The 71725-nt window shown below is 48.5% G+C and overlaps 2 protein-coding genes across 2 annotated transcripts; one reads left to right on the forward strand and one right to left on the reverse strand.

Annotated features, from left to right (window-relative positions):
- The first annotated feature begins 23657 nt into the window (after positions 1–23657).
- On the forward strand, positions 23658–27279 carry LOC103632576 (uncharacterized). Its single transcript, XM_020550094.3, has 7 exons — positions 23658–24188; positions 24319–24434; positions 24523–24641; positions 24748–24910; positions 24993–25210; positions 25293–25662; positions 25749–27279. Exons 1-7 carry the CDS (start codon positions 24024–24026, stop codon positions 27037–27039), a joined length of 2442 nt encoding a protein of 813 aa, XP_020405683.1. The 5' UTR covers positions 23658–24023; the 3' UTR covers positions 27040–27279.
- A 1813-nt stretch (positions 27280–29092) lies between these two features.
- LOC103649677 (coleoptile phototropism protein 1) lies at positions 29093–33712 on the reverse strand. Its single transcript, XM_023301960.1, has 3 exons — positions 32576–33712; positions 29713–30030; positions 29093–29629 (listed from the first exon to the last, which is right to left on the reverse strand). Exons 1-3 carry the CDS (start codon positions 33413–33415, stop codon positions 29393–29395), a joined length of 1395 nt encoding a protein of 464 aa, XP_023157728.1. The 5' UTR covers positions 33416–33712; the 3' UTR covers positions 29093–29392.
- Between the last annotated feature and the right edge of the window lie 38013 nt (positions 33713–71725).

Raw genomic sequence — 71725 nt, forward strand, 5'->3', positions numbered from 1 at the left:
TGCCGATTTGCGGTTGCTCAGGGTACGTGTCCATCGTCATCCCATAAAGGGGTTGTGACTGGTCGTGACAACCTACAGCCGATGTATTACGCGTATTATCCCCTAATTCTACTTCGTGTGATGGGAAATTTGCAATGCTAGATTTGTCAAATGCACGCGCTAATCTCCTATAGTCGTTTTGCATATCCCCTATGATATTTTGCATTTGCTCACGCTGTTCATCTACATAATTCTTAAGAGATTGCAGCTCGTTTGTATTACTTACATTGGGGATGTCTGGCGTGGGTCACAGTGAAGCCGGATCCGTCGCCCGATGTCGGACGACTTTGTTGTTCCTGTCCACTTTGAAGTTGGCCAAGAACCTCGCTTTTGCCTCCTGGATCATCTGCTCCTTGTGCTCCTCAAACTGGAGCTATTCGTCAGCCGGCAATGTGTCCCAAGTCGGCTCTATGATGTTGCTTGGGGAAATATCAGAGCTATCCCTTGAACCGGCCATTGAGGGCCGATTTGATGACTCTGTATTTGTGTTCCCCAGCGGAGTCGCCAAAAAGTATGTTGACGCTTTTTTGGAGCGCCAAATACTCAAGAAGAACTGGCGGCGGTGCTCTCTGGTTAGGGGCGGACGGTCCGCGGCCTGGGGTCGGACGGTCCGCGACCTGACGTGAGGCGGCGGTGCTCTCTGGTCAAGCGCGGACGGTCCGCGGCACGGGGCCGGACGGTCCGCGACCTGGTGCAGGAGCTCGGGTTCCCTGCCTGACGACCGGACGGTCCGCGCCCTAGGGCCGGACGGTCCGCGCGTGCGCAGGGGCGGCGGAAGATCGCCGGCGGCGCCTGGATCTCGCTCCCGGGAGGGACCCTGTCGGGAAGGAGAGATCCTAGGAGTTTTCTAGGCTCGGGCCGGCCGACCTAGACTCCTCTAATCGGCGTAGAGTCGAAGAGAGGCGGAGAATTTGGGGATCGAGTGGCTAAACCTAAACTAGACTAGAACTACTCCTAGGATAAAATGCGAAATAGAAGTTGTATTGATTCGATTGATTATTTCGGCCGTAGGCCTCTCTTTTTATAGAGGAGGGGGGCTGGACCCTTTACACGACCGGATTCCGAGCTAATTCCGCGAATATAGCTAACAAACATAGCACAAAACTCGGAACCCTAATCTACTCTGCGCGTGCGCGGACCGTCCGGCCCACAGGCGCGGACCGTCCGGCCTCAGGGCCGGACTGTCCGCACCTCAATTTGGCGCTCAACACCCACTTTGTCCCCCTTATTCGTCTACCATCATTGCGTTTCAAGATCTCATCGACCTCCACAAGATCAGTGGAAGAACGGTACAAGCGTCAAGCATAACACATAGACATGTTCAAACATCGGCTCGGGTCGAGTTCGAGCCGAGTTAAGGCCGGGTCGTGAGTCGTTTGACATGGCCGATGTTCGACCCATGCCTAGTGTGTGGTCGGGTTGGTCCGTTCCTCCATGTTGGATGCGTCGGGTTGGGTTTTTTCAGACTGGATCAGATTTTTTTTGTTGCTTTAGTTCGGTTTTTCTAGATTTTGTCGGGATTTTGGTCAAAAATTATGATCCACGCGAGGTTCATAAATTATCGCGGGTTGAAAACTATATAGCTTATATCCGTTCGTTGCATTGATCGGATCATAGGAAATTCCTATGTTCAGGCCTAATAAGTAATAACACATGACATGGGGGATAAGGTTAGGACGCATGCGTGGGTGATTTTGGAGAGGGGATCTATGCTCTTGGGCTTTAAAGGGGGGGAGGTGTGGGGCCAAGGGAAGGTGCTTACGGGTATCAAAGACGACGAGGTGGGGGAAAGGGTGGGGGAGAAAAGAAAAGGGACGTCTTGGAGGAAGGAATCCGTCGGGTCTGCCCGTCCGTCCATGCAGACAGAAGCTGCAGCAGCTTTGGCCTTTGGGGTTGGGTGGTCAAGTAAAGTACGGCGCCCCTGCAAAAGGCTTCGCTCCGGCTAGTAGGGTTTTGATCCAAATCTTGGAAAGGGATACTGCCGATCGCCCACTGGGCACTCGGGAGAGCTACGAGACTGCAGTCTGCAGACCAGTAGAGTACTGCTAATTGTGCTAGTTGGATGAGGCTACCAGAGGCCGTCAGAGATGGTGTTCGGCGGCCTGCTGGGTACGTGGCGGCTAGTACTTGGTGCTGCCTGCGCACAAGTCTGGCAGTGGCAACGGATAATGCCATCATCATAAAATAATGGAGCCATGGATTTGTCTCTATTATCCAGAGTCTCCTTCGCTGAGCGATGCCATGCCATGCAGACCAACTCTTTGAGCTCACGAGCTAGCTACTTACTGTAAGGCGATGTTTGTTGTTTGGTATATGCAAAGGGTGCAGAAGCAGTATTATAAGTGAACAAGGTTTCAAGGCTGTAGGAACCCAAGCCCAGCTCGGTTTGTTTGTCCAAAAGACAAACGCGCAGTTTGGCGGCCCACCTGTATCTCGGGGTATATATAAAGCGGCCCAGCGCGGCAGGCTTGCCACGAGCCCACGAGAGAGGGGCAGACCGGCAGAGGGCTGAGGTAGCGTTCCTCTATCGTCGTCTAGATCGTTGTTGTGCATGTTGAGAAACCCTAAAAAGGGTTTAATGAGCTAATACCGAAACTGCCCTTAATGGTACACATGTTATATATATACTCATACCCCTCATAATAAAAGATAGACAGAAAGAGCTTCCATCCACTGTGTCTCTTGTTCCTCTCTGTGTTGGGTTACTGGTAAGGGAGCGGGCTTCTACAACTTCTCACGCCCCTACTGCTGTTGGGAGGGTTCGGAGTCCAGATCAGAGATCTACGACAACTACGTTGTTTAACACGTCATCAGCACTGCTCTACCTCGACTCGTGGATCCGATCGGCATCGACTCTCCATCACGTCGGCAGGTCCTCCGGCCTTGCCGAACTGTCCTACGCGACAGGCTTCATTCCGGTTCATCGATACAAGAAACACGGTATGGAATAGATCTATAATTTTACTCTTTACCGTGGAAAAAGAGTAGTATCACTGGTGGCCATGCGCACGACGCACCGCTCAAATCCACCGTACGCACCGTACAAATCCTCTGCGCGCATGTCAGACCATAGGTTGTTCACGTTTTCTTGGAAAGAAGAAGAAAAAAAAAGAGAGAGAGAAAGTAGGCGGTAGATTTTTTTCCCTGCATGCATAGGCGGTTAACGTTTTTCTTGGGGAGCGGTTTACTTTTTCGGGAGAAAAAAAAGGTGCCGCACCATGCTGTACTGGAGTAGAGAGAGACGCCTCCGCCGCTGCATGGACACGTCGCGTCTCTGTTGTAGGAAAAAGACAAAAAAAACTACCTGACTTGGGCTGACGACTGCTAGTTTCATCTGGAGGCGATGCAGCTGGGAAAGGCGATCGTTCGGCTAGGCCCAAACGACATTGGCCTGCAGCTCCATGAGAAAGCAAAAGCTGCAATCTTCCTTAGGCGCCACATCCATCCTGACTTAAAGATGGAGTATTTGGAGGTGAAAGACCCTCTAGTACTGTGGACGAAGTTGCGAGAGCACTTCGGTGTGCAGAAGCATGTGATGCTTCCGCGGGCGCAACAGGAATGGGCCACACTCCGCTTCCTCGACTTCAAGACTGTGGAGGCTTACAACACTGCCATTCATCGCATTGTCGCTCAGCTACGTTTCTGTGGCCAGATAGTCACAGACCTGGAGATGATTGAGAAAACTCTCCAGACCTTTCACCCCTCCAACATGGTGCTTCAGTAGCAGTACCGAAATAACAAGTACACGAAGTACTATGAGCTCGTCAACATGTTGCTTGGCGCAGAGGCTCAGAATGAGCTCCTGATGCAAAACTACCAGAAGCGTCCTGTCGGCGCTGCGGCCGTACCAGAAGTACATGCAAAACTTCCCGTCTCAGGGGAAGAGAGGCTCCTCCAGAGGAAGGGGTCGTGGGCGCCGCAATAATCAGGGGCCGACAAGGGGAACTTTTAAGAAGCAGCCACAGAATGGCAGCGGCAGTAGCAGCAACAATGGTCGTGGCAGAGGCAAAGGCAAAAGCAACCCCAGCAGGGCGATACGAGTGCCTCAAAGCATGTTGGCGAAGGATGTTTCAGGTGCGGGTCTCAGCAGCACTAGTCCCGTACATGCACCACTGAGAAATACCTGATTGACATATATCAGGAATGGAAGAAACGCCAGAACTCAAAGGCTCACTTTATCCAGGCGCCTGTAGACGCCACATCTGGAGAGCACCTTGAGTTGCCTCAACCTACTGCACAGTTTGAGCATGCTGCCATAAATGTTGATGCCACAACTAAGAGCGATACTCCGTTAGGCAAAGTCGACTTCGATTTCGATACTGATGATCTCCTGTAGTTGATCAAGTTATCAGCCATTAGCTCCACATTTATTTCCATATCAATTTTATTTCTAGAAGAACATTTATTTGGTTATGATGTAATAAATGCTCCTGCTGAGCCCATACTATTTGGTTGATTGAGATTAATTGCTTTGCAATTTTATTTATTCCTCATTCATGGTTTAATTGTTCTTGCTCTATTATATGTTGTCATCATGAATGATGAACTAAATCAGTATTATATATTATTTATATAGAACAAGACTCACTTCCCACGATGGAGGAAAACGATGAACCATGCCTGATTGATAGTGCAGCCACAAATTCGATTCTTAGAGAGACGAAATATTTTCAGACACTCCTGAAGAGGACTGAGAATATCACTACAATTGTCGGCAACAATGGCCGCATTGTAGGCTCCGGTCGAGCCATTGTTGTCCTCCCTAACGGTACTAGGATCTTCATTGAAGAAGCATTCCTATACCCAGGAGCAACTCGTACTCTCCTCACGTTCAAAGATATCTGTCGTAGCGGCTATCACGTTACAACTGCATGTGTGGGTGGTGTTGAATACCTCCATATCACATCAACAAACGAATGTGAAACAAAAGTGGTAGAGAAAGCGCAAGGCACCTCCTCTGGGTTGTATTACTCAAGAATTAAACCACCCCCTGAATTTGTTGTGATGTCTACTATATTTAAGAATCCTGAGTCTTTTCGAGTATGGCATGAAAGACTAGGACACCCTGGATTAAGGATGATGCGGAACATCATAACTAGCTCTATTGGCCATGGCATGAAAACCACACAAATTCCTAAAGACTTCCTATGTGTCTCTTGTGCTAAAGGAAAACTGATAACCAAGCCCTCTTACCTGAAAGTAAAGGCTGAGTCCCCGAGTTTCCTGCAGAGACTTCAGGGTGATATCTGTGGTCCAATCAACCCCCTATCAGGGCCCTTCAGATATTTTATGGTTCTTATAGATGCTTCTACTAAGTGGAGCCATGTGTGCCTGTTGTCCACGCGGAACCACACATTTGCAAAATTTATTGCCCAAATTATTCGTTTGCGTGCGAGCTTCCCGGAGAACCGCATTCAGTCAATCAGGATGGATAATGCCGGAGAGTTTACCTCAAAGGCCTTTAATGACTATTGTCTTGCTTTGGGCATAAATGTAGAGCATTCTGTACCGCATGTCCATACACAGAATGGACTTGCTGAGTCCTTAATTAAAAGAATAAAATTCATAGCCAGGCCACTTCTACAAGATAGCAAACTCCCGACCAGTTGTTGGGGACATGCAGTTTTGCACGCTGCGGCCTTAATCCAATATAGACCATCTGCTTACCACTCTGCTTCTCCCCACCAGTTAACGCGTGGTCAACAACCAGTGGTTTCCCATCTGCGAAAATTCGGTTGTGCTGTATACGTGCCGATATCACCACCCCAGCGTACATCTATGGGACTTCATCGGAAGTTGGGGATCTATGTTGGTTATGAATCTCTGTCCATAATCAAATATTTAGAGCCTAGAACCGGGGATCTGTTCACTGCTCGGTACGCTGATAGCATCTTCGATGAAGAGCATTTCCCGGCATTAGGGGGAGGATTGTACCTTAATAATAAAGAATGCCAAGAAATAGAATGGAGTGCTAGTAGCATCCAATCGCTTGACCCACACACTAGAGAAACCGAACTTGAAGTTCAACGAATAATACACCTGCAAAACTTAGCAAATAATCTGCCAGATGCCTTTACTGATATAAGAGGAGTGTCGAAGTCGCATATTCCTGCGGCAAATGCACCGGAGAGAGTGGAGATACCTCTGCAGGGTATGGACTCTACTCGTACTCCCCATCCTAGGAAAAGGGGGAGAAAATCGGATGATTCAGTATCAGCTAAGCGGGGACGCCTGCACCAACAAGTTACTGAAGAGAATGCAACACGCTTCCTTTCAGACGTTCCAGCAGTAACACACCTTGAAGAAGAACGTCCTAGTGCAAATGTGCGCACAAATAAAAGCACAAGGACTTCGGAACAACCAGTTTCAAATAACTTGGGAAATCACAAAGAACCGGATGATTCAGTTGAAGAAATTGCCATAAACTATGTTGAGACGGGAGAGTTATATAACCGAAAGACTACAGTTGTCGACACTGATTTCGTCTCTATGATCGTTGTTGTGATTGCTGAGGATCCTGAACCAAAGTCCATGGCAGAGTGCCAGAAGCGCTCAGATTGGGTCAAATGGAAAGGAGCAATAGAGACGGAATTGCTCTCGCTTTCAAAGAGGCAAGTATTTGGGCCTGTCGCCCGCACGCCCCCCAATGTTACCCCAGTCGGGTTCAAATGGGTGTTCGTCCGAAAGAGGGATGCGAACAACGTGGTGGTGAGATACAAAGCGAGACTTGTAGCACAAGGGTTCACGCAGAGACCCGGCATCGATTACGATGAAACTTACTCCCCGGTAATGAGTGGCACAACGTTCCGATATTTGATATCACTGGCAGCAGGTTTAAACTTAAAAATGCAGATGATGGACGTAGTGACCGCATACTTGTATGGGTCATTGGATTCGGAAATCTATATGAAGGTCCCGGATGGGCTGATAGTTTCGGATGCCAAGTCAAATCGCAACATGTACAGCGTTAAGTTGCAGAGGGCGCTGTATGGGCTTAAACAATCTGGGCGGATGTGGTACAATCGGCTCAGTGAATTCCTCCTGAAGAAGGGATACATAAATAATCCAGATTCTCCTTGTGTATTCATTAGAAAATCCCAAAAGGGTTTTTGCATAGTTTCGGTCTATGTTGATGACTTGAATATCATTGGATATGCTGAGGATATTGAGGAGGCCAGTGCCTACCTCAAGACAGAGTTTGAAATGAAAGACTTGGGAGAAACCAAGTTTTGCTTGGGCCTGCAGATCGAGCATCTCCGAGAAGGAATATTTGTACACCAGTCGACCTATTATAAAAAGGTCCTTGAGAGATTTAATATGATTAAAGCTCACCCTTTAAAGACCCCGATGGTCGTGAGATCCCTTGAAATGGATACCGATCCATTTAGACCAAAGAGTGATGATGAGAAATCGTTGGGACCTGAAGTTCCTTACCTTAGCGCTATTGGAGCACTGATGTACCTTGCGAATTGCACCAGGCCTGATATTGCATTCGCAGTAAATCTACTAGCTAGATACAGTGCAGACCCAACCAGAAGACATTGGGTAGGTGTTAAGACTATACATAGATACCTCAAAGGCACTCAAGATCTTGGCCTGTTTTTTCCAAAGAATCAGGACCAGACTATGGTGGGCTATGCTGATGCTGGATATCAGTCAGATCCCCATAATGGTATATCTCAGACTGGCTTTGTATTTCTATGTGGTGGCACTGCTGTATCCTGGAGATCGTGCAAACAGACATTAGTAACGACGTCTACTAACCACTCAGAAATAATCTCACTATATGAAGCCGCACGAGAATGTGCTTGGCTACGACGGATGACTAACTACATCCAGAAGTCATGTGGTTATAACACCGCAAATACCCCCACCATTATCTATGAAGATAATGCTGCATGTGTTGCACAAATGGAAACGGGCTATATTAAGAGCAATATGACTAAGCATATCTGTCCTAAGTATTTTTATCCTTATGAACTCCAGAACGAGGGTGAGGTAAAAATCATGCAAGTCAAGTCTTGTGATAATCTGGCTGATTTATTCACTAAATCCTTACCTGCAGTCACATTCAGAAAATGTGTACGAGGTATAGGGATGAGGCATTTGAGAGACCTACAGGGTTCAGGGGGAGATCACCTCTGAATTTCAGTCCTTACAATTCGACCTAAAGATCGTATATTATACACCTTGAAGGTTATAGTTGTCCTGAAGACACCCGTTGTACTCTTTTTCCCATTGTGAGTTTTCCTGAAGCTTCTCACATATGGTTTTTAACGAGGCAACAAGTGCAATACATCGAGTGGCACTATGCTCTCTTTCTCCATTTTTTCCCACTGGGTTTTTCGGAGTTTTGATGAGACATAAGTCGTCACGGTATTCGCCCAAGGGGGAGTGTTGAGAAACCCTAAAAGGGGTTTAATGGGCTAATACCGAAACTGCCCTTAGGGGGTACACAGGTTATATATATGTACTCATACCCCTCATAATAAAAGATAGACAGAAAGAGCTTCCATCCACTGTGTCTCTTGTTCCTCTCTGTGTTGGGTTACTGGTAAGGGAGCGGGCTTCTACAACTTCTCACGCCCCTACTGCTGTTGGGAGGGTTCGGAGTCCGGATCGGGGATCTGTGACAACTACGTTGTTTAACAGTGCATAGGTAATCGAGTCCGATTCTACTACCCGCCAAAGCAGCAGCTGCAGCCTGCAGCGAGCGCACCCACATGTCTCACTTTTCAAAGTGTTGAACTTTTAAAATTTAAATAAAAATATACATGAGAATTTAATAGTTCTGATATAGAATAAGCATCATTAGATTAAACATGAAATATATATTTTTAACGAATTTGCTTAGAGATACAAATGTTGATATAGATTTTTTTTAAAAAATTATTTTAAAGAGATGCACACTTATTTTGATAGGTTACTTCACATCGACGCCACGAGCTATTCAATATAAGTATAAGGATGGATAAACTCTTGGAGATAAGACATGTGATAGATAAGTGCTTGGTGCTCCTCCTCTAGGTATACATAGCCTTACTCTTGCGTTTGATTCTCTTGTACCTTGCTCTTGCTTTTGTCATGTGTGTTTGATCGAGGAGTGGAGGAGAATGGATCTCACGGGTGGATCCATAATTTTTCTATGACCAATGGCGGAGGACGCAAGAAAATTTAGGTGTTGCTAACGCAACGAAGAATAAAAATTTATGACACGGTTTAAAATAACTTGTAGCTAAAAATAAGTAATAGATGTTGAAAAATATCTTATTTAATAGTCATCTTGATTACAATCCATTTACAACCAAATGTCATATAGCGAATAAAATCTAGAAAAAAGAAAAAATAAGTTACCTATGGCAAATTAAAGTAAAAATTGTTGAACAAGTGAAACAAGAATATACCTTTAGTTGAGCATAGTTCTAGGAGATCTAGACAATTGCATTTGTCTAGTTTTCTTATTTTGAAATGCCTTCTTGATTTTCTGAAGGTCGAGTGCTTTAAAATTTTCTCTTTCAAAGTAGCACACCATCAAGTCATTTAACCAACCATCGGACATCTTGCTGCGCAACTCAGTCTTAATAATCTTCATAGCTGAGAAGGGCCTTTCCACTGTTGCAGTCGCCACCGGTAACAACAATGCTAACTCAATAAGTGGATATACCAGTGGAAACACAATATGTCTCTCAAGGTGAACCATTGTCTTTGATAGACTAGCAAGATCACAACAAGATTTGAACTCTTCAATTCTTCGTACAAGAATAATAAAAGTTCTTAGCTGATCTTTTATAGTCTTGCAATCATCAAAAGAAAAATCATGAGAATAGATATCCACGAGCCGAGCAAGCTTATCCACATCAAACTTAGAGAACGAATCCCTTGGGTGAAGACAAGAAAAACACACAACCAACTCTTGAGATAGCTCATTAAAGCGATGATCAAACTCCGTGGTGATAGAATCTATAGCAGCATAGAAAGTATCAACATGATAAAAATGCTCTGTGGTAATATTATTTCTCCCACCTTTCCTTGATCGACCAAATCATGGTACAACATCACTCGTATTTGGTATTGTGATATCATTTGCAAGGCAGAATGTTGTGGCTTCTTCCAACGATGGCTCCTGTCAGCGTTTCGAGACTGGGGGGTCCCTAAGCCGACGAGTGAGTGTGCCGCGTGCCCCAGCCCAGATGGGTCGAGCGCGTGGGCAAGCGCGAAGGGGGGAAAGCGAGGTGGCCGGAGACGGGCGTGAGAGAGGTGGAAATCCCGCGGCCTTCGTGTTCGTCCCGCGCCCAGGTCGGGTGCGCTTGCAGTAGGGGGTTACAAGCGTCCACGCGGGTGAGGGAAGCGAGCGGCCCCAAGAGAGCGCCTGTCCCGTCCTCGTCCCCGCGCGGCCAACCTTCTCTAAGAAGGCCCTGGTCCTTCCTTTTATAGGCGTAAGGAGAGGATCAGGTGTACAATGGGGGTGTAGCAGAGTGCTACGTGTCTAGCGGAGGGAGAGCTAGCGCCCTAAGTACATGCCAATGTGGCAGCCGGAGAGATCTTGGCACCCTGCTGGTGTGATGTCGTGGCTGTCGGAGGAGCAACGGAGCCTGGCGGAGGGACAACTGTCGGAGCGGTTGAGTCCTTGCTGACGTCCCCCCTGCTTCCATAAGGGAGCTGAGAGCCGCCGTCGTCATAGGGCTAGCGGGGCGCCATCATTGCCTATCTGGCGGAGCTAGCCAGATGGGACACCGGTCTTGTTCTCTGCGGCCCGAGTCGGCTCGGGGCAGGGTGATGATGGCGCTTCCTGTTGACGTGGCGGGCCTGTGCCCTAGGTCGGGCGACGTGGAGGCTCCTCCGAAGCCGAGGTCGAGTCTGTCTTCCATGCCCGAGGCCGAGCCCGAGCCCCTGGGTCGGGCGAGGCGGAGGTTGTTCGGCAGAGGCCAGGGCGGAGCCCGAGCCCTGGGGTCGGGCGAAGCGGAGTTCGTCGTCTTTCGGGGCTGAGCCCGAGTCCGAGCCCTGGGTCGGGCGGAGCGGAGTTCGCCGTCTTCTGGGGCCTAGCCCGAGTCTGAGCCCTGGGTCGGGCGGAGCGGAGTTCGCCATCTTCTGGGGCTTAGCCCGAGTCCGAGCCCTAGGTCGGGCGGAGCGGAGTTCGCCGTCTTCCGGGGCCTAGCCCGAGTCCGAGCCCTGGGTCGGGCGGAGCGGAGTTGGCCGTCTTCCGGGGCTTAGCCCGAGTCCGAGCCCTGGGTCGGGCGGAGCGGAGTTCGCCGTCTTCTGGGGCTTAGCCCGAGTCCGAGCCCTGGGTCGGGCGGAGCGGAGTTCGCCGTCTTCCGGGGCCTAGCCCGAGTCCGAGCCCTGGGTCGGGTGGAGCGGAGTTCGCCATCTTCCGGGGCTTAGCCCGAGTCCGAGCCCTGGGTCGGGCGGAGCGGAGTTTCCTATGGCGCCTTTGGCCAGGCCTGACTGCCTGTCAGTCTCACTCTGTCAAGTGGCACTGCAGTCGGAGTGGCGCAGGCGGCGTTGTCCTTCTGTCAGACCGGTCAGTGGAGCAGCGAAGTGACGGCGGTCACTTCGGCTCTGCCGGGGGGCACGCGTCAGGATAAAGGTGTCAGGTCACCTTTGCGTTAAATGCTCCTGCGACTCGGTCGGTCGGTGCGGCGATTTAGTCAGGGTTGCTTCTTAGCGAAGGCAAGGCCTCGGGCGAGCCAGAGATGTGTCCGCCGTTAAAAAGGGGGGCCTCGGGCGAGACGGAAATCCCTCGGGGTCGGCTGCCCTTGTCCGAGGCTAGGCTCGGGCGAGGCGTGATCGAGTCGCTCGTATGGACTAATCCCTGACTTAATCGCACCCATCAGGCCTCTGCAGCTTTATGCTGATGGGGGTTACCAGCTGAGAATTAGGTGTCTTGAGGGTACCCCTAATTATGGTCCCCGACAGTAGCCCCCGAGCCTCGAAGGGAGTGTTTGCACTCGCTTGGAGGCTTTCGTCGCACTTTTTTGCAAGGGGACCAGCCTTTCTCGGTTGCATTTTGTTCCGGTTGGTGCGCGCGAGCGCACCCGCCGGGTGTAGCCCCCGAGGCCTCGGAGGAGTGGTTTCACTCCCCCGAGGTCTTAATGCCTTGCGTAATTCTTTGGATGGTCTGGTTGTTCCCTCATGCGAACTGGTCGTAGCCCGGGTGCACAGTCGGGGCCCAAGCTCTCAGGCTGGTATGTTGACGCTGTCAATGGTTCGGCCGGAGCCGGGTTTGCGAGAGCAGCCCCCGAGCCTCCGCACAGGGCGAGAGGGCGATCAGGGACAGACTCAGCTTTTTTACATACGCCCCTACGTCGCCTTTCCGCAAGGAGGGGGGGAGAGCGCCATGTTACCCTCGATGGGCACCGAACATGGTGTCTCCAGTGAGCTGCAAGCGGGTAATCCGAGTGGACGTCCGTGCCCCGTTCGTTGGGGGTCGGCTAGGGGCCCAGAGGCACACCCAAAAGTACCTGCGGGTGATCTGCCGGACCCGGTCCCCTGGCGACGGGGTCCGAGGGCTCGATGCCTCCCTCTGATGGGATTCCGTTACAAGATCGCTCCCGCTGGTCTCGGAAATGTCCTAGGGTACCTCGGGAGTGCAGCCCGAGCCTCGGTTATGTATCGAACGTACCCCTGGTCATCCCTCGCTCGGCGTCTGAGGCGACTGTGAACCCTTCGGGGGCCAGCCTTCGAACCCCTGATCAGTAATGGGCGCGGAGCCCGAGTAGCCTGAGGCGGCCGTGGAGCCCTTCGGGGGGCCGGCCTTCGAACCTCTGACCAGTAGTGGGTGTAGGGCCCACGCGATCTGAGGCGACTGTTGAACCCCTCGGAGGGCCAGCCTTCAAACCTCTGATCAGTAGGGGGGCTCGGAGCCCGGTTCCTTCACAGGGAAGGATCCTTTTCGGGGTATCCCCCTTTCCCGGTCCCTGTTGCAAGAGATAGAGAAAGAGGAAAAAGGAAAAGGATACGAAATCGAACGGCTTGGCGTACCTTTTTTGGCGCGGTTATTACGGCGAAGGCGAAGCGTCGCCCGCTTCTCCTGCCAGAAGCGCCGCCTGTCCCGCCGTGGAGTTAATGCGACGGGGTGAGTTGTTGGCAGGGGGCGGCCGTTGCGCGTGCGCGAGCCGTTCGAGGAACGGCTGTTTCGGTTCGCGTTTTTTGAGTCCCGAGTCCGGTCCGGGCGGAGAGCTGGGAACGGTCTCGCCCTGGTCTTTATATACTCGGGAGGGGGTCTGGTGACGGTTCTTCGCTCCGCTTCCTGCCTCTTCCTTTAGGTTTTCGCAACCCGAGAAACTTTAGCCAGAGAAGAGGAAAATCGCCCTTCCTGCCCCTTGCGCCGCCATCCCTTCCGTTTTGGTGATGGCTGATCGGGTGCCCATAATCTCCCCGCGTGATCCGTGGCCCTTTTCCACGGTGACGGCGAGCGATCTGGAGGAGCTGGTCGGCGAGGGTTTGCTTCGCCCTCTCACCGATGAGCAGCGACCAGAATGGATTCCTCCCGTGGGCGGAGTCGCTCCATCCCCACCGCCGGGGTACGTCATGAGCTTCGTCTCCTTCCACGAGCGGGGATTCGGTGTGCCGACGGGCCGCTTTATGCGGGCAATCCTATTCCACTATGGGGTGGAGTTGCATAACCTCACCCCCAACTCCATCTCGCAGGCCGCTATCTTCGTAGCGGTGTGCGAAGGGTATTTGGGGATCGCCCCCCATTGGGATTTGTGGACTCATCTCTTCTTCGCCGAGCTTTTCGCCTTGCCGACGGGGGAGAGGAAGGTCCGTGCAGCGGTGCGGGCCGGCGGCTGTACTCTCTTGCTGAGGCAGTCGCGGGCGTCGCAGTACATTCCTGCCATCCTCGCGTCCTCGAACAAGGGGTGGCAGCGCTGGTGGTTCTACCTCCGGAATGACGGTGAGTTGCTCCCACCGTTCTCCCAGCGAGTAGTCACCGCCGCCACCGACGCCTGGCGTCACGGGACCCCGCACGAGAGACAGAAGAACCTCGAACCCCTTCTCCAGGCCCTGAAGGCGTTGCGGGAGGGGGGACTCACCGCTGCGGGAGTGGTTGTCGCCATCCACCGTCGGAGGGTGCTTCCCTTGGCGGAGCGGCGGCTGCCGCTTTGGGATATGACCCCGGAGGCTGACTGGGAGGGGTCACGAATGTCCCCTGATCCTCTTCCCTTCGACGCCCTCCAATGGCGGGTGTCGGCTGCGATGGGGAAGCCGGACTCCCACGCCTACTCCTAGCTTCGGATGCGCCCCGACCAGGGGTGCGTAACTCTGGTGAGTGTTCGCTCCTTCCTTCTTCATACTTCGGGTTGCTCCTGGTTCTTATGATCGGGTTTCTTTCTCTCCTTCTTTAGGAGGTGGGGTGGCACAAGCCCTCTCTGCCACGGGTCACGGAGGACGCGGTGGACCGAGCAGCGCGGCGGGTCGCCGCGGAGGAGAAGAAGAAGAAGGACGCGGAGAAGGCCTAGGCCCGTGAGCGGAGGCGGGCTTGGGACGCCTTGGAGAAGCGCCATCGCCAGCAGGAGAGGGAAGGACTCCCGAGGGAGCCGTCGCCGGAGACGCCCGACGACGACGATGACGACGATGAGGAGGAGGAGGAGGATGACATGGCCGCCCGTCTCGGCCTCAGCCCCGGCTTGGGGTGTGGCCAGGAGCCGTCGAGCCAGCCCCCGAGCGGGCCGACACCGTCAGTCCCCGGAGTTGGGGCGTCGGGGTCCCGGCCCGAGGCACGGGGGCGACCCAAGAGGTCACCTGACCCCTCGGCCGGAGGAGCTGAGGTGGCTCCGGAGGGCCAGGTCAGGGCATCTGCTCCCCAGGGGCCGCCGCTCGTACCGGCAGCGCATGGGGGTGACCCTCAAGTCATCGCGACCATGCCCGGGCAATCTGCTCCCCGGGCGTCCAAAGCAAGGGTGGCGCCGAAGTTGCCGGCAAAGCGGACCTTGGCGGCTGTTTCGGGAGCCGGGATCCAAGAAACCTCCCCCCAGGCGCGGTGGATCATGGCCCGAAGTGGGTGAGTATCTCGGGATGTCTTCGTCTTGGCTTCCCATTCATATGTCTGGGCCGTGATTTTCCTTTTCTTCTTTTTTTTATCCAGCAAGCGAAGCCATGGCCAGACCGACCTGGCACCCCAGAAGGCCGTTAAGACGGCGCCGGACTGCGCGGCCAGCGCCGCCCCGGGCCTTGTCGTTCAGCCGACCCTTTCGCAGGGCGTTTCACCGCAGGGGGCCCGGGCGTCGCCTGTCTCTGGGGAGCAGGTTCCCGAGGCTGGCTCTTCTGCCGAGGCGGCCATCGTGATAGGGGAGGCGGCTGACGCCGACGTGGTCCCGAGCCCGCCTGTCGTGCCGGCCATGCTGGCGCCTGCCGCTACCGAAGTCGCCGCCGTCCCAGTCGGAGAGCGACCGGTTGCTGCCAGCGTCGGGATGGCTGATGCGTCGGTGCCCAGTGCCTCGGAAGAGGTGGGCGTGGACGCGCGATCCGCCCAGCCGGGCGGCAGCCTCATCACTGTGCGGAGGAGCCCCGAGGCCCGGCGCCAGTTGCTCCGATTCCGGACCCGCGAGGCCTCGGACCCTGTCTTCGTTCTCGACGATGAACAGGAGGACCGGTCCTGGGATGAGCTCCGCGAGCGTGCTGAAGCAACGGTGGGGTCGCTTCGGTCGTCGCTGGAGGTTTTCTGCAGGGACGTCCCCAAAATCCTCCAGGTAGCGGTTTCAGGCATACCTTTTCCTTTCTGTGAGCGAGACGTTCGTCGTGACGCCCTGTTTCCTTCCCCTAGGATCTGACGGATCGGAGCGCCGCCAAGTCGTCGTTCATCCGCCGCGAGGTCGATGTCTGGGGCTCGCTGCGATCCCTGAGGACCTCGCTCGCCGGGGCTACTGCGCGCCTTTCTCAGCAGGATGCCAAGGTAGCGGACCTCCAGTTGCTCTGCGCTGACCTGAGAGCCGAGGCGGCAGCAGCGCGCGCGGAGGCGCAACGGCAGCGGTCGGAGTTCGTCCAGGTCGTCGAGGAGCGGGACCAATCTCGGGGTCGGGCTGCCGAGGCCGAAAGCCGGGCTGAGACCCTCGCGGCCGACCTAGCCGCAGCCCAGGTCGCGGCCTCGGAGCAGCGTGCCCGAGCTGTAGGTACGCCTTGGCCGTCCCTGGTTCTTGTTCTTGTCTGTTTCCTCTACTTGTGCTTGAGGTATTTCTTCTGGTTGTTCGCAGAGCTCGAGTCCGCCCTTGACAAGTCCGCCAAGGCGCTCGCCAAGGCGCCGAGCAGAGGGAGGCTGACCTCGCGGCCATGTCCGAGGCCGTCTCGGACGTTTATCGGATCCTTGGCTCCGGCGACGTCCCTTCAGGAAGCTCCCCTCAAAGCCGCCTTCAAGCCTTGGGTGATCACGCGCGCGGCAGAGTCCGCGAGGCGCTACACCACAGCGTCAGGCGGGCCTTCGCCGTGCTCGCTTCCCATTACGTTGTGGACCTGGAACGGGTTAGTGAGGGGTATTGTCTTCCTGACGAAGACAAAGCTGCCCTGGCAGAAGTTCAGCGGCTCGACGCGGTCGCCGCGGGTCCGAGCGCGGCGCTGGCGACCACCTTTGAGGCGGAGATCCTTCCCCCTGCGCCATCGCCGGAAGCCGAGATGGACCTTACCGACGGCGGGGACGGAACTGAGGGCGTGGCTCCTTCCCAAGGCGGCGCCTAACTCTTGTTGGAACAGTTTCTGTTGCATGTGCGTCTCACCGCGGCCGCTAAGGCCTGAACACTTTGTCTTTCTTGCATGAAGTCGTACTCTCCTTTCTTTCAATTTGCGTGTCCGGCCTAGCTTGTCAATAATAGGGTGGCTTCCCGAGTTGGGTCATTTTTCGTGGCAGGTGATGAGTGAGGTGTCCCTAACCCGGAGGCACAGGAGTTCCTCGGCTCAGTCGGCCTCGCCACTTACATGTACCCACGTTCGCTCCTCGGGACCCTGCTTCTGACATAGCCGGGAGAACGCAAAAGCCCCTTTTTGATCGAAAATTTTTGATGCGGAGAAGTACACCCAATCTCGACGCAAAGGGGTTCCCCCTTTTTAGCCCCCGAGGGAGGGTCGGGCTCTGCCGAGGCGAGGCCGACCCTTCCTTGACGACTGAGGCGCAGAGGCTGCCTGACGGGTCGGGCTCCGGCCCGAATATCCAGCGAGTGCTCGGCGACATCCCTCAGTATGCCGGGCACGTCCGAGGGACTCCACGCAAAGACGTCGGCGTTTGCACGGAGAAATTCGACGAGCACTGCTCCCTATTTGGGGTCGAGCCCGGAACCGATCCAGATCTGCTTGGAGGTGTCGCCACTGGGGTCGAGAGGGACGGCCTTAACCGTCTCCGCTGGCTCGAAGTTGTCGGCATGACGCTTCACGTCTGGCACCTCTTTGGAGAGGTTCTCCAGGTCGGTGATGAGGGCCTCGGACTCGGCGAGGGCCTCGGCGTACTCCACGCACTCCACGTCGCATTCGAACGCGTGTTTGTACGTGGCGCCGACGGTGATGACCCCGTTGGGGCCCGGCATCTTGAGCTTCAGGTAGGTGTAGTTGGGGACGGCCATGAACTTCGCGTAGCATGGCCTCCCCAGTACCGCGTGGTAGGTTCCTCGGAACCCGACCACCTCGAACGTCAAGGTCTCCCTTCGGAAGTTGGAGGGCGTTCCGAAGCAGACGGGAAGGTCGAGTCGTTCGAGGGGCTGGACGCGCTTCCCAGGGATGATCCCGTGGAAGGGCGCAGCGCCTGCTCGGACGGAGGACAGATCGACGCCTAGGAGCCTGAGGGTCTCGGCGTAGATGATGTTGAGGCAGCTGCCCCCGTCCATCAGGACCTTGGTGAGCCTGACGTCGCCAACGATGGGGTCGACGACGAGCGGGTATTTCCCCGGGCTCGGCACGTGGTCGGGGTGGTCAGCTTGGTCGAAGGTGATGGGCTTGTCGGACCAGTCTAGGTAGACTGGCGCCGCCACCTTCACCGAGCAGACCTCCCGACGCTCTTGCTTGCGATGCCGAGCCGAGGCATTCGCCGCATGCCCACCGTAGATCATGAAGCAGTCGCGGACCTCGGGGTACTCTCCTGCTTGGTGATCTTCCTTGTTGTCGTCGTCGCGGGCCCTGCCACCCTCTGCGGGCGGCCCGGCCCTGTGGAAGTGGCGCCGAAGCATGACGCACTCCTCAAGGGTGTGCTTGACGGGCCCCTGATGATAGGGGCACAGCTCCTTGAGCATCTTGTCGAAGAGGTTAGCACCTCCGGGGGCTTCCGAGGGTTCTTGTACTCGGCGGCGGCGACAAGGTCCGCGTCGGCAGCGTCGCGTTTCGATTGCGACTTTTTCTTGCCTTTCTTCTTGGCGCCGCGCGGAGTAGACGCCTCGGGAGCCTCTTCCGATGGGCGGCCCTGGGGCTGCTTGTCCTTTCGGAAGATAGCCTCGACCGCCTCCTGGCCAGAGGCGAACTTGGTGGCGATGTCCATCAGCTCGCTCGCCCTGGTGGGGGTCTTGCGACCCAACTTACTCACCAGGTCGCGGCAGGTGGTGCCGGCAAGGAACGCGCCGATGACATCCGAGTCGGTGATGTTGGGCAGCTCGGTGCGCTGCTTCGAGAATCGCCGGATGTAGTCCCGGAGTGACTCTCCCGGCTGTTGCCGGCAGCTCCGGAGGTCCCAGGAATTCCCGGGGCGCACGTACGTGCCCTGGAAATTGCCGGCGAAGGCTTGGACTAAGTCATCCCAGTTGGAGATCTGCCCCGGAGGCAGGTGCTCCAACCAGGCGCGAGCAGTGTCGGAGAGGAACAGGGGGAGGTTGCGGATGATGAGGCTGTCGTCGTCCGTTCCACCCAATTGGCAGGCCAGGCGGTAGTCTGCGAGCCACAGTTCCGGTCTCGTTTCCCCCGAGTACTTTGTGATAGTAGTCGGGGGTCGGAACCGGGTCGGGAACGGCGCCCGTCGGATGGCCCGACTGAAGGCATGCGGACCGGGTGGTTCGGGCGAGGGACTCCGATCCTCCCCGCTGTCATAGCGTCCCCCACGCCTGGGGTGGTAGCCTCGGCGCACCCTTTCGTCGAGGTGGGCCCGACGGTCGTGACGATGGTGCTCGTTGCCGAGGTGGCCCGGGGCCGCAGGCGCGGTGTTGCGCGTGCGCCCGGTGTAGACCGAGGCTTCCCGCATGAATCGGGAAGTCGCGGCATGAGGTTCCGAGGGGTATCCCTGCCTTCGGGAGGCAGAGCTCTCGACCCGTCGGGCCGCAGCACCTTCCAGGAGATTCTTGAGCTCTCCCTGGATTCGCCGACCCTCGGTGGTTGATGGCTCCGGCATCGCGCGGAGGAGCATCGCTGCGGCTGCCAAGTTCTGACCGACCCCGCTGGATGCGGGTGGCGGCCTGACCCTGACGTCGTTGGCGACGCGGTGCTGGAAACCTTGGGGCAGATGACATATTTCTCCGGCCGGGGGTTGGCCCGCCCATACCTGTCCGACGTCCCGGCGGATTGGCTCAAGCGCTCCTGCTCCCTCGTCGAGCCTGGCCTGCGCCCCGCGGACTTGCTCGAGCTGTGGGTCGTGACCCCCCGCCGGAACGGGGACCACAGCTAGCTCCCGCGGGATGTCAGCGCGAGACACCGGCCTAGGGAGATCACCGTCCTCCGGCATGCCGAGATGGTTGCCTTCGGAGGGATCCCCTAGCTCGACGTGGAAACATTCGCGGCTTGGGCCGCAGTCCTCGTCGTCAAGGCTGCGGCTACCGTCGGAACAGTCGGAGAGGCAGTAGTCACATGCGGTCATAAAGTCCCGCATGGCACTGGGGTTGCCAAATCCGGAGAAATCCCAACAGATGCTGGGATCGTCGTCTTCCTCGGACCCAGAGGGCCCGTAGGTCGAGACGTCCGTCAACCGGTCCCAAGGCGACCGCATACGAAACCCTAGAGGGGTTGCACTCGCCTCAACGAGAGCGCCCGCCAAAGCAAGGTCGCTAGGCGGGTTGAGGCCGAGTCGAAATGACGTAAGATGGGAATTAGTCAGTACCTTTTGGTCGACGAGGAGCGACATAGTCACGTCGGGGACTGGTTGCACCGTCGTCTTAGGTACGAGGGCGACGTCCTGCAAGTCCTTCGCGAGCGCGCTGGCGTCGTCCGCTTGCTCGGGATTGGTGTGTCGCAGGGGGACGGCGCTCGCCTTCGTCTCCAATGCGAGGTCGACGCCTGACGTGCCCCCCGTTGGGGCGCTGGGGACGTCAACTCGCTCGACAGCCGACGAAGCGCGGCCTCCCGCTTGACCTTGGTTGCCCCGCCTCCTCCTCCGTTGGCAGGGGAGAGGACGGGGCGAGCTCGAATGTTGTTCTTCCACCATGCGGGGAAGATGTCGTCGATTCCGCCGCCGGCGGGCGGGTTGTCGGCCGCCATTGTCGTTGTCGCGCGGCGGTGGAAGGAGTATCATGTCGTAGCTGCCGTCGAAGGACATGAACTCAAGACTCCCGAAACGGAGCACCGTCCCGGGCCGGAGAGGTTGCTGGAGACTGCCCATCTGGAGCTTGACGGGAAGCTAATCGTCAGCACGCAGCAGGCCCCTACCTGGCGCGCCAACTGTCGGCGTTTCGAGACCGGGGGGGGGGGGGTCCCTAAGCCGACGAGTGAGTGTGCCGTGTGCCCCAGCCCAGATGGGTCGAGCGCGTGGGCGAGCGCGAAGGGGGGAAAGCGAGGTGGCCGGAGACGGGCGTGAGAGAGGTGGAAATCCCGCGGCCTTCGTGTTCGTCCCGCGCCCAGGTCGGGTGCGCTTGCAGTAGGGGGTTACAAGCGTCCACGCGGGTGAGGGAAGCGAGCGGCCTCAAGAGAGCGCCTGTCCCGTCCTCGTCCCCGCGCGGCCAACCTTCTCTAAGAAGGCCCTGGTCCTTCCTTTTATAGGCGTAAGGAGAGGATCCAGGTGTACAATGGGGGTGTAGCAGAGTGCTACGTGTCTAGCGGAGGGAGAGCTAGCGCCCTAAGTACATGCCAATGTGGTAGCCGGAGAGATCTTGGCACCCTGCTGGTGTGATGTCATGGCTGTCGGAGGAGCAACGGAGCCTGGCGGAGGGACAGCTGTCGGAGCGGTTGAGTCCTTGCTGACGTCCCCCTGCTTCCGTAAGGGAGCTGAGAGCCGCCGTCGTCACAGGGCTAGCGGGGCGCCATCATTGCCTATCTGGCGGAGCTAGCCAGATGGGACACCGGTCTTGTTCTCTGCGGCCCGAGTCGGCTCGGGGCAGGGTGATGATGGCGCTTCCTGTTGACGTGGCGGGCCTGTGCCCTAGGTCGGGCGACGTGGAGGCTCCTCCGAAGCCGAGGTCGAGTCTGTCTTCCATGGCCGAGGCCGAGCCCGAGCCCCTGGGTCGGGCGAGGCGGAGGTTGTTCGGCAGAGGCCAGGGCGGAGTCCGAGCCCTGGGGTCGGGCGAAGCGGAGTTCGTCGTCTTCCGGGGCTGAGCCCGAGTCCGAGCCCTGGGTCGGGCGGAGCGGAGTTCGCCGTCTTCCGGGGCCTAGCCCGAGTCTGAGCCCTGGGTCGAGCGGAGTTCGCCGTCTTCCGGGGCTTAGCCCAAGTCCGAGCCCTGGGTCGGGCGGAGCGGAGTTCGCCGTCTTCCGGGGCCTAGCCCGAGTCCGAGCCCTGGGTCGGGCGGAGCGGAGTTCGCCGTCTTCCAGGGCTTAGCCCGAGTCCGAGCCCTGGGTCGGGCGGAGCGGAGTTCGCCGTCTTCCGGGGCCTAACCCGAGTCCGAGCCCTGGGTCGGGTGGAGCGGAGTTCGCCGTCTTCCGGGGCTTAGCCCGAGTCCGAGCCCTGGGTCGGGCGGAGCGGAGTTCGCCGTCTTCCGGGGCTTAGCCCGAGTCCGAGCCCTGGGTCGGGCGGAGCGGAGTTTCCTATGGCGCCTTTGGCCAGGCCTGACTGCCTGTCAGTCTCACTCTGTCAAGTGGCACTGCAGTCGGAGTGGCGCAGGCGGCGCTGTCCTTCTGTCAGACCAGTCAGTGGAGCAGCGAAGTGACGGCGGTCACTTCGGCTCTGCCGGGGGGCGCGCGTCAGGATAAAGGTGTCAGGTCACCTTTGCGTTAAATGCTCCTGCGACTCGGTCGGTTGGTGCGGCGATTTAGTCAGGGTTGCTTCTTAGCGAAGGCAAGGCCTCGGGCGAGACGGAGATGTGTCCGCCGTTAAAAAGGGGGGCCTCGGGCGAGACAGAAATCCCTCGGGGTCGGCTGCCCTTGTCCGAGGCTAGGCTCGGGCGAGGCGTGATCGAGTCGCTCGTATGGACTGATCCCTGACTTAATCGCACCCATCAGGCCTCTGCAGCTTTATGTTGATGGGGGTTACCAGCTGAGAATTAGGCGTCTTGAGGGTACCCCTAATTATGGTCCCCGACAGCTCCCAACCATCATTTCTCAAATTTATCAAACGTCTTCTCACATCAACAACCAAAGACATGGCTTGGACAACGTTTTGATCCTTTCTTTGCAAGAGAAGAGAAAGCTCATTTGTAATACGGAGGATCTGCAACATCATCTTCATCATAAACACAAAGCCGAAACACTCCATTTTTCCAACAAAGCCACCTACACCTGATGGATTACGCTCATCTTGGTGCACAATTTCTAAAACTTCTATCACTGATTCCCACATTGACTCAATACGGAGCAAAGTCTTATAATGAGATCCCCATCTTGTATCTCCAGGTCTTGACAATGATGTTTCTTGTTGTTTTCCTCTCCTTGATGAAATTTCTCCACTCTCTAACTTTGATAACAGATTCAAACGACTTGGGGCCTGTTTGGTTCAGCTTTTCTCTGACCAGCTTTTCTGAAAATCTGACTGTGGGGAGAATCTGAGTATCATTACGATTACGTGTGGAGGAAGATAAAGTTGTTCATAGGGCTCATAATCTAGAAAGTGACGAATTCCTACTATTACAACGACTCAACCGATTATGTGTTTATGTTGATTTTGGATGATTTTTGCCGCAACGCATTTTATAGAAGCTGGCTGAAAAGCTGAGCGTTTGGCAGTTCGCAGCAGCTTTTGGTGGAACAAACAAAGCCTTAATACTTTTTTTGGGCCATATTCTTTGTCTTGTGGAGCTGTCGCGCTATGGCCTGTGGAGCTGCCGAGCTGGAGCACGAGCAGTCAGCCAGTCAGCACGCTGCACGCCTGTGTGGAGGAGCTTGACGCCTGGACTGCTGCCCGCAGCCTGCTGGAGCACGAGCACGACTGAGCGAGAGCGACAGCGGTACAACACCGAGCAGGAGCAACGGCCAGTGGAGCAGCCAGCCTGAGCTGGAGCTGCTGCAGCGCACTGCGCGCCGGCAGGACAGTAGCCGGGACTCGGGAGCGGGACGCGGGCACGGGCGGATGGCGCAGGCGCGTAGCGCTTACAATCGCGGACGGCGGACTCGCGGAGTCGCGGCGGCGGCTGAGACAGTGAGAAACTAAGATGATGACCTAATCTAATAATCTCTATTTAGGCCGGTCCAAGGTATTGATCAGTATACTGGGCCATACTATGATTATATGGATCAAGCCCGAGCCTGGTGGCCCGGGGTGTGCTGCAAATGCAGTGTTTCACTGTTATAAAAAAAAGACAGCTACAGCCGGTACAAGCTACCTGTTCGGTTCTATTCCAACGACTCCATCGCGGCACCGCAGGTCCGCAGCTCACTGTACACCTGCATTGATCGCTCCAACGGTCTTCCAAATTATGCCGGCCTCCCAGGCGCCCCAAGGCCACGCCGTCCCCACTCCCTCCCAGTCCCACGTGCTCTCGCGTGACGAATTTGAACAACCCCAACGGCTCTCTCCCATCTCCCCGTCCCGGCGGCGTCCCCGTCGCTCTCTCTCCGACCGTTGCGCGAGGCGAAACGCTCCTCCACTCGTCCCAAATCCAGCTGCTAAATTGCTCGGCACTCCCACGCCCTCTCCTGCTCTCTCTCTCTCTCTCTCTCTCTCCTAACCCCGACATTCACCTGTCCCTAATCCGTACGCGCATCCATCGCGCGCCGGCAGCGGCGGCGACGCAATGATGGCAGCAGCGTTCACTGAAGAGGAGAAGGCGGTGGACGACGCGCTGGGCTACCCCAAGGCCTACGCCAGGCTCTGCCGCGGCGGTGGAGGGGCGGTCGGCCTTCCCTACAGCCACGGCCCGCCGCACGTCTTCCTCCCCTACGTCCTCCAGCCGCACGAGGTACGTGCGTTCTCAACAGTCGCGTGATCCCGCCTCGCGTCACCGCCGCTCTGCGTGATCCGAGCGCGCAGGGGGGGAGCTAGGCGAGCTCAGCTGAGCTGACCGAGTGGTTACGTGGGGTTGGGTGCAGGCGCTGCGGGGCAAGGACCTCAACGACATGTTCCCGGTGACGGACGCGGAGGCGCCACCCACCGCCAACCCCCGCGGCTTCGCCAACCTCCTCTGGAAGCAGCTCGACCACCTCGGGTGCGTGCGTCGCGGTCTGATTTCCGCTTTGCGATTTCGACGTCCTTCGCCAGTTGAGCTGATGGAACTCTTCGGCGACTGAATGCAGGAACGCGGGGTTCGATCCGGCGCTCTTCCGGGTCGACGCGTACGGGAACGTGCTCTACCTGCACGCCGACTCCGCCTCGCCCCTCGCCTGGGACATCGACCACTGGTTTCCCTGCGCCAGTAAGGAATCGCTGCGATCTGATTATTGTTTTTCACTACTTTTGCTTGTTTTTTCTTTTCAGACTCGAACACTCTTACTGACCGCTTCATCGGTGGATGTTTGCAGGGGGAGGGAAGACGGTGCCGTGCAATCTGCGGATAATGCAGTGGCAGGTGTGCAGGAAGAAGCAGAACAAGCTCGAGTTCCTCATGCCGTGGTGGGATCTGCAGCTCGGCGTCTCTGTCAACCAGTTCCTGTCCATCTTCGCCTCGAAGAATTCCGACTTCAGGTACGCTTTCTGGTGCCCAGCGTTCGGCCGCTGGCTACTGTGGGAGCTTAACTTTACTGTACCTCTTCTCTTGGCCGTGCAGAAACAGAGCATTCGCGTACTTGTTTACTCATGGCGCCAGCGAGGAACTGAGCTCGCTGCAGGTGGTGGAGGCGCACGCGTTCCCTCAGCACTTTTCTGAGATGAAAACGAAAGTAGGGCTCGCCCCTGCTGCAATTGTTTCCTCTAGGGGTTCTGACAACTCGGTGCTAAAATCTCTTGATGCGAACCGACCGATCAGACCTAGTTACCCGTTGATTGGTAAATTTCTTTCATGCCTTTGCTTTTGTTCTGCGTGTGGTCATATGGTCTGTGGAGTTCTAAATGATCATTCTCTGTATAGCTGCCAAGAAATTTACAGGCGAAAGGGATGAGAATGTCCACTTGTCAGGACAGGGGCCAAATTCCACAAAGGAGAACAATAACCCAGATGCTGATGGCTACATTAGCAATCCTTACTTGTCCATAGCTATGGCTAGGGACTCGCTAAGGCAACGAGAAGAGGCCAAGAAGCAGCAGGCCGAGCTTGCGGAATTGGAGAACGAAGCCAATGAGCTGAGGCAGAAGAACGAAGAGGAGCGGGTGGCCATCCAGGGCTTGGAGGCCCTCCTAATCAAGAGGAGGCGGCGAGTTGAGAAATGCCGTCGCTTGGCTGAGGCTCAGTCTAACTACAAGGCAGTGCTGGAGAAGATGATCAGAGATGCCATGCACCAGTAAGTATGATTGCTTCAAAAGAGCATTAACATGCGCTATTCAGATATTTGGTGATGCTAATTATCTGTCGATTTATGAAATGCAGGTCCGTTGTGTACAAGGAACAACTTAGGCTGAACCAAGCTGCAACCAGCACTCTCATGGCCAGATTGGAGGCCCAAAGAGCAATGTGTGACTCATCTGAAGGCGAGCTCCGTAAGAAGTACCAACAGAGAGATGATTTGGAGAGGCAGATAAAGCCAGAAAGGAAGAGGTATCGTGTTGACGATGGGTTGCTCGAGGAAAGGCACAGTGAGAGTGTGAAGTATCTTTCAGCAAGAAGATTGAGGGGTAGCCCTCTCAAACAGGAACTGAGAGTTTTCCTGGAGGAAGATCTGAGGAATTCAGATGCATACCTTTCCCTGGGTGAAGAAGAAATTGAAGAAGGAACTTCGACTCGTACTCCAGCATTCGGCAATGCTAGAAATGAACCACTGAAGGTGATAAACTTCCCGAGGAGGTCTTCTTCCATTGCACAGAACACTGTAGATACTGAACGAGGCAGAACACTGGTGCGGGAGAAGCTAGAAGAGCTGTCGATCAAAGAACGGCAACATAGCAGGAGACGGGAAGGAAAAGAGACCATGAGATCGAGAACTGGTACACCTATAAGATCAAGAGATGACAAGGCTAAACCGACCATGCAGAAGTGCTACGAGTCTGAAGCCGAGAAATATCATGCTAGTGAGACAGTTTCGGTACCGAGGGCCTCGTCACTCCCAAGTCCACCCTATAGAGCAACCGGCATGTATGGAACTTCCAGATATGTTACAGATCAGTCAGTGCTACTGCAAAAGAGTGAAGCACTCCATCACCGAGGTTTTACCAGAGCCGAAGATGGCGAAAACATGAACCATGTTGGCAAAGGAAACGTGGACAGGTGGCTCCATATGCTCATGGATAACCAACAAGAAGATCATGCCGTGTACCATTCTTCAGACGAACACGATAATGACGAGGAGAACGCTTCGGATGAGCAGCGAACGCAGAGCCGGGTTGACCAAGAGAGCTGCAGGAATGGGGTAACTGAATGTTCTGATGAGATCGTCGAGGTCGAGGACGAGATTGTTTCTGACCAGGGAGCAGAAAGAGGGAGGAACAGCTTTGGAATTAAAGACAGAGAGGAAAAGAAGATTTGGTTCCCTAGGTCTGACAGCACCAGGGGTTTCCGGTCACTGCCATCATCACCCTCCATGATCCTGGGAATGAGAAAAGGTGTGGAACGCATGGCTGTCGACGATGACCGCAAATATGGCTATGAGGATTCAGTGTCCAGAAGCAGCACTAAGTTTCTTAGCAGGTGCAAGCAGGCAATCAAGAAAGCAGTAAACAAATAGGTCACTGCACCATACGTCTGAATACCTCTTTATTTTTCCTTTTCTTTGTGTGAGTTCAAAATCGATTCCAATTGTTGTAGTCTGTGTAGCTGAATAAGCGAGTGAGCTTAGCTTGCAGACTTTTGTGTGGTATTTCTTATGGTCACCCTAACGTGATCAGATTAGTGTGTGTACAAGTATTTTTTTTATTTGATACTTTGTTTGAAAAGATAAAAATATTATTGTTCCTGAGCCGCAGAAGTCTAGGGTAAATGTTTTGGTTTGATCTCATTCAACACAGTCAGCGGACCGAGTCGGACTCGGACACCGCACTCGTTTCACATTACGTACATAAATAGTCAAATGGTCGACATACGAACCACGTACACCCTCACAAAGATCTGATCTAATCTCTGCATCTATACTATATTTGTGCATCTCCAACGGTTTATAAAAGTATATCTTCCAATAAACATAAATTGGGGCGTTCGTAACCGCCTTTTCTTATAATAAATATAAAAGTTGTACTTCAACAGCTCTCTTTAATTTTCCTTAAAAAAACTGTTAACACCTTTCTAACAAAAAATTGTTGAGACCTAGACGTGGGTGATGTCTATACCGCCAGGCGCTGGCAGCCTTGCTGTGGCGATGAAGCAGGGCAGAGCTAGGTCTTTTTTTTTGGTCAGTAACTTCAGTAATTTTCTAAATATCTAATGGAAAAAACGGTGTTACTAGCCAGAGTTCTATAGTAAAAATACAGTAGATAATATTGATAACTCCAATAAAACATTTTTTAGCTTCGCTGCTGCGATGAAGTATATAAACCGCCAGGCCAAGTACAGAGGCAGACGGAGATGAAGGATTGAAGCCAATGCACATCCTTTTGACTTCGATTGGCTACAATGCAACGAGATGCCCTTTTGAGTGGATGTATTGTCATCTGGCCGCTGCAAGAGAGCAGTCGTGATTTTTTTTTTTGAGAGAACAGGAGGGGGTGGCCCCTACTGCAAATTTTATTTAAATCAAAGATCGACTGTTCGGGACGAGGATTGGGAGGTGAAGTCAATGCGAAGATTTGCGCAGGCGACGATGCATTTTTCGCGCGGGCATAGATGTGTTGGAGAGTTGTTCTTTTATTTCTCTTTAATAGAGTTAGACCAACTCCAGCAGACTCTCTCTCTCTCTATCCGTATTTAGCACGGCCAACAGTATACAACGAGACTCCGTATCCGTCTCCGTTTTCAGCAGACTCCGTATTTGCACTCCGCATGCAGTCTATGACAGCTGGGGCCCGCGAGCAGCCGCGAGCGCATGCAGTCTTGTGCGGAGAGGAGAGAAAAATCGTGGAAAAGGGAAGTGCAGGTACACGGCGTGCTTTTTAGGGAGACGGATACGGAGTCTGCTGGACTGATGAATAGTGTGCTTCGTTATGTAAAAACGAGATACGGAGCCGCATGCGGAGACTGCTGGAGTTGGTCTTTTTGAAATCTATTGGAGATGCCCTTCCGCCTCGTCCACGTGGTACACTAGTCAATAATTATATTTAAATAAATATTTCGATATCTATTTATACAATATATAAGCATGGTAGTAAAGCACGAACAATTGACTAGTGTTTAGTGAAGAGAAGGACATTGTTGCCGTATACTCCCTTCCACCGTACGTCCTCAAGATTCTATCTAATCCCTACGCAGATAGTGTTGCAACCAGGTTAACATTTTCTTGTGTTTGGTATGAAATCCTAATGTATTTATTAGGGTACTTTAGGAAAGAACATCCCTATTTAGTATCATCCTGTTTCAATTTATAATTCATTTGACATTTTAATCTTAATTTTGACGTTCTTGTATTATTCAGAAAAATATAATTATTGTTACTTTTTGCTGCTATATTGTTTAGCATATAATATATTTTAAATGTGACTTTGAATTTTTCATTTTTCTAAAAAAATTTGAATAGAACAAGTTAGTCAAACATGGTAAAAAAAGTCAAACGAATTCTAATCTGAGACCGAGGGAGTAGCTCATTGGTATATGAGATCATGGTCAAAACATCAAGTATTTGAAGACTGGAGGGAGTATAAGATTAGTTTACAAGTCTCACATTATGTGCATTTCCAAGCATCGACTTTTACATTTTGCATGTTGGAATCTGTTCGTGCATGGCTTCTGCCTGTAAGCGGTAGGTGCTTTCAGCCACGTCGTACAGTTTCCAGCCTGATAGTTTCACCACGAACACAAACTCGAGTTGACAGCAACACAATATAAAATATATGATGTTCAAACTCAAAGTAATCACAAACCCCATCCAAAAAGCAGAAAACACAATTAACGGCCGTCGATCGCCATCCCTTCAACACAACACCCTTGTCATCTCAGGACGTGGACTTGCGCCACTTGGCGTTGGGCGTCGCCGTGGCGCTCTTCTTCCCCTTGGGCGGTGTCCGGCGCTCCATGCCGCTCTCGGAGTCGTCGACCCTAGCGACGTCGGCACCCATGCCGCCGCCGAACCAGAACGCGCTCCACTTGAAGAAGCCCCCGCCGCCCCCGCCGCGCCGCCGCCTCTCGGAGCCCAGCCTGTCCACCTGGGCCTGCAGCGCGTTGCACTGCACCTGCACCGTAGAGCACACATACGTTTCAGCGTCAGTCAGAGCACACGTACGTAAGGCAACTGAAGACAAGATGACGGACGGACCTGGAGCCTGGCGACGTCGTCGCGGAGGCGGCGCACCTCCTGGTGCTGCGCGAGGACCTCGCGCTTGGAGGGGCAGCGGCCGGGGAGCTCCAGCGCCGGGTTGGGGCTGGGGCTGGGGCTGCGCTGGCCGCTGAAGGAGGCGCTCAGCTCCGCGAGGCGGTTGAGCTTGCCGTGCTCCGAGAAGAGCACCTGCACCACGGCGCGCACCGGCATGCGCTCGTTCTGCACGGTGTGCGCCGCGGCCTCCGCCGTGAGCTTGCGCGCGTCGATCAGCCGCGCCAGCGACTTGCGCTCCTCCTTCGCGGTGCCTGGGTGCGCCTGCCGGAGATGGAGCCATGCCGAGTAATGGATCAGTGGACACTATTCCTTTACACAAGCACGTCACAACACTTTATTTTGGATTCTTTTTAACGCGATCTTAATTCTAGCAAAACGCGAATCGTCAGCGCGCGCCGCACGAAGTAGCGATCCTGATTCCTGGATCTTTACGTTACGTGGCTTTTCATGGCTGGCTAGTGTATCATCGACTTGACATGCGAATATGTCAGCTTCGTCAGCATTATGTTCCCAATCAATGGCAGAGTCTCAGCGGCGGAATGCATAGGAAGTTAGGAACAGAACAGAACGCAACACAAAACAACACAGCAGGCCCATGAAATCCAAGAACAGATCATGTCACTGTTCTGGCCTTCACCCAGCCAGGCCCCAGCAGCCCGCAAAGGCACACCCAGGGCATCTAGGATTTTCTGTTGGCACCGGCAAGATCCCTGAGCAGGTTGCAGGCGCTGGCGCTGCTGCAGCTTGCTCATTTGCACCAGCCACATCTGGGACGGATATTAGCAGGTACTCCTATTGTAAGTTTCCTGTGGAAAAAAACCCGCAGGTGTACAGTAACCCTGCTGTGGTGGTTGGTGGTAGCAGCTAGCAGGAGTGCAGGAGTGCAGTACAAAATAAAGGAAAATGTGGCCGAGTAGTTCGGCGCACAGGGCACCAAACCAAAGCCCAAAGGGACAAAGCAGTGGAGCGCCTATTCCCATGTGTTTTAACAGGTCCCTCCCTCTGTTGGTTAATAACTGGTGGAGCTCATGTGACACTGGCATCTCTCTCTCCCTCTCTCCTGACGTCTGTCCTTCACTAAACAGAGTGAGGTTTCGGCGATTAGCGGTGGTTTGGGACACTGCCGTGACACCAGTAGACAAGACGTTTCGGTCTTTTTCGACACAAGAATCGCCTATGCGATGCAACATGCCGATGCTGCTAGCTAGCGATGGTTCCAGCGACAGAAGGGAGTGAGGTTTTTTTTAATCCTGTGCATTTGCAAACTGGGCAAGCAAGTCTCTTCGCTTGGCTTTAACCTATACCATTTTTACTATATCTATAGTTTTATCTTTATAAATTATAACAGCATTATAAACAGCTGACTTTAATCCAGAAGGAACAAGCAAACCAAATGATGTCATTCTCAGAAGGAACAAGCAAACCAAATGATGTCATTCTCAGTTCACTCACAGGCCAGGCACAAAAAAAACACATGGAATAAAATTCACTGCAAGTGCGTGGTCTGTTCCCTTGCCTCTAGAACATAGAATAAAATACGCATAGTTGTGCGTTGCTGGCTTTGATATGATTGTGCTCTGAATCTGATGACTGTGCACTACGCCTAGGACCTCCCAAGGCCAGTTTGATTTTGAGGCACTAAAGATTAGTCTCTTTATTTTAGTTTCGTATAGTTTCTAAATTATCAAATGGTGATATTTTAGTCTATAGTCTCATGAGGGATAACTAAAAGGAACATATTAATTCTATTTTTTGTCTCTCTTTTATTTTAGTTGCACTAATAGTGGAAAATTGATAAGATATATTTTGGTCCTCTTATGATTCATTTAGCAGGTGTTTGGTTTAAACAATCAATCCATTCTAGATGATGTGGTGCATCATGAGTCCATTCTACAAATTTGGTGGAACAAACTCATTCTTCATATCATTACTAATTATTAGGCTATGAGGAATGAAATGGTGATGGAACAACTCATTCCATTCCACAAACCAAATAACAAAGTGAGGAGTGTCAAAATGATGGACTACCTTATTCATCGAACCAAATACACTATTAATATGTTCTGCATAATTTTAGTCGCTAGAACTAAATCGGATAAAGAATAAACCGTAGTCCCCTAACTAAATTTTATGCCCTAGAGTAAGGAACCAAACGGCCTAAGCTTGCAGATTTTACCCAAAAAATACTAATGATTGCAGGATAATTGGATTTACGAGCAGGCAAAAGATGCCTCGAACAATAATAAAAATGGACACTACTACAGTGTTAGCATTGCGTTGCGTGGTCCGCTGCAAATCACAGGACAGTCAAACACACACCCACATGGACATGCGTCGCAAGTTTTCAGGCGCCCGAGAATCAGAGCCGTCCTAGTATATGTATACACAGATTCGAACCCGACCTGCTGGGCTGGGATTGTCTGCAACCCAAGGCACCCTCACTACCCATCATCGGTTCAACAACACAGACTTCGCCGCCCCTGCCTTTACCCCCTGCACGAAAAGGCGTCTCCGAGCGAACCCGAAACCAACGGTCTCTCGTAGCTTTTGACCAGAATGCGACTGCAAGAAATGGCGGTTGCCGATTGCAGTGCAGATGCATTCCAGCCAGCGTCTAAAAAAACTTTAGCCCTGACGCGGAGTACGTTATTTGTGGGCGTGGCCTTTTCGGCGAGCAGGAATGGGCGGGCACGCACGCGCGCATGGTGTGCCACGAGTCATGGAGTGCGATCCAGGACGAGGGACGACGGACCACGAACGGTGGTGGGAAAGGGAAGGAGTGCGGAGGGCGGAAGCGCGTGCGCACCTTGAGGTAGGTGTCGACGGCGCGGTACAGCGCGTCGTCGGCGGGGCGCGCGTGGGCGGGCACGGCGCGCGCGAGCTCCTCGAACTCGGCGGGGCGCAGGCCGGCCTCCAGCGCGGCCTCGGCCAGGTACGCGTCCACGAGCCTGGCCACGCGGGCGGCCGCCGCGCCGCCGCCGCCGACGAGGGCGGCGCCGCCGCCGGCCTTGCTGCCGCCTCCCTCCTTGAGGAACCCGCGCACGAGGCGCAGCACGAGGGGCACGTCCAGGAGCAGCGCCGGCGCGTGCTCGCCGCCGTGGCCGAACGCCGGTATCATCACGGCGCCCAGCGTCGCCTGGTCCAGCCGTCTCGCCGCGCGCGCCTCCAGGTCCCGCAGCAGCGCCGCGTCCGCGCCCACCATGCTCCCCGCGCGGAGCAGCTTCAGCAGGAAGTCGCACGTGATGCCGTCGTCGGCGACGGCCGCGGCGCAGCAGCCGCCGCCGCCCGCCGCCGGGTCCGGAGGGAGCGCGGCCACGAGGGACTCCAGGAGGAGCCGCTTCTTCAGCCACGTGGCCGTGGGGCTCTCCGGCGGCAGGAAGCGCCCCGAGGCGGACGACGACGTGGGAGGCGCCACGTCCGGGAGCCACTTGGCGGCGTAGTGCGACAGCACGGACGCCAGCATGTCCGGCCGCGCGCACGACGCGGCCTTGGACTTCACGGCGGCCACGGTGCGCGCGAAGCTGTCCACGTCGTTCACGCACGAGTCGTCGCTGGCGCTCGCCGCCGCCGCGGCCACCAGCCACGGCTCCGGGGCCGAGCGCGATGGGGTCTTTGGGCTCTGATTCTGAGACGGCGACTGCTTCATGGCTGCGGCGGCGGGGCGGGGCGCGCGTGGGCAAACCTCTTCGCGGCTCTCGGATGCTGCTGTGTGCGCGCGCGCGAGGGTGTAGTAATAGTAGTTGGCGATGGCGAGCAACTGACTCAGGCACTCAGCTAGCTAAGCCAGCAACATGTGAACAGTAGCAGTTGCTTGCTTGGTACTTGGGAGTTGCATTGAGAATGTATGTGTGGATGATACGTGACTGTGGTGTTTGTCCATGGATGGTCAACATTGGTTGAGTTTATAAACTAATTGTTGCGTGAGTGTCCATTGGTGCAACATATTATTTCAGACCGATGTCAACTACAAAGTTTCATAATTTTTAAGGTTCTACCGCTTTTATTTTGGTACTTTTCAGGTAGTTCGCAAAATTTGAATTTTAAATTTGACGAATTTAGATGCAACTTTTTAGAGCCAAAATGATTTGAAACAAAAAAAATGTCAACTATAAAGTTTTATAGCTTTTAGAGATCTACAATTTTTAATGTTTGTGGTTTTTTCATACGAGCTAATTTGAAAAACTAAAAAAAGCATGATAAAAATGATCTCTAGTGGTGGTTTCTTAAGAAAACCGACACTAGAAATCTGACGGTTGTTTTCTTAACAAATCGTCGCTAGAAATACCACTGACGCTTGATAACTGAAACTCATGTAAAAATTAAACCCCACCGCAACCTTAGACCTCTTTTTCTACCGGTGAGATGTTGTGATAAAAACTATAAATGCCCCTCCAAATTAAATGCCAAATATGTGCATGCGAAGATGTGTCGTCTGAGTGATGTATCGGCTGACTGGTTCCCTATATCCGTGGCTGCACGCTCGCCCGAGCCTAGCTGGTTGGATACGGAAGTTTTGGCGGTACGAGCGGATGTAGACAATTAGCCTCCAGATGGCTTGTTTTGCATCGGCTCGTGCAGCCCACGCCTTCAACGTGCAGGCAACCAAACATGCGCTCAGATAAAGTCAATGCACGCAGTGGTCCAAGACAAAGCGATACGGCTAACCAATCATATCGGTAAATCCTACCACTGATTCATGAAACGGGAAACCGATGACCTTTATTATTTAGCGGTTGCCCATATATAGACAAACAAAAGGACATGCTGTGCTGCGGTGTGAGAGACGGCGACATACTTGGACAGGAGTGAGTACATACAATACAAACACGGGTATATGTCTGCGGAATGCGGATGATGGTATATGTGTAGTCATCATAGCGTTCCAGCGCACACAAAAAACGTATTCACAGACCGGCCAAACGGGGCGGCCGGTGTTTCTTTGCATCATTGGCACATATATGTACGTACGTGTGGTGTGACCCAATTAATGGTCGGTGAAAGTGAAACGAAACGACGTACGTACAATGGAAAAATGTGGCTGTGTAGACCGCAATGTATGCATGCACATGCACAGCACATCTACTACTGTTCTCCGGACACGAAGCGGACCGGATCCAGCCACAGCCAGTCGGATAAGGTAGAGTGAGTTCGAAGAAACGAGAGAGCAGCACCGCCATGTGCATCCTGGACCTGGAGGCTGGAGTAGTGTGTGGACCTCGTATACATGCATGGAGAAGTACACCCAGAGGCATGCGGTTGGATCTTACTGTGTATTGTATATGTTGAGAACTACGTTACCACGGATCACTAGATCCGCTCCCTTCCCTCCCGTCAGCAGTAGAGGCGCAAGAAGATGTAGAGAACCCGTCTCCCTTCCCATAAGCACGACAGAGGAAACACACGAGACACTGGATATAGGGTTGGGCCTCTGGCCTCTTTCTGATCTCCGTAATATGAAGGGGTATACAGGTTCCTTATATAGAGATGTGAGACCCCCTGAGGGGCAAAGCCGGTATTTGCCCACATAACCCTAACCAGGGTTACTTAACATTCCCCCTTGGGCGAATACCGCGACCAACACATGCCTCGTTAAAACTCCGAAAAACTCAGTGGGAAAATGTGGAGAAAGAGTGCATGGTGATACAAATTGCATTTGCACTTCGTTGCCTCGTTAAAAACCTCATGTGAGAAACTTCAAGAAAACTCACCAAGGGAAAAAGAGTACAACAACTGTCATCGGGACAGATTTTGATCCTCTGGGATCTAGATTCTATCGAATCTTCTTTAAGGGCTAACTTTAGAAATGTGCTCCCCCTGATCCTTGCAAAATCGTATCAATGTGGCAAAACATCTTCTTCTGGAAGTATATGCACATAAAGATTTAGCAAACGGATTGCATATCCTTGCAAGGACTATTTCAGGAACTTTACCTCAACTCACTTCTAGGATATACGAGGTAAGTGCACGTATCAATATAAATAAGCCACTTTGACTGATGGTGTTCGATCGACTAGATCTATATATTTGATAGAAAGTTCCATAAAGGTTCACATATTGATCATCAAGCTCATGCCTTCAGGGCATAGAATATGACATTTATTGTCTCACGGTTGTGATCAATATAAGCATTCGCTCCCCCTGACGATGACATCTGTCAAAGTCTTTATCCCTCATAACTCAAGCATATTCTTCAAGATATATGTCTCATTGTTCATCTGGAATAACGAGAATGAATGAGGTTGGGGTGCTATCATTTTCTATCTTACACCACAATTTATACATAGTTGTGCAAAGCAAATAACATGTCCTTCAATAGTACTTAGGGGATAATATAGTTGCAATAGTACATATTCAAAATATGACACATCGCTCGAGGCGTTCATCCATTGCAACATCTATGATGGTGTAACAAAAGTCCATCTAAGATCGTAATCCATTAGTGATTTTTCATCAATCAGATACATCGTTATAGTCTGTCATTCTGGCACAATGGGGATATTTTGCCAGTAACACCTAAACCTTATAGGTTTCTGCCATCAGGGCTTTAGAGGATACCGTAATTCCACATCTAGTGGAAATTACCATGAGTAAAACTCATGGAATGCACATGTGCTTATTCGGTGAACTTCAAGTCCTTTGGTACCTCATCTTATTCCTTTTTGGGTCTGTATGGGTCTTTATCCCTTTATAGGGATTATCAAACTTTGATGTTCAATACAGACTTTGTTTCTTCTGGATAGGTTCCATCTGGGAACGATAGTCTCAACTACAAGATATTCTCCCTACATAGGAGAGTGATCATTCATCAGGAATGTATTATTCGGTATGAGATTTATATGTTGCATATTTATAATTCAAATATATGAGTCCTCCTAGGATCTCATGATGGATCTTCATAATCTTATTAACTGCATATTTTAATTCATGCCATTTGCCAGATATATTACATAGCGGAACAGTGTTTATTCAACACATATGTGGGATGAGTCTCTCACAAGACCACTTGAACCATCGCATTCACCACACATTATTTCAATAGTGCCCATAAATGTCCAAACTTCAAGCTCGCGACTTTCATTTTGCGATTATTGGTTCAGCCTCGATTGCATTTATCAATGACCCGATAAGAGAGCTTAAAGCACTCATGCCTAGGACTTTGTTTTGGATCCATTTGCAATCTAGAGGGGCAAGATAGGTGTCGACATATTTGTCTCCCGCATTTAATAATGATCTCCGTTATTTCCCAAAACGAAAGATTCATTGTTCTGTATTCCCAGCATAATGATATTGCGCGCATTGATAGGAATTTCTTCATCAAGATGAACCTCTTCGTGAGGCAAATCACCATCAGGGTGAATTAATCGGAGGAGAGTTATCACAGACCACGTGAATCTGCAATCAGAAACATATGCTTTGACTAAGGCTGATGGATCATATTCGCAGGCGTCCCCGAGAATAGATCAAATGCCAATAAGTCGAATGTGGATATGATATTAATCTCGGGTATATCCACATCTACATCAGGTAGAAGCATTCAGACCAATATGGTTACTCCTCAACGATTTCTGGCAAACTCCATATACACAGGAGTACACACCGAACGACATATTCAGTTTGACTTTTGTGTGTTTAATAGAATATTGAGGCATTACACTATATGGGCATTCCTCCCCCTAATGCCGAGATGTTCTAAAAGCATACATATAAAATCCCCAACCACAATCATCCAGTTGTGGCCAATGTATACTATTGTGGTGATTTATCTGGGAAATCTTACACACATTACAGATAGGGGTTTTATGCAGTGAGCTTTGGACTTAGATTAATGTAGTGGCATGAATACTACATATTTGTCCTTCAACATGAAGGGTTAGTCTCAACATCCAGCGAGACATGCAACAACAAGTTGCTTCATGGTTACAATTCTGCAAACTTATTGTTATTACTACCAAATGCATAGTCAATCATTAAGATTTAGACTAACATGCACAACACTATTTTATCCATAAGGGTCCTTCAGGGGCTCATGAATACCATACATCGTTTGGAGCCATTAGTTGACTTCAGATCAACAAGTAAAATGACCATCAAGGTCTATCGCTCACAAGGACATTCACTGGTTGTATTGTGCTTTGAGGCACATAGGAAAAATGTGTGTGTTTATATTGGTAGTAAAGTGCACGGCGTCAGACCAATGCTGCCAAGCAAAGATTTTTATATGCAGTGATATATAGTCCAGCTCATTTTATTATTGCCCATGGTTTACCCAATTACTCATACTGTTCTAAAATTGGGTATCGATTTATGCAACATTTTAGGTATTATAATTTTGAGAGAGAATTTATAACAATACTTAATAATTTGTGATGTTGCCAGCAGGGCAAACATTTCGCCACATATTATATACCAATTTGTTCTATAAAGCATTATTTCGATCTCTTCGTTGTTCGGCAAAAAGAGAAGCTTTGGAATAGAACAGACAAGGCCAAGAATTCATTTTATCTAGGAAAATCACCATATAACTAGCTTTTAATGAAGCAAATGATGATAACTGCTTGGCAAGAACGAAACAATACTGGTATCCGCCTAGGATCCATCTTCAACAACAGACAGTACTGCTCTCATACGAAGAAATCATCAGGAGTAGAGAGGATACAACAGGTCTCTACAAGATCTTCATATTTCTATCATAAATTATCATCATTAGTAGTCTAGTGGTCAAGACATATGGCTCTTCTGGCTCCGAGGACCAAGGACATGTTAATGTCTAATTTAGCTTCAAGCTCTGTGGTGATGTGGGATTTCATAGTTATTTGTCTACTCTTCTCACTTCTGGTAGATCGGAGGTAGATAATGGTAAGCATGCCAATGGGTGGAATTCAGTGTAGTTCGGCTACATAAACCCCATGTATGTGTCCATTCAGGACCGACCTTTACCATTTAGCTTACAGTGTATACCAAACTTGCCAAAGGACTATCCCGAGTCAATGCAGCGACTATAAGTATTTACAATTCCGAGAGATGTATGCAACACAAGCATAGAGGTCCTCGATAGAACGAGTAAAGTGGTTCGACGGGAACACACTATGGTTTTCACACCAACATAGTGAAAAAATTCTCAGAATTACCTTTCGATGTACTCGCAACTTCGTGTTGCTAAGGTACTAGCCATTTATCTCAAAGTTCGCTTCATGCCGTTCAGCGACAAATAGCAATGTGCCAACATCTGGTTGAGCAATGTATGACTGAGACTCTAGCATTTATTCATCTGACAAGGTCTTATTGCTTACGAATAAAATCCCAATTTGTGATGTTTTCTGTGCCAAAAAGGCTTTCATGCATTAATATTGAATTTCTTCAGGTTACTTCGGGTAAAACTTTATGCACGAGGAGAGAACAGAGATTTAACTTATCTGTGTTTCATTGTATTTCGATTTAATTTCCCAGATTTAATATAGTTGTTATGGCCACTTGGCGATATATATAAATATACGATGCCACACAACACAATCAAACAAAATATAAAGTGAAAACAAAATTGTTTATGAAGGTTGCACATAATGTGACTTCAGGACCTTGAACAACCCACCACAATCCACGCGAGTACAAGCTCTAGCGTATCTGACGTCAACGCGTGTGCGGCCATCAGGGCTACGACAGTATAGCAAGCCTTCGTAATAAGCGCAACAGACACAATTGTGGCTTGGTAGTTGAGGTACACGATAAGTACGCGCAACAGACACAACAGACGCAACAAGCACAATTGTGACTCAATAGTTGCGACACACATGCAATGCCTTCAGGGTCCTCGAAAAATGTGTGACTCGGCGATGGCGGTCCGACTCAACGGGAGCGATCCGATTAAGCGAGAGTGCGACATAGCAATCACATGACGCAGCCAAGTCCGAACGGCACAAATACTGCGTCGTGTTGCCAGGGCGCAGCCAATATTCAGCTAATGCCATAACTCAGCCGATTACCAACACAAACTAATCAGCGTGTCCGAGTACCCACTATACAATTTAATCGCTCAGCGTGAGTCCAAAAACTCGAAACAACACAAATATTCAGAGCGATTTGAGTATGTGCACTATATCCTTCACGCATTTTAATAATTTCTGCTAATTATCTACTACGAGAAATAAAGCATACAAATAATACTGGAATTTAATGCATAAGCATAAGCAGATCAAGTGCATGAAGGCATTTTTCCTATATCCGAGCATGCGTTTTTCTACTAATTATTTACTGCAGGAAATAATTAACCATAATATAAAACATGCTTTATTTTATTTGTTATTTGTAACAGGAAATAAATAGAATAAATAATATGAAGCATGTATATAAATTAAGGTTATTTGAAAGTTGATTAATTCAACCAGAATTTATGGGAGAAAAAATAAATAAATCAACTGTGAGTGGTGGGCTGCGATCGCATGCGAGGGAACGCACGTCATGCATGTGTGTGAGCATGACAAACGATAAGTCTCTTTTTTTTATTGGATGAGCAGCACGGTTTATTGAGTGTGGTCAAATCTCTCAGCCCAATGCGCCGCTTAGATCCGTTTCCCTCGGCGACAGGTAATGCATAGGATTAGCGCTTGGCGAGCTGCGAGCTGTGCCCGGCAAACTGGTTGCGCGCTTATGGCCTGTCGACGCTCGATGCCAAGCTGAGACTTCAGCGGAGGAACCGGATCGGAGGAGACGATGAAGGGTCCACTCCTCCAAAGCCAGCTTTAGCCACGTCGTTGAGTACGGCCACGCCCTAGCCTAGATCAGGGCTCGACGTGAGGCGCTCCTCTTCTTCCGGGAGATGGTGACCATGGCCATCGGGGCCTCTCTTTCACATGCGCATCTAGGCATGTGGGCTGGCTGGACGTCGCCGTCTGAGTTCAATCAGACAAGCACGCCGCTTCTCGTCTTCCTCTCTGCGCAGGTTATGGGCGCGCGTAGGGAGGTTTCCCTCTCCCGTCGATGCGGATTCTCGTCGATGCGGATTCACACGGGGCGCAACACACACACATGAATGTTCACCTTTTTCTCTCTTATTCTTATCGCACGACTCGCAGCAAGAGAAATCGAAGAACCAACGGAAATCTTGTACCTTGTTTCTTGATTCAGCGAATGGAAGCGAAGTCTGTCGCGTAGGACAGTTCGGCAAGGCCGGAGACCTGCCGGCTTGACGAAGAGTTGATGCAGATCTGATCTCGCAGCAACGTCGAGGTAGAGCATGCTGATAACGTGTTGAGAACTACGTTACCACGGATCACTAGATCCGCTCCCTTCCCTCCCGTCAGCAGTAGAGGCGCAAGAAGATGTAGAGAACCCGTCTCCCTTCCCATAAGCACGACAGAGGAAACACACGAGACACTGGATATAGGGTTGGGCCTCTGGCCTCTTTCTGATCTCCGTAATATGAAGGGGTATACAGGTTCCTTATATAGAGATGTGAGACCCCCTGAGGGGCAAAGCCGGTATTTACCCACATAACCCTAACCAGGGTTACTTAACAGTATATACATACGGTGGTACTACCTTTATTACAGTTTCATTCATCATCCGCGTCCCGCACCTGGGCCAAGATCCGAGTGGACCACGTACGTACGTCGTCGTGTTCCTGAGCCATGCACACCTGTACTCGGAACAGACAGTGCAGCTAGGGGGCTTGGCTGGCTTATGGGCCAAGGGGCTTCATCAGTGCCCGCAGCCCGCAAGAAGGCATCCTTTGGACAAATATATCTTTAACGCCCATAGACTAGATCGAGTGTGGATTTCACAAATAGAATTAGCTAGATTGTTTGTCATATATAATTACCGCAAACATGTATACCAGTGCTGTTTGACAATGGCCCTGTTTGGATCCTTCAAGCCCGGCTAGAGCTAGAGCTAGTTTCTAGCTCTAACTCTAGTCCAAACTAGCTCTAGCCCTCTACGTGTTTGGATCCAAGGGCTATTTTACAATAAATGCTATTTTATAATCATTTGTCTCATTTAAACCTTTCCTTATCCGGATTTAGTGTGGCAAACTCTTGTGTGGCTTCTCCCACACACAAATAACACAAATAAATTTATTTTCACAAATCAAACATCCAAATCACAATAAGTTTAATTTCCGCATACAAATGCGATGTCCCATACGAACATACAAGTACTTAATCAATATTAAAAAAATTACACTCCATGCGAGTTGAGGTCGAAGGCATCGCCGTCCATGGCAACGGTGAGGCTGCATATGCAGTAACAAAATGAGCCAATCACAGTAGATAAATTAGTAAATTACAATAGTCGAAAATGCATTCAATAAGAAATTTAGCCAAAACAAATCCGTTGTTTTTCTGTTCTTTCCAATGTGGCCAGCCGTGCCCCTCCACTACCTTTCCATGGATCAAGAAAAGAGGGAGGAGGAGGCTGAGGGAACAGAGGGAGGCGACGGTTGACCTGCTCGAGGACGGCGACGTTTCTTCGGTTCGAGGACGGCGGCGCCGGTCCTTCCCTGCGTATCAAAGAAAAGAAATGGACCCAGGAACGTGCGGATCCCGTGCGGAAGGATAAGAGAGAAAAAATGATTTTGGTGGGCCTTCTAACAAACTAGCCCCAATAATCACCCCTTGGTGGGGAGAGTTTTTTGGAATGGGCTAGTTACAAAAAAACTGGCTCGGCACAAACTAGCCCAAACTAGCTCTAGCCCTTGGATCCAAACAGTACCAGTGGTTAATATAGTTATAATTGGATTGGATAGTAGTATCTAGTACTACTAGTAAGAGCTCAACCAAATAATATCGGTATCTATTACCCCATATAATCTATTTGTTTTACATTTCGGTGAGCCAAACGCCACCATGGATCTATGGATCTGCTCGCGCCGCCGTCGCTGCCACCGTCGACTCCTTCCCCGCAGTGTTAGTCTGGACTATATGGTAGTAGTAAAGGTAATATTGATTGCCTGTCCCAGTAGGTAGATTGATAGTATGTAGATTGATAGTAGTACGTAGTGCTGACTCACGTGAAGGCGTTACAAAAACGGCTATCACTTCATCATCATGCATGTCTCCAACGACGGAGCCAGATCAGAGGTGTCACTTGTCCTCGTGCTCTACCGACCTTGTTGCCATGCTAGTACGGTGGTAGTAGCTGTCCAACTCACCGTGCCTAGACGACATGGAATCGCCAACACATGAAACATCTAATCATACATGGGCTTGCAACTTGCACGTACGTACTACTCGTTCTTGATCGCCTGAGCCTTGAACGCGCATCAGAGCTGGTGCTGCTGGTGGTGGTAGTAGTATGCCAGCGCACACACCACAGCGAGCCGACTCAGCCGAGGCGCACAAACCAGCAGATGCAAGGCGCGACTGTTCAGTGGCGCCGCTGTGCCGTGCCGTGCCGTGCGCGGACGCGAACGCGACGGCGGCGATCGGCCAGAGGAGCTATAGGCTAGCTCTGCATGCACGCGCGAAGTAACGCGCACGGCACGCGAAAAGAGGCGTCTTTAATGCGCATGTTCCCGCGCGTACAGCGCTCGTAGCTGTCTGCTATACGGTACGCTGGCGCGTCTCATGATGTGCAGAGCCAAAGGCGGTGTACGACTGTACGTATATATGCCCGTATATGGTACATATGGCGCGCCCGTACACCGTATGAGTGCCAGCTACGTCGGTATGCGCCGCCACCAACCTGGGCCCTTTTTTTAGCCTATCAGCGTAAAAAAGACCGCGGACAATTTAAATTAATATATGGGGGTATACTGCGATGTAATTTGCCCTCCAACGTCTCCCTTCAAAACTCACTCTATATAACGGGACATAGAAAACTCCACCTGTATATAGGGATGAAAACGGTTTCGGAATTTTTCGAAATTCCGGAAACCGATTTCGAAATTTTTCGATCGGATTCATCGGTAACGGTATTTTTCGAAAACGGAATCGGTTTTCGGAATTTTCTATCGGAATCGGTATCGAAATCGGCGTGGTGTTTTACCGACCGTTTTCATCGGTTACCGGTTTTTGTCGGAAATTACCGGATTTATGTCTCGGAAATTTCCGGAATTGTGTCTCGGAATTTTTTTCGGAATTTTCCAGCATGTGATTTTTTCGCATCGCATTTACATCTCTGGATAAGGATTACTTATTTTTGTATTTTTTGGACGTTTTAAGATTTTTTTGGGGTTAGATGGTGTTGGAAGGCAGTTAAGATTAACGATTTGGTCTCTCGAACGAATTCACCATTTTCTATGCACATGTTATGTATTAGTAATATATAATGATAGAGAGCCGACAGTCTGTCTTTTTCACACACTAGATTTTAGGGTTTTCTCTGAGGATGTGAAAAAACCCTTTTTGTGAGGAAAAAATATTTCATGAGTAAGCATGCCATGTCAACTAAATCGAGTGGATATTGTGAATTGTGAACTTTGAGTATGTGAACTTGTGATCTTTATGAACTTGTTATACTGTGAACTTGTTATATTGTGAACTTGTGATCTTTGTAAACTTTTTATATTATAAATTTGTGATCCTTGTGAACTTGTTATATCATGAATTGTGAACTTGTGGTATTTGTGATGTTTTGTCAATTTTGTTTTATTGTGAAGTTTGATATGTTTACCGATCGTATTTTAGATTTCGACCGTTACCGGTGTATTTTCCGCACCGAACTTTCATTTCCGATGTTTCCGAAATACCGATATTGTTTCCGTTTCCGGAGTTACCGTTTTCGATTTTGTTTCCGATAAAAAATATGAAAACGGTAATGGTTTTAGTGTTTATCGACCGTTTCCGACCGTTTACATGCTGGAAAAATCACATGCTGGAAAAAATTTATGTGATTTACAGGTGGGGTGAGGTCTAATCTCTGCCATATATGTTAATTACATCATTTATGTATCCTATTAAATTTTTTCCGAGCTGTTTAACTTCATAACAATATGTATTATAGCATTATAAATAGTCTCTGATTTTTTTAAAAACTTGAAAAACTGATGAAAATGTTAAATAACCGAAGTCTAGTATATGTGGAAGCTGAATATGGTGAATGGTTAGAGACATACTGTATGTGCGAGGAGTATCTTTTGGGGTGGATTATTCACGTATAATAGAAAGTACAGACATAGGGAGAAATGTAGGGATGGTTGGAGATATAGATGGCCAATAAGCACGAGGCCCGTGAGCCCGGCACGAAGCCCGCTGTTTGGACCCGATCCGAGCCCGGCACGACCCGGTTCTATGCGGGTCCGGGCCAGCCCAGCACGAACAAGCGGGCCGGGCTTGGACAGGAAAGTAGGCACGGTGGGCTAGCCCGGCACGGCCCGTTTACCTCTAAGCCCGTTAAACCCGCTTTTTTTACACTAAAACATGCTTACCGGCCCGCATATCCCGCTTTTTGGCCCGTTTTTTTCGTGCTAAACGGGCCGGCCCGGCCCGTTTAGGCCTGTAGCGGGCCGGACTCGGACAGGAAACTGAGCCCGCGTGCTTAGACGGCTCGGCCCGGTTTTCTAATCGTGCCTGACGGGCCGGGTCCAAAACGAACCGGGCTTCACCGGGTACGGGCCGGGCCGGGCCGGGCGGCCCGTTTGGCCATCTCTAGTTGGAGATGACCTAAGCGCTCTTGAGGACAGGAAGACGTGAAGCACTTGATGTTCATTTGTATATGTTCAAAAGGTTATTTGGACTATGTTGGGTGTTAGGGACAAAATTGAAAATCGGTTACAAGGTGATCAATTGGAGGGAAAGGATGATAGAAGCAACAATCCATCGGAGTGGATAGGTTGATGTGTGCTCAACAATGTTGGCCTTCTGAATTAATTTTGACGGGTGGTTGGTTACATTCGACAGGAAAAGGCACCAAGGCTCATGGTGAACCAGAGGCGGATCCAGGGGGGCAAAGTAGGGTCATGGCCCCCTCAATTTTATACACCCTTTTATGCCTAATAATTATCTATACTACTCCTTAAGAGCACAAGGAGGGCGTGCACCATGCCCCCGCTCGCCCCCTCCGCGCCCGCGCCCGCCTGCCTCCGCCTCCTTCTTCTCCCCGCAACGGCCGCGTCCCCACCCCAAGATTTCAGCGCTCGTTAGAGCCGCCCGGAATTTGCTCCCACACTGGGTACACCGTGCCCCCGCCCCGGCTCTCCTCGTCGATGGAAACTCACCCGCATCCCGCCATTATCGCATACCTCGCCCCCTCGCGGCCCCTCCACCGTGATGCTCGCCCAAGCTCGATGGAAAGCGCCCGCAATCACCCAGATCGCCCTCGCTCCCGCAATCGCCCTCGCGCCCGCAATCCCCCTCTGCGCGCGCATGGAAGATGGAACGAGGCTCACCCTGTCGTGCCCCCGCGGCCTCTCCCTCCCCTACCACCCACGCGTGATGCCCTTATGGCCCCACACCCGCGGCACAGTGATGACCACTGTATCCCCGCCACCGACGCAGAGCCTTCTTCGGGGCTGTTGGATCTCCGCGGCGGCTAGGGAAGGCGCCATGGAGGTGGCCCCCATGGCAGGAGCTCTCGTCGAGGTGGGCTCCAGGTCCGTTACCGGCGCGGGCCGCTCTGTACATGACGCCGCCGCCCTCGGGGCCACCTCCATGGCGCCCTCCATCAGCAACCCTACCAGCTCCCCAAGTCCCATCTCCATGGCACACTCTAGCAGCGGTGGCGACACCGACCTGCTCCCACCTCCCTGAAGTGCTCCGGTCAAACCGCACGTGCCAAGGCAGTTGCGACGCCGATCCGCTCCCATCTCCATGGCGCGCTCCGGCAGCGGCGGCAATGCCGACCCACTCCCACCTCCCTGGTATACTCACAGACGTAGAAATGATGTTATCACTATCTTCTTCTGCAGGGCAAATTGGACCCAGTCGTTGGTAGACAAGATCAGATTGAGCGTGTTACTCAGATTTTGGGCAGGCGGACAAAGAACAACCCCTGCCTAATTGGAGAGCCTGGTGTTGGAAAGACTGCTATTGCTGAGGGGCTTGCTCAGCGTATTGCTAATTGGGATGTTCCTGAAACAATTGAAGGAAAGAAGGTTAGTTTGGATGTCCTTTTTGTCTATTTTGCGTAGATAAGTAGCAGTAGTATCCTTGTGATTGAATCCATTGTATTCATTTACAGAGTAGTAGATTTGTTTTAGTATTAATTTACAAAAGTAGTTAATAATGTATAAAAAGGTTCCCTTTGCTGGGCTACTACATATGTGACATGCCCAGATTGTTTTGTGAATTTACTTTGCTGGGATTGCCTGCCATTAGTGGATTGATTGGATATGTATTGATTTCTGATATCAGATGTTAGCAAAAAGAAAATAAACCTTTTTTGCAACTTACAATCAGATGTTTGTTCATCCTTTTGTTGTTTCAAGAACTAATCAATATTTTTTTATTTTTTATTATCCATGCGCTCGCCCCCTGCTCCTCGTCCTCGGCGCCCCACAACAACTGTCAGAGCGTCGGCTCCATGGACGAGGACGATGACAGTCCCGCCTCCGGCTCCGGTCGCCATAAGAAGAAGCTGCGCCTCATCATGGGCCTCCACGACGGATCAGCAAAGGTGGGCACCCCTCCCTCGATCTGAGCTAAATCCAACCCAATTTTGTCGATCCCGGGTCGATTTTGCCTAATTTGGGCGCCGCCTGGGTCGGCCTATGGATCTGCGCAGCCACCGACCGTCGCTTCATCGAGCACGCCCCATGCGTTCTTCAAGAGCTACATCCGCTCGATCTTCTCAAACAATGTCGTGCTTTAGTTATTTCCCTCCTTTATATTTACACAGAAGGTTTTTGTTTGTGCTAGAGAGTGATAGGCAAGGTCGATAATTTTATGATTTAATTTCTTTCCATTTTTTATCCCAAGATTTTTTACTTGGGAAATGATGGTGAACTTTCGGCTTCGTGCAATCGCAGGTTCAAACAGGAATATCTCTGAACACCTTGGGCTCTCTAGGCTATGAGATAGATCATGGATGGAGACAGAGAATAGCAGTGTGTCATTCTAAACTGGGTGATCAGCCGAAAAGATCCCATGGATAATCATTAACAATTATATGGTAAGTAATTAGCAATTCAGCTTGTCTGCATTTATTTTTTTCCAACGAAACTAATCACACTTTGGATTAGCTTGATCAAACGAGAGCTACTGTCATATCCATCCAGGTTGTTTCTAATTTAACAGAGGGAGGGAACCAGCAAAGGCACTCCATGGGGGAATGGTTGTGGCCAGATTTATTAATGGTGTTGCGGCTGCAAGCGTCGTGTGGCATCTGTCGCGACCTAGAGGACTAGAGGCATAGACCGTCATCTAATTTTGGGCTATCGTCAACATCTTGAGAGCATCGGGGTGAGCCTTGATTTCCTCCTTGGAATGTGATTGCAAGTTCTTGTGCTTCTGAACTGTGCTTTAATAATTCCTGGGGGTTGGGGGGAAATCACATTTTTTGTTATTGTGGTCGTGACTCCTATAATGCATTCATTTTATTAAACAAAATGAAATTAGATAATTGCCATCTTATTCTAATGCCTCATGTTGATGACAAAAATCATAATGTTTTTTTCTTCCTTCTAAGTTTAGACGTGATGCATTCTTCCATGTTTTTAGTTGAAGTCTATGAGAGAGGATGTCTGTCTTGTGGTGCTAAGCTTTATCATCTGTAAAAAAACTTGTGGATACTGCCAAGCGCAATCAAATCAGACTGGGCCTCCAATTGGAGTATGCCAATACAAAGTTGGTCAATGATTGGTTGTTACACTGAAGCTGCAGATGCCCATAATAAGCTGAAAGTTCAGCCTGGTGATGACATGCAATTTTTAGCAAAATAATGTTAGCCTAATTCACATGCTTTGTATTGGCAAAATAATGTTGGCCAGGAGTGGTGGTCAACCCAACTCAGCAGGCCGCTGCCGATGCAATGCCAACACAACCTCGCGGTGTCGCTGTGCTTTCTGTGATGCTATTTGGCTGGCGCACAGAGTTCAGTGGCGAGAAGGTACAATTTTCCAGTGATTGTTGTATTCAAACTGGCCGACTTTAATTTCCACTGCTTTTCTCCATGGGAAATGATGCATTTGATGATATGAGTTGCAGAAGTACATGTGGGTGAGGCAGGGGTTGATATTTCCATTTTTAGACTACATGAACCGGTGAGTAGTAGTTTAAAATGCATAACTACATGGACAACTGTTAGAATGCTGCTAAAACACCTGCTCGAGTAGTTTTGACAACTTTACTATGGTTAGAATATGCCAGCTTGTGCCTTAAGAACAAGTTGTATTTGTCATTTCAGATTTCAAGGGCAGACAGAACTAAGCAGTTGCAAACCTGTTGATTTCCGGAGGGCAGTAGAAGAGGCCTTTTTGGCTGATCAGGGATTCTCAGAAGTAGTCGTACATTGCAGCACCAAGGGCATATATGCTCATACAAATGTTTCCCAGGAGTTATTTTTTTCAAAACACAGTTGAAAGGTTGCACTTCAATTATGAGAACTAAATCTAACTCTTTTCAATTCTAAAAAAACAGGTGAATATTTAGCGACCACAGAGGCACAGACCATTACAGGGATATACTTTAACACAAGCAAGTAAAGATCTTTTAATTCGTTACCAATATCAAAATCTGACCTGCATCGAGAAATTAAATGTCATAATTTTTTTTCCAGGCAATACCTCTTCTCCCATCAGAAAAACAGAAGGATCAGCAGACATCTCTTCATCCAGTGCAGAGTTCAATGCATCACGGACAGTCATCTGAACATGTAGAACAATAATGTATATGACTTGCCACATAAAGATGTAGAAACTACAGCATGGGAATAAAACACTAGCGGGTGCTGGCATAGGGTCAAAATAGAGTAAAAATCAAGAATGAAACAATGCATAAAATGCATAAACACAATGATTTGATGACACATCAAATGAACCCCAAGTAAAAAATTAACATAAGAAACTACCAAGTGTGCTTCATATATATGTATCAGTATATATATACAATGATGTATATTCTCTGTTTTTCGAGCATACAAATGTTTCCCACGAGTTATTTTTTTCAAAACACAGTTGAAAGGTTGCACTTCAATTATGAGAACTAAATCTAACTCTTTTAAATTTAGGTCCTCGAAAAACCGAATGATTTGTTCAAGTCAATTAGTGTAAAGGCTATTTTAGACACAAGCTCAAGTCGAGATCTATCTCTTATTGAAATACGCGATAAATTTATTTCACGTTATCAGAAAATTCAATCATGTAGTGGCCAAGAAGCTGAAGCCAATCTTCCAATGATTCAATCTGCATGCCTCGGTGAGATGTTTGCTCAGAACATGGCGCATGGATACTTACATAAGGCAGTTTGGGTTCTAAAAATTTTGTGACCTTTCATGTATAATACTAATAGTTTATCACTGCATTTTATGCATTTTCTTTAGAAACAAGTGCACGATTTGTTCACAAAATATATGTCACATCATCTTCCACTTGCAGGTTGGATATGCATTATGCTAAGCTAAAAAGACTGAGGCAGGCGCAGCAAAGCGTGCCTCTTGTCTTTGATATTAACAGTGGTAGTGTTCTTTTTCTTCCATCTCTTATCTTTCTCTTGTCCATCTATCTCTCACTCTTCTTTATGAAAAAAATATGCTCAGTCGATTTTCATCCTAGCCTTGATGATTTATGTAGCTGCAGCAAGCTTGTTTTTAATCTGTATTGCCTCTCAACCGAACATTATTGTTGTTCAGTTATGGTTTATGGAAGATGCTCATCATTGGAGATAATTTGGTCTATAAAACTATTTGATATTTCTCTAATTGCCAACTTTTATATCTAACACCAAACCTTGAATTCCATTCTTTCTTGACATGATAAATTTATCTAATAACCTTGCACTCGTTTTTTCTCCATAGATTCTAGAAGAGTGGTCGTTGTTTATAGGTGACCAGTGACCACATATTAACTGCAGTTTCTCTATAGGCATTGTAATCTAAACAAAAACAAGACTTTTGCAAAAATCTCCCAATATTTTTTAATCAACTTGAGTGGTCATTGTTTATAGGTGACCATTGACCACATATTAACTGCAGTGTCTCTATAGGCATTGTAATCTAAACAAAAACAAGACTTTTGCAAAAATCTCCCAATATTTTTTAATCAACTTGTAGTGTGCTACTCCGACTTTGCCTCCTTGGTCCTCCTCGCATGTGTAGGCCAACTTCTGGTGCCTCCAGTCCCTCCACGACGCACTCCTTCGTCGCCACCTCATTCTTTCTGATGACCTCGCGATGCTTCGCTCCTCTCTCTCCTCTCGTTGGCGCGGTTTCCTCTCATGCCACGTCGTCGCCTTTCCTCTGCAACAAGCTCGCATCTTGTCGCACTTCCCATTTGCCTCGACAAGCTCACAACAGAGGCTTGTTAGCCCAGATAATGGGTTGAAGATGACACCATTAGTGACAACATACACTGCTGAGGCTCTAGAATGTCATTGCAGTCTGTCATGTGTGACGTTGCAACGCACGGGCACCTAACTAGTTTAGTATTAAGTGTAAAAAAATCAAAGTTTTATATAGTATAAAGTCTTGTTCGAAATCTATAAAACTAATAGCTAGTTGATAAAATTAGTCGAGAGGTTTAGAATGAATCAACTAATTGTTAGCTATACAACTCAAATAAGTATTAGTTGTTAGATGCCCCAACTCAGCTAAAACCAGCTAACAGTTAGCTCTAGAGTTTAGAACATGGCCTAAAACAACCATGTTATGAGCCTGTTCGCCTGATTCTCTCGGTCCAGTCCTTGCATCTACCAGTCTGGCCCTAATCTTTTCGACACCACCTAAACCAGTTTGCTCCTGCCCCATTTCCGCCGCCGAGCCATTCCTGATGCGACGCTACCCGACTTCGCTCCTTCCTGGCGCCTTCGTCCCTTGTCCTGTTTTTATCGTGACGTCGATCCGCTTGACAAGCTAGATCTCGCTCGTCGCAACGATATGACTTGTCCCCTGCGGTCGGTGGACTTGGCGAACTAGAAAATCATGGCTCTCATGTAGTCTTTTTGGCCCCCCTAAAATTTCGTCCTGCGTCTGCCACTGGGTGAACCAATCTAGAACCCTCATTGGCCAGCAACATGGATAGCCACACTGACAACTAATTACATGATGTCCTTGAGGAAATTAGTTAGAGTGTTGCATGGATGGAAGAAACCCTTCATCAAGGGTAATCTAATGGTAAATGTTGATGCTACTTTTGGTTCTAGTTATTGGGTAGCACTAGAGTATTCACCAGAGATGCTGGTAGGTAGGGGATTTGTTGATGTAGCGACTAAGTTTCTGTCACATGTGGTGGACACCCAAATTACCGAAACATATGCAATGAAGAAGGGCTTGATATTTGTGCAACTCGTGGGCTGCAACAGGTTTGTTCTTCAATTTGATTGCTTGGAGCATTGTGATAATTAAAGATGCAAACAAAGTCGCCCATGGCTAACTCGACAAGTGTTTTACACCAAGGGCTTGTCTAGACCCCCCAACCCATTTTATAAGGACATGTTTTTTTTTTGAAAACTGACTGGGATCCAAATAGGGAAGACAAATTCTTTATAGACCGGATGTAAACCGGGATCTTTACAGCTCCTCACAAATTGGAGAATAGGTCCCACGTATAAGTCTATTGGCTGTTACAAAATAGTGTTCTGGTTGCTGTTGGTGCTGCTGCACCTGCATGTGGGGTCTACCATGTTGTTTGTGAGGGGTTGTAGGAATCCTGGTTTGCATCCAGACTACAACAATTTTTCCGAAACAGACTTATTTTTGCCAATTTCTTATGCCATTTTGCTAGATTCTTAAAAATAGACAATCAATACACCTTTTGCTAGTTTCTTATGAAACCCAAACAAGAATAAATGAAACCCAATTATTAAAACTAGGGGATCCAATCCACCACCGGCCTTTTGTTCTTAGAATCCAAATTTTAGAAACTAGAGGCAAAAAATTGATTTAGAAATCAAAACTGATCCAAATAGGACCTAAGGATCTATGTTTTTGTGTCGATGAACCCTACTTTTATTCTAAATCCTTTGTTAAACGATGTAACCATTTCACGCCTTCAATAATAAAAGTTGGCCAGTTTGGTTCTTAGGGCATGTTTGAGATAACTCCATTCGTAATAGGCACTCAAACATTCGATACGATATAGACTAAATTTTAGTAAGGAGAATCAAACACCTCCTATGTATGATATTATTAGACACATCACGATCAGATAATATTAGTAATTGTGACGTGCCTGTAAATGTGTCTAACTATCGACCTAGATTTATTATATTTAAAACCATAATATATCATAATTTACAATTACATACACGCATCACAATTGATCCACATATCACCGGATGGTCTAAGTCGTGGCTAAACGTTTCGACTAGTTAATTGTGTCATACTCGTATCAGCCCATCGTGTTGACATGACGACATATGCATATATCGTACCAGCATACATTATATAAATTGTGTCATGGGAAGCACTATGAGTTGAATAGTGCCAGTGCCACCTTATTTGTGTAGTGTGGCCACGATAGCGACAAGAGGAAGAAAGGCCACAGTTGCCGTAGAAAATGAAGAGAAAAATAGAATCGAATTCATTTGTTTATATATTCAGTGTCAGTTATTTACTTTTCTATACTATACTTAAAGCACCAGTTTCAACGGTTGTCCCGCGTTATCTTCTTACAAATAAACTCTCACAGCTATTTCAAATTAAATCGTTGCACGTCTATAGATAGCCAAACGGCGGCCCGGCACGGGCCAAACGCCCATGGGCCACAACTCTGGTCCAGTGTGAATCATCTAGACCCCTTAGTGATGTTTTGGTAATTAATGACAACTATTTGTGTACTAACAGTTCTTAGAGAAATAAGAATGCAGGTTGGACCACAGAGAACAGAAAATCTTGGAGACTTATAAGCATTGGTTGCGGATCAAGTGAAGGCAAAGGTATAACATAAGTTTTTGTTTTTGCCAGTCTCTAGGAGTTTATAGAAGACATTTGACTGGATTAGTAGGCTAGATAGCCGTACTATTAAGAGGGGTCAATGACTTTGGTCTGTGTAAAACTTAGTGCCTCATAGAGCATCAAGTGGTTGCATTTGCATGAGGTCTAACAACGCTTCCGGTTTCGAGAGTTAAAAAATCTTTTCGAAAGCGTGTTTGAAAAGTTGCTAAGTCATGGGGTTGGCGGACCGTCCGGGCCAAGTGGCTAGACCGTCCGCGATCTATCCAGAGGGGTCCGAAGTATGTTCACTTCGGACTGGTCCTGTATGTTTGTACTGTGGACCGTCCGCAGTCCCGACCAGAGAGGGTCTCCCTCTGCACAGTCCCTGTATAATTGTGTGGACTGTCCGGCCGGGGTCGGCGGACCGTCCGCAGGTGCCAAATGAGTTTGGGCAGGGACTGTGTGTTTTTGGGCACTTGTACTACGGACTGTCCGGGGCCTGAGCCCGGATAGTACTAACTCCTAGGTCGCGGACCGTCCGGCCTTGTATGGCAGATAGTCCGCGTGTGTTAGCTCATCGTGATCAGAGCCCTGGTGCTCCATGTTGCCAGGTTTCGGACGGTCCGGCCAAGGTTGGTGGACTGTCTGAACTTCGCTTTTTTTGACAGCTCTGACATATTTCAAATGGGAAATCTAGCCGTTACTTGTACGGCGGACCGTCCGGCCTAAGAGCGCGGACCGTCCGCGTGTGCGCAGAAGGTGTGCTAGTTGCACATAACGGTTAGAAATATGCAGTGGGCTGTAAATAGAAGGGGAGCTCGTGTGTGAGGGTCCTCTGGGCCATTCCTTGCACACTTTGAGCTCATTTGTGATCCTCCCACTCATTCTCTCACACTCCTTGCTTGAGATTGCATTCTAGTGAGAGTCTGAGAGCTCCTAGTGCATTTGCATCCATTGGTGATTCTTGAGGCACTAGGTGGTACACCGGGCAAGCGTCATCGGCTTGTTACTCTTGGAGGTTGCCGCCTCCTAGACGGCTCGGGTGTTGTCTCCGTCGAGCTCTCCAAGAAGATTGTGGAGGAGCCACGGTGTCGATTGTAAGGGGTTCGCACCTACCTCGCCGGAGCGGCAAAGGTGACACTAGTGGAAACGAGGTATTGAGAGATTTCTTGTCCACTTGGCTCAAAGATCAAGCCGTGTCTTGATAGAGGAGCAAGTGAGAGCTTGAAATCCACCTCAACTTGGATTAGGGGTGATCGGCAAATCACTGATACCACGGGATAAAATCCGGTGTCTCTCTTCTCGCATTACTTAATACCGTGCAAGTAATTAGTATTTCGTGTATTGTCTCTCTTGTATACAATTACCATAGTTGTTTCTCATAGATTGCTTACTTGTTGTCATTAGAGAATTTATACCTCTTGTCATATCGATTAAATTTCTCTAGTGTTTTTGATTTTAGTCAAAACCGTCTATTCACCCCCCTCTAGCCGATGTCCTAGATCCTACAAGTGGTATCAGAGCTGAAGACTCCATTGTTTGTGGATCTAATCATCTCGGAGTTGGACAAAATGGCTAGTAACAACAATGTGCACATTGGTAAGCCACCACATTTTGATGGGAATAACTGTGACTATTGGAAAATAAGAATGTCAATGCATCTTAGAGCAATGGGTGGAAAAATTTGGCAAATTGTCAAGGATGGGTTTGTTGTGTTGAAACAAGATGAACCATCGGCTAATGACAATGAAAACATTCTTACAACTGATCAAGCCATGAATGTATTCTATGATGCTCTTGACATAAATGAGTTCAACCGTATCAAGAATCTCACAACTGCTCATGAGATTTGGACTAAGCTAATGGAAATTCATGAAGGAACTACAATTGTGAAGAGTGCAAAGCTATATGTGTGCAAAGGAAAATTTGAGCAATTCATTATGAAAGAAGATGAAAGTGTATCTGATATGTTCAACCGGTTAAATGAGATAGTGAATGAGCTCAAGGGACTTGGTTTTGATGTACCGGATGTGGATTTCACTCATAAGTTCCTTAGATCCCTTTCGGAGAAGTATGAGACTATTGTGACCATGCTAGTAAGAAGTGATTTATCTACAACTTCTCCAACCGAAGTATTGGTAGAAATTCTTACTCAAGATATATTCAAGAAATCTCAAGCCGACGCTATAAGTTTGGCAAAGAAAGTGAAGAATGAATCAATCACTTTCAAAGCTAAAGCTTCTAAGGCAATTGAAAAAGAAGATAGTGATGATGAAGAAAAGGAAAGTGAGAGTGATGGAGATATGGCTCTATTTGTAAAGAAATTCAACAAATTCATGAAGAAGAAGAGGGGTCAACCTAGAAGAGGCCAAACATCAAGAAGAAATGCTTTCAATGATAGAAAGTGTTTTGAGTGTGGGGAACCCGGTCACATCGCCATGAATTTCCCTAACAAGAAGAAGAAGGACAAAGATGGAGATGATGATAAGAAGAAGAAATTATACAACAAGAAGAAAGATGGCAAAGCCTACCTAGTTGAATGGGATTCAGATGCTAGCTCGGATGATGATGATGATGACACCTCATCCAAGCTTAATGCCGGAATTGCTATCAAGGAAGCCCCTTCACTTTTCTCATCCCCTCATTGTCTCATCGCAACGAGAGATGCTAAGGTAAAAATCATAACCTATTTAAATGTTGTAGATGACGATGATGATGTTGATGGCTATTCATATGATGATCTTGTTAGAATGTTAGGTGAGGCCGATGACTACATGCACAAAGAAAAAGAAAAGTTTAAGACCTTGAAGAAATTGTATAAAAACCTCCAAGTGTCTTTTGAGGAGCTCAAGACCTCTCACAACAATCTGAAAGAGAATTGTGAGAAGCTTGTGGAAGCTCAAAACTCATCTATTGTGCATGAAGTTGTGGTGGTCACCGAGGATGTTGGAGTCACTTGTGACTTACTTGATAGTCCTACAAGTGAACCACAACCTACTAACTCTATTTGTGATAAATTCAAAATTTCTCTTATGAATGATAATATTGCTCGTGATGAATCACAAATCATTGTTGAGAATGAAGTATTAGTAGAGAGAGTGAATGCTCTAACCCATGATCTAGAGAAGGCATATGGTGGAAAGGCTAAATTGGATTTCATATTGGGAAGTCAACGGTGCTCGCTTAATCGTGAGGGTCTTGGATATGTTCCCAAGAAAGGAAAGAATGCTTTTATGAAGCAAAAGACATTGTGAAAGGGAAATAGGGTCAAACCTTTTCCTAAATGATTTTGGTGGTTGAATTGCCCAACACAAATAATTGGACTAACTAGTTTGCTCTAGATTATAAGTTCTACAAGTGCCAAAGGTTCAACATAAACCAATAAAAAGTCCAAGAAAGGGTTCAAATAAAAAGGAGCAAAACCAACCGAAGGCTGCCCTCGTCTGGCGCACCGGACTGTCTGGTGTGCCACCGGACAGTATCCGGTGCACTAGGGAGATCCACTATGAACTGCTCAGCTTCGGGAATTTGGGGAGCCACTCCGCTATAATTCACCGGACTGTCCGGTGTAGCACCGGACTATCCGGTGTGCCATGCGGAGTAACGGCTACAACGCCAACGATCGTCTGCAAAAGTGAACAGTGAAACTACCGTGCGCGGACAGCGCGCGCAGAGTCAGAGCAGGCGACAGAAGGCGCACCGGACAGTGAACAATGACTGTCCGGTGCACCACCGGACTGTCCGGTGGCTCCACTTGTCAGAGCTTCAACGGTCAAACTCCAACGGTTGGGTGACGTGGCTGGCGCACCGGACTGTCCGGTGCGCCCGTCGACAGACAGCCTCCCCAACGACCACTTTGGTGGTTGGGGCTATAAATACCCCCCAACCACCACACTTCAAGGCATCCAAGTTTTTCAGCCAACATATTCAATACAAGAGCTAGTGCATTCAATACAAGACACAATTAGATTGAATCAAAGCCTCTCCAAGTCCCAATTCCACTCAAAGCAATTAGTGACTAAAAGAGAGAGTTTTGCCCGTGTTCTTTGAGCTCTTGCGCTTGGATCGCTTTTCTTCTTCCCCATTTCTTGTTCTCAACATCTTTGTAATCAAAGCAAGAGATACCAATTGTGTGGTGGTCCTTGTGGGGACTAAGAGTCCCAATTGATTGAGTAGAAAAGCTCACTCGGTCTAAGTGACCGTTTGAGAGAGGGAAAGGGTTGAAAGAGACCCGGTCTTTGTGACCACCTCAACGGGGAGTAGGTTTGCAAGAACCGAACCTCGGTAAAACAAATCACCGTGTCACACTCTTCATTTGTTTCTGCCCTCTCTTTCGGACTCGATTATATTTCTAACGCTAACCCCGGCTTGTAGTTGTGCTTAAAGTTTATAAATTTTAGATTTGCCTATTCACCCCCCTCTAGGCGACTTTCAATTGGTATTAGAGCCCGGTACTTCATTAGAGCCTAACCGCTTGAAGTGATGTCGGGAGCTCAAGCCAAGAAGGAGATGGTGACCGGCGAGAAGCCCGCCACAAGCCACGGGAAAGCTCCATCGGAGGAGTCCGACAACAAGAAGAGGGAGGAATCACCTTCTCGCGTCAAGTCACACCGAAGTGGCGACAAGAAGAAAATGAAGAAAGTGGTCTACTATGAGACCGATCCCTCGTCTCCATCCACCTCCGGCTCCAACATGCCATCCGTCACTTCTAAGCGCCATGAGCGCAAGAAGTTTAGTAAGATCCCCTTACGCTATCCTCACATTTCCAAACGCACTCCTTTACTTTTTGTCCCACTAGGAAAACCACCGATTTTTTACGGTGAAGATTATTGTATGTGGAGTGATAAAATGAGGCACCATCTAACCTCACTCCACGCTAGTATTTGGGACATTGTTGAGTTTGGAGCGCAGGAACCAACCGTGGGGGATGAAGGCTATGACTCGGATGAGGTAGCCCAAATCCGGCACTTCAACTCCCAAGCCACTACTATACTCCTCGCCTCTCTAAGTCGAGAGGAGTATAATAATGTGCAAGGGTTGAAGAGTGCCAAAGAGATTTGGGACGTGCTCAAGACCGCGCATGAAGGAGATGAGGTGACCAAGATCACCAAGCGGGAAACGATCGAGGGGGAGCTCGGTCGATTTATGCTCAACCAAGGAGAGGAGCCACAAGCCATGTACAACCGGCTCAAGACCTTGGTGAACCAAGTGCGCAACCTCAGGAGCACAAAATGGGATGACCATGAAATGGTCAAGATTATTCTTAGATCACTCATTTTTCTTAATCCTACTCAAGTTCAATTAATTCGTGGTGATCCTAGATATAAGCTAATGTCTCCCGAGGAGGTTATAGGAAAGTTTGTGAGCTTTGAATTAATGATCAAAGGCTCCAAACAAATCATCGAGCGAGGCGCCACCTCCACACCCGAGGTGCAACCTATCGCCTTCAAAGCGACGGAGGAGAAGAAGGAAGAGTCTACATCGAGTAGGCTTCCCATCAACGCCTCCAAGCTCGATAATGAGGAGATGGCGCTCATCATCAAGAGCTTCCGTCAAATCCTCAAGCAACAGAAGGGGAAAGACTACAAACCCCGTTCCAAGAAGGTTTGCTACAAGTGTGGTAAGTCCGGTCACTTTATTGCTAAATATCCATTATCTAGTGATAGTGACAGGGGCGACGACAAGAAGGGAAAGAGGAGGGAAAAGAAGAGATACTACAAGAAGAAGGGTGGCGATGCTCATGTTTCTCGGGAGTGGGACTCCGATGAGAGCTCCACCGACTCCTCCTCCGACGAGGACGCCGCAAACATCGCCGTCGACAAGGGTCTCCTCTTCCCCAACGTCGGCCACAAGTGCCTCATGGCAAAGGACGACAAAAAGAAGGTAAAATCTAGAGCCTCCACTAAATATGCAACATCTAGTGATGAGAAAAACTCTAGTGATGATGAAGATAATTTGCTTGCCCTTTTTGCCAACCTAAACATGCAACAAAAAGAAAAATTAAATGAATTTATAGGTGATATTCATGAGAAGGATGAACTCTTGGATAGCTAAGAGGACTTCCTTATTAAGGAAAATAAAAAGCATGTTAAGGTTAAAAATGCTTATGCTCAGGAAGTAGAAAAGTGTGAAAAATTAACTAGTGAGCTAAGCACTTGCCATGACACTATTTCCAACCTTAGAAATGAGAATGCTAAATTAATTGCTAAGGTTTAGAATTTAAATGTTTGTGATGATTCTCTTGTCAAACTTAAAAATGATAATGCTAATTTGATTGCTAAGATTGACAAGTTGAATGAATCAATTGCTAGCCTTAAGATAGAAAATGATAAATTGATTACTAAGGCTAAATTTAAATGTTTGCAATGATATTGTTTCCAATCTTAGAAATGAAAATGTCATGTTACATGCTAAGATTGATGAATTAAATGTTTGCAAACCCTCTACATCTACCATTGAGCATGTTACTATTTGTACTAGATGTAGAGACATTAATGTTGATGCTATTCATGGTCACCTAGCCTTAATCAAACAACAAAATGATCACATAGCTCAACTTAGTGCTAAAATTAATGAGCATGACTTAAAAAATGAAAATTTTAAATTTGCTAGAAGCATGCTCTATAATGGGAGACGCCCTGGGATTAAGGATGGCATTGGCTTCCAACAGGGAGACAATGTCAAGCTTAATGCCCCTAAAAGATTGTCTAATTTTGTGAAGGGTAAGGCTCTCATGGCTAAGGATAACGAGGGTTACATTTTATATCCTGCTGGTTATTCTGAGCACAAAATTAGGAGAATTCATTCTAGGAAGTCTCACTCTGGCTCTCATCATGCTTTTATGTATAAGAGTGAGGCATCTAGTTCTAGGCAATCCACTCATATTAAATTGCCTAAAAATAAAACTCCTATTGCATCAAATGAGCCTATATTTCATTTAAGACTTTGATGCTTCATATCTTTTAACTAACAAATCAGGCAAAATAGTTGCCAAATATGTTGGGGCCAAATACAAGGGCTCAAAGACTTGTGTTTGGGTACCTAAGGTGCTTGTTTCTAATGTCAAAGGACTCAAGACCGTTTGGGTACCTAAGAACAAGGCCTAAACGTGTTTTGTAGGTTTATGCATCCGGGGGCTCAAGTTGGATCATTGATAGCGGGTGCACAAACCACATGACAGGGGAGAAAAGGATGTTCTCCTCCTATGAGAAAAAACATGATCCCCAAAGAGCTATCACATTCGGGGATGGAAATCAAGGTTTGGTCAAAGGACTTGGTAAAATTGCTATATCTTTTGACCACTCTATTTCCAATGTTTTTCTTGTAGATTCTTTAGATTACAACTTGCTTTCAGTTTCTCAATTATGCAAAATGGGCTACAATTGTCTTTTCATGGATATAGGTGTTACTGTCTTTAGAAAAAGTGATGATTCAGTAGCATTTAAGGGAGTGTTAGAGGGTCAGCTATACTTAGTTGATTTTAATAGAGCTGAACTCGACACTTGCTTAATTGCTAAGACTAACATGGGTTGGCTTTGGCATCGCCGACTAGCCCACGTTGGGATGAAGAATCTTCATAAGCTTCTAAAGGGAGAGCACATTTTGGGACTAACAAATGTTCATTTTGAGAAAGACAGGATTTGTAGCGCATGTCAAGCAGGGAAGCAAGTTGGTGTTCATCATCCACACAAGAACATCATGACGACTGACAGGCCGCTTGAGCTACTCCACATGGATCTATTCGGCCCGATTGCTTACATAAGCATCGGCGGGAGTAAGTACTGTCTAGTTATTGTGGATGATTATTCTCGCTTCACTTGGGTGTTTTTTTTGTAGGAAAAATCTCAAACCCAAGAGACCTTAAAGGGATTCTTAAGACGGGCTCAAAACGAGTTCGGTTTAAGGATCAAAAAGATTAGAAGCGACAACGGGACGGAGTTCAAGAACTCACAAATAGAAGGCTTTCTTGAGGACGAGGGCATCAAGCATGAGTTCTCTTCTCCCTACACACCACAACAAAATGGTGTAGTGGAGAGGAAGAATAGAACTCTACTTGACATGGCGAGGACCATGCTTGATGAGTACAAGACTTCGGACCAGTTTTGGGCGGAAGCAATCAACACCGCTTGCTACGCCATCAACCGACTCTACCTTCACCGAATCCTCAAGAAGACATCATATGAACTCCTCACCGGTAAAAAGCCCAATGTTTCATATTTTAAAGTCTTTGGTAGCAAATGTTTTATTCTTGTTAAAAGAGGTAGAAAATCTAAATTTGCTCCTAAGTAGAAGGCTTTTTACTTGGTTATGATTCAAACACAAGGGCATATAGAGTTTTTAACAAGTCCACTGGACTAGTTGAAGTCTCTTGTGACATTGTGTTTGATGAGACTAACGGCTCCCAAGTGGAGCAAGTTGATCTTGATGAGCTAGATGATGAAGAGGCTCCATGCGTCGCGCTAAGGAACATGTCCATTGGGGATGTGTGTCCTAAGGAATCCGAAGAGCCTCCACATGCACAAGATCAACCATCATCTTCAAATCAAGCATCTCCACCAACCCAAGATGAGGATCAAGCTCAAGATTATGAAAATGAAGATCAAGAAAAGCCACCTCAAGAGGAGGACAATGATCAAGGGGGAGATGCCAATGATCAAGACAAGGAAGATGATGAGGGTCCAAGACCACCACACCCAAGAGTCCACCAAGCGATACAAAGAGACCACCCCGTGAACTCCATCCTCGACGATATTCATATGGAGGTAACCACTCGATCTCGTGTCGCACATTTTTGTGCACATTACTCCTTTGTGTCTTCTATTGAGCCATACAGGGTGGAAGACACATTAAGAGATTCAGATTGGGTGTTGGCAATGCAAGAGGAACTCAACAACTTCACGAGGAATGAGGTTTGGCATCTCATTCCACGTTCTAATCAAAATGTTGTAGGAACTAAGTGGGTCTTCCGCAACAAGCAAGATGAGCATGGTGTGGTGACAAGGAACAAAGCCCGACTTGTAGCCAAGGGTTATTCACAAGTCGAAGGTTTGGATTTCGGTGAAACCTATGCACCCGTAGCTAGGCTTGAGTCAATTCATATATTACTTGCCTATGCTACTTACCATGGCTTTAAGCTCTATCAAATGGACGTGAAAAGTGCCTTCCTCAATGGACCAATCAAGGAGGAGGTCTATGTTGAGCAACCTCCCAGCTTTTAAGATAGTGAGTACCCTAACCATGTGTATAAACTCTCTAAGGCGCTTTATGGGCTCAAGCAAGCCCCAAGAGCATGGTATGAATGCCTAAGAGATTTCCTTATCGCTAATGACTTCAAAGTCGGAAAAGCCGATCCTACTCTCTTTACTAAAACAATTGCAAATGATTTGTTTGTATGCCAAATTTATGTTGATGATATCATATTTGGGTCTACTAACAAATCTACTTGTGAAGAGTTTAGTAGGATAATGATTCAAAAATTCGAGATGTCTATGATGGGGGAGTTGAAGTATTTTCTAGGATTTCAAGTCAAACAACTCCAAGAGGGAACCTTCATCAGCCAAACGAAGTACATTCAAGACATACTCACCAAGTTTGGGATGAAGGATGCATAGCCCATCAAGACACCCATGGGAACCAATGGGCATCTCGACCTCGACACGAGAGGTAAATCCGTAGATCACAAGGTATACCGGTCGATGATAGGATCTTTACTCTATTTATGTGCATCTCGACCGGATATTATGCTTTCCATATGCATGTGTGCAAGATTCCAAGCCGATCCTAAGGAAGTTCACCTTAGGGCCGTGAAATGAATCTTGAGATATTTAGTTCATACTCCTAAGTTTGGCCTTTGGTACCCCAAGGGATCCACTTTTGATTTAATAGGTTATTCAGATGCTGATTGGACAGGGTGTAAGATTGATAGAAAAAGCACATCAGGGACTTGTCAGTTCTTGGGAAGATCCCTGGTGTCTTGGGCTTCAAAGAAACAAAATTCAGTAGCCCTTTCTACCACCGAAGCCGAGTACATTGTCGCAGGCCATTGTTGCGCGCAATTGCTTTGGATGAGGCAAACCCTTAGGGACTATGGTTACAAATTAACCAAAGTTCCTCTCCTATATGATAATGAGAGTGCAATCCGCATGGCGGATAATCCCGTTGAGCACAGCCACACTAAGCACATAGCCATTCGGTATCACTTTTTGAGGGATCACCAACAAAGGGGGGATATCGAGATTGCTTATGTTAGCACCAAAGAACAATTAGCCGATATCTTTACCAAGCCATTAGATGAGAAAACTTTTACCAAACTTAGGCATGAGCTAAACATTCTTGATTCTACGAATTTTGATTGATATTTTGCACACATAGCTTATTCATATACCTTCGATCATATCTCTTTCACTTGCTATGACTAATGTGTTTTTCAAGTATATTTCATGCTAAGTCATAGATTGAAAAGGAAATGGAGTCTTCGGCGAAGACAAGGCTTCCACTCCACTCCATCATGTTGTTTACCCTTCGTCGTCACTCCGCATCGCTCTTCACTTTGGTATAATCCTTCACTCATATATTATTTGCCAAAGGGGGAGAGAGTTGGAAAAAGGGCTCTACAAGACTCCGTTTTTGGCGATTAATGCCAAAGGGGGAGAGAGTATTAGCCCAAAGCAAAAGGACCGCACCACCACGCCAATTTCAAAAAATTTCAGAAAGTTGTTTTCAATTGGTATTTTTCAATTTAGTATTCCTCAAAGAAATTCTATCTCATTGGCATATTTTAAAGAAGAGGTTTTCAAAAATTGGTATCTAAAATATTTGATCTTCTTTCAATTTGTAAAACCCTCTTGAACAATAAGAGGAGAATTTCATTAAGGGTGGGTTTTGTTTAGTCAAAGGAAAATCATTTGAATAGGGGGAGAAAATTTCAAATCTTGAAAATGCTTCTTTCAATCTTATTCATATACCTTTGACTATTTGCAAAATGTTTTTGAAAAGGATCTTACAAAGAATTTGTAAAAACAAAACTAGTGGTGCAAGCGTGGTCCAAAATGTTAAAATGAACAAAGCAATCCATGCATATCTTATGAAAATGTAAATTGGTTTAAATTCCAAGCAACCTTTGCACTTACCTTATGCAAACTAGTTCAATTCTGCACTTATATATTTGCTTTGGTTTGTGTTGGCATCAATCACCAAAAAGGGGGAGATTGAAAGGGAAATAGGGTCAAACCATTTCCTAAATGATTTTGGTGGTTGAATTGCCCAACACAAATAATTGGACTAACTAGTTTGCTCTAGATTATAAGTTCTACAGGTGCCAAAGGTTCAACATAAACCAATAAAAAGTCCAAGAAAGGGTTCAAATAAAAAGGAGCAAAACCAACCGAAGGCTGCCCTGGTCTGGCGCACCGGACTGTCCAGTGCACCAGGGAGATCCACTCTGAACTGCTCAGCTTCGGGAATTTGGGGAGCCACTCCGCTATAATTCACCGGACTGTCCGGTGTAGCACCGGACTGTCCGGTGTGCCATGCAAAGTAACGGCTACAGCGCCAACGGTCGTCTGCAAAAGTGAACAGTGAAAAGCTCACTCGGTCTAAGTGACCGTTTGAGAGAGGGAAAGGGTTGAAAGAGACCCGGTCTTTGTGACCACCTCAACGAGGAGTAGGTTTGCAAGAACCGAACCTCGGTAAAACAAATCACCGTGCCACACTCTTCATTTGTTTTCGCCCTCTCTTTCGGACTCGATTATATTTCTAACGCTAACCCCGACTTGTAGTTGTGCTTAAAGTTTATAAATTTCAGATTTGCCTATTCACCCCCCTCTAGGCGACTTTCACATTATTTGTGATAGAATGTGACAAAGTGTGTCACAAGTGTCATGAGAAGGGACATATCAAGAAGAATTGTCCTAAGCTCAAGAATGTATCCTCCACTTGTTTTTTAGCATTGTTATGTTCTTTCTCATAATGCAAAAGGTGTTCATGCTAAATTTGTTGGTACTTCAATTGTTGGCAATAAGAAGAAAGCCATTTGGGTGCCAAAGACCTTGGTCACTAACATCCAAGGACCCAAGCAAGTTTGGGTACCTAAAATAGATTGATTTCCTTTTGTAGGTGAACTACAAGGCGGGAGGGAATCATTGGGTGTTGGATAGTGGATGCACTCAACACATGACCGGAGATATGAAAATGTTCACCCAAATGAGTGTGGAAGATTGCTCAAGTTATGATAGTATCACATTTGGAGATAATCGCAAAGGAAAGGTTAAAGGTTTGAGTAAAATTGCTATTTCGAATGATCATTCCATATCAAATGTGCTCTTGGTTGAGTCTTTGAATTTTAATTTACTATTCGTAGCTCAATTATGTGATTTAGGATTTAGTTGCAATTTTACCGTTGATGATGTTATTATCTCTAGTGTTGATGGTAGCAATCTTGAGTTTAAAGGCTTTAGATATGAAAATCTTTATCTTTTTGATTTCTCATCCAGTGAGGCAAAGCTCACAACTTGCTTATTCTCAAAGGCTTCACTAGATTGGTTATGACATAGAAGACTTGGTTATGTTGGAATGAAGCAACTCAACCGTTTAACCAAACATGACTTAGTCCGTGGCTTGGAAGATGTGAAATTTGAGAAGAACAAATTGTGTAGCTCTTGTCAAGCCGGGAAGCAAGTGGCAAATACTCACCCAAATAAGAGTCAAAAGGCTACTCATCGGCCTTTGGAATTACTTCACATGGATTTATTTGGACCAACATCTTTTGTGAGTATTGGCGGTAATTCCTATTGCCTTGTGATTGTGGATGATCATTCTAGATTCACTTGGGTTTATTTTCTTCGGGATAAATCTAATGTGTTTGAAACATTCAAGTCATTTGCTATATTGGCTCAAAACCAATTTGATTTTGATATCAAGAAAATTAGAAGTGATAATGGATCGGAATTCAAAAATGCTAGAATTGATGAATATTGTGATGACACGGGTATTAAACATGAATTTTCTTCCAAATATACTCCGGAACAAAATGGTATTGTTGAAAGGAAGAATAGGACTCTCATTGATATGGCTAGGTCTATGCTAGCGGAATATAATGTGTCAGATTCTTATTGGGTCGAAGCCATAAACATCGCTTGTCACGCATCAACTAGGCTATATTGTCACAAGCTCTTGAAGAAAACTCCCTATGAATTGCTCATTGGTAGAAAGCCAAATATCTCATATTTTAGATTATTCGGTTGCAAATGCTATATTTTGAGAAAGGAGAGCCGACTCTCTAAATTTGAGAAGAAATGTGATGAGGGTTTTCTACTTGGATATTCATCAAATAGCAAGGCTTATAGAGTTTTCAACAAGACTCATGGTATTATTGAAGAAGCATATGATGTTGAGTTTGATGAAACAAATGGTCTCAAGATGAAAACGATAATCTTGATGATGTTGGTGGAGCTCAATTGAGAAATGCTATGAAAACAATGGCTATTGGTGAAATAAAGCCAAAAGAAGATGATGATGATAATAGTGTGGTTGTCATTCCATCCTCTTCAACCCTAAATGAAAAAAATCACCAAAGCCAGCAAAATGATGAAGTTGTGGATGCTCATGATCAAGATACTTCAAGTCATTTGATCCCTCCTCATGCTTCAACTAGTAATTCTCAAATGGTATCAAGAATCCATCATTCTATTGTGAAGGATCACCCAGTTGATCAAATTGTGGGCGACATTAGTAAGGGTGTTCAAACTCACTCTCGTATAGCTTCATTTTGTGAACATTTCTCTTTTGTATCTTGTATGGAACCTAACCATGTAGATGAAGCTCTACTTGATGTTGATTGGGTGAATGCAATGTATGAGGAATTAAATAACTTCACCCGAAATGAAGTTTGGGAGCTTGTTGAGAGACCAAAGAACCACAATGTTATTGGTACCAAATGGGTGTTTCGTAACAAGCACAATGAAGATGGATTAGTAGTAAGAAACAAGGCAAGATTAGTGGCACAAGAGTATACTCAAATAGAGGGATTGGATTTCGGTGAGACATTTGCTCCCATGACAAGATTGGAAGCAATCTGGATCCTTCTTGCTTATGCTTGTGCTCATAATATCAAGCTCTACCAAATGGATGTAAAGAGTGCCTTTCTAAACGATAAGATTAGTGAACTAGTGTATGTAGAACAACCTCCCGGTTTTGAGGACCCCAAAAGACTTAACCACATGTACAGGCTTTCTAAAGCTCTCTATGGGCTTAACAAGCCCCACGCGCTTGGTATGAAAGGTTTAGGGATTTCTTGCTTTCCAAAGACTTTAAAATTGGGAAGGTTGACACTACCCTATTCACTAAAAGAGTTGGGAAAGATTTGTTTGTTTGTCAAATTTATGTTGATGATATTATTTTTGGATCCACTAATGAGTTGTTTTGTGAGGAGTTTGGAAAAATGAGAGCACCTAGAGGGGGGGGGTGAATAGGTGATCCTGTAAAATTCAACACTAAATTCCAACAAACTTGATTAAAGAGATATTAGCACAAGTTAATCAAGTCTATGAGGCGAGCTCTTGCGAACACAAATAATCACAGAGAGAGCAATCACAAGAGACACGCGATTTTATCCCGTGGTTTGGCCAAGTAACACTTGCCTACTTCCACGTTGTGGCGTCCTAATAGACGAGGGTTGCACTCAACCCCTTTCATATGATCCAATGATCAACTTGAATACCACGACTTTCTTCCTTATAGTTTTCTTCTCATTTGCGAGGAATCTCCACAAGTTGGAGCCTCTCGCCCTTACAATATTGATCACAAAGAACTGATAGCACCTAGAAGGGGGTGAATAGGTGATCCTGTAAAATTCAACACTAATAGCCACAAAACTTAGTTATTAAAGTTAGAACGGCTAAGTAGCTTGAAACGAGCTCTTGTGAACATAGACAATCAAAGAGAAAGCACACAAGAGACACGTGATTTTTATCCCGTGGTTCGGCCAAGTAACACTTGCCTACTTTCACGTTGTGGCGTCCCAATGGACGAGGGTTGCACTCAACCCCTTTCAAGTGATCCGATGATCAACTTGAATACCACGGTTTTTCCTTTCTTAGTCTTTCTCCCGTTTGCGAGGAATCTCCACAACTTGGAGCCTCTCGCCCTTACAATGATGATCACAAAAGAAGCACAGAAGTAAGGGAGGGGAGAGCAACACACACAAGACTCAAATCACAGCACAATCACGCACACAAGTCACAACTTGAGCTCAAAACACAACGCACGGAGTTCACAACTCAAATGGAGCTCAAGTCACTATCTCAAAGAATCGAATGCGTGAATTTGGAGTCTTGGAGTCTTAAAATGTTTCTTGTAAGCTTGGGTAAGTCCTCCATGTGCCTAGGGGGCCTTTTTATAGCCCCAAGGCAGCTAGGAGTCGTTGGAGGCCAATCAAGGAAGGCCAAAGTTGCCTTCTGTCGGGTGGCGCACCGGACAGTCCGGTGCACCACCGGATAGTCACTGTAGACGGTCCGGTGCCGATCTCCTTCCTTTTCTGGCGCAGATGACCATTGCAGCTCCGAGGCAGTTGGCGCACCGGACACTATCCGGTGCACACCGGACAGTCCGGTGCCCCCTGCCGACCGTTGGCGCGGGCCACGCGTCGCCCGCGGATTGCGCGGCCGACCGTTGCGCTGGCGACCGTTGGCTCACCGGACAGTCCGTTGCACCACCGGACAATCCGGTGAATTATAGCCGTACGCCGCAGAACATTTCCCGAGAGCGGCCTTTTCACCGGAGTTCAGCCTGGCGCACCGGACAGTCCGGTGTGCCAGACTGAGCTGGACTTCGGCTGCACACAGCCAAGTCACTTGCAATTCCGGTGTGCAAATATGTTAGTATACAAAAACAAATGTACTAAGTCTAGAAACATACCTCATGCCTTGATTTGCACTTTTTCAATCTTTGGCACATTTAGAACTTAGAGAATATGTGTTGGGCACTTAATCACCAAAACATTATAGAAATGGCCCAAAGGCACATTTTCCTTTCAATCTCCCCCTTTTTGGTGATTTATGCCAACACAACCAAAAGCAACCAAAAGAAGTGCAATATCAGTGCAATAGAATACCAAATTGTTTTTACTATAATTTGGCATATTTGGATCGTTCTTTGCCACCACTTGGTTTGTTTTTGCAAATCAAATTCATTTTCCTATCTCTAAGTCAAACTCACTTGTTTGGACATAAAGAGACATAATCCAAGAGAGAAATTGAACAAGTGCCAAAAACTCCCCCTTTTTCCCATAATCATAAATTCTCCCCCACAAGAGACTAAATTTTGTAATAAGAGCATTTTGGACAAATCAAAAGTGCTAACTCTATTGTTTTCAAAATTCACATGTGGTAGCTGATCTATTTGCTTTGGCCTTAATTTCTCCTCCTTTGGCATTAAGCACCAAAACGGGATCATTATTGGCCCTGTAACCCCATTGCCTCACCAAAAATATCAATTAAGAGCCAAAAAGGCAATAAGAGCATAAAAATGAACTTGGAGGTGAGTACACTAATACCGGAGTGCAGTGGAAGTCTTTGCATGTTCCAAGTTCACCTTTCCCTTTCAATGCACCGTTGAGACTACATCAAGTAACTCAAACACAAGGGTTAGTCTCAAAGGGTCAAGTTGTAGCACTTCTCCCCCTAAATATGTGCATCACTCACACATGGATTTGTGAGTGAAAGGGAATTAGGCTTACACCTAGTTCCTATATAATTTTGGTGGTTGAATTGCCCAACACAAATCTTTGGACTAACTAGTTTGCCCAAGTGTATAGATTATACAGGTGTAAAAGGTTCACACTCAGCCAATAAAAAGACCAAGTTTTGGATTCAACAAAGGAGCAAAGGGGCAACCGAAGGCACCCCTGGTCTGGCGCACCGGACTGTCCGGTGTGCCACCGGACATGTCTGGTGCACCAGGGGGACTCAGACTTGAACTTGCCACCTTCGGGAATTTCCAGGGGCGACTCGGCTATAATTCACCGGACTGTCCGGTGTACACCGGACAGTGTCCGGTGCGCCAAGGGAGGTCGGCCACAGGAACTCGCCAGCTTCGGGAAACTCCAACGGCTAGTCCACTATAATTCACCGAACTGTCCGGTGTGCACCGGACTGTCCGGTGCGACTCCAGAGCAACGGCTACTTCGCGCCAACGGCTACCTGCTGTGGCATTTAATGCGCGCACAGCGCGCGCAGGAGTCAGAATCGCCCATGCTGGCACACCGGACAGCAAACAGTACCTGTCCGGTGTGCACCGGACATCAAGGCGGGCCCACAAGTCAGAAGCTCCAACGGTCTGAATCCAACGGCATTGATGACGTGGCAGGGGCACCGGACTGTCCGGTGTGCACCGGACTGTCCGGTGCGCCATCGAACAGACAGCCTCCCAACGGCCACTTTTGGTGGTTGGGGCTATAAATACCCCAACCACCCCACCATTCATAGCATCCAAGTTTTCCACTTCACAACCACTTACAAGAGCTAGGCATTCAATTCTAGACATATACAAAGAGATCAAATTCTCTCCAATTCATCACAAAGCCCTAGTGACTAGTGAGAGTGATTTGTCGTGTTCATTTGAGCTCTTGCGCTTGGATTGCTTCTTTTCTTTCTCACTTGTTCTTGAGATCAAAACTCCATTGTAATCAAGGCAAGAGGCACCAATTGTGTGGTGGCCCTTGCGGGGAAGTTTTGTTCCCGGCTTTGATTTGAGAAGAGAAGCTCACTCGGTCCGAGGGACCGTTTGAGAGAGGGAAGGGTTGAAAGAGACCCGGCCTTTGTGGCCTCCTCAACGGGGAGTAGGTTTGCAAGAACCGAACCTCGGTAAAACAAATCCGTGTGTCTCACTTCATTATTTGCTTGCGATTTGTTTTGCGCCCTCTCTCGCGGACTCGTTTATATTTCTAACGCTAACCCGGCTTGTAGTTGTGTTTATATTTGTAAATTTCAGTTTCGCCCTATTC

Source organism: Zea mays, chromosome 3, assembly GCF_902167145.1.
Source record: "Zea mays cultivar B73 chromosome 3, Zm-B73-REFERENCE-NAM-5.0, whole genome shotgun sequence".
Taxonomy (NCBI): Eukaryota; Viridiplantae; Streptophyta; class Magnoliopsida; order Poales; family Poaceae; genus Zea; species Zea mays.

Bases quoted from the DNA above. Each gene is read 5' to 3' on its own strand.
- LOC103632576 (XM_020550094.3), top strand. From the start codon at position 24,024: ATGATGGCAGCAGCGTTCACTGAAGAGGAGAAGGCGGTGGACGACGCG. The intron at 24,189-24,318 runs GTACGTGCGTTC...GGTTGGGTGCAG, and splicing joins ACGTCCTCCAGCCGCACGAG to GCGCTGCGGGGCAAGGACCT. The intron at 24,642-24,747 runs GTAAGGAATCGC...GGATGTTTGCAG, and splicing joins CCACTGGTTTCCCTGCGCCA to GGGGAGGGAAGACGGTGCCG.
- LOC103649677 (XM_023301960.1), bottom strand. From the start codon at position 33,415: ATGAAGCAGTCGCCGTCTCAGAATCAGAGCCCAAAGACCCCATCGCGC. The intron at 30,031-32,575 runs GTGCGCACGCGC...CATCTCCGGCAG, and splicing joins CCGTCGACACCTACCTCAAG to GCGCACCCAGGCACCGCGAA. The intron at 29,630-29,712 runs GTCCGTCCGTCA...TCTACGGTGCAG, and splicing joins ACGACGTCGCCAGGCTCCAG to GTGCAGTGCAACGCGCTGCA.